Source organism: Tamandua tetradactyla, chromosome 16 (assembly GCF_023851605.1).
Source record: "Tamandua tetradactyla isolate mTamTet1 chromosome 16, mTamTet1.pri, whole genome shotgun sequence".
Taxonomy (NCBI): Eukaryota; Metazoa; Chordata; class Mammalia; order Pilosa; family Myrmecophagidae; genus Tamandua; species Tamandua tetradactyla.
In genome coordinates, this window is record NC_135342.1 from 5371859 (window position 1) to 5432806 (window position 60948).

Here is a 60948-nt window from a genome sequence, read left to right on the forward strand (position 1 = left end):
TGACCTTCTCTTTCCCAGACCAGAGCTATGGCCTCTTGGGGAGTTCCTTTCAGTTAGTTGACTTAGGAAGAGAAAACTCGGGTCTAATTTATAGATGGTTCTGCACAATATGCAGGGACCACCTGGAAGTGGACAGCTGAAGCACTGCAACTCCTTTCCAGGATGTCCCTGAAGGGCAGTGGTAAGAACTTCAAAAAGTTCATCTGGTTATTCATTTCACTTGGAAGGAAAAGTGGTCAGAAGTGTATTTATATAATGACTCAGAGGTGTATTTATATAAAGGTTTTTGCTAATGTTTTGACTGGCTGGTTAGGGACTTAGAAGGAGAATGATAGGAAAATTGGTGACAAAGAGGTCTGGGGAAGAGGTATGTGGACAGCCCATTCTGAGTGGGCAAAGAACATGAAGATATTTGTGTCCTGTATGAATACTCACCAGAGGGTGACTTCAGCAGAAGAAGGTTTTAATAATCAAGTGGATAAGATAGCCCATTCTGTGGATACCAGTCTCCCTCTTTCCCCAGCAACTCCTGTCATTGCCCATATGGGCAGAGTTTTTTTTTTTTAACATGACAGCATACAAACATGAACATTCTTACCATGTGAGCATTCCATTCTTGGTATATAATCAATAATTCACAATACCATCACATAGTTGTATATTCATCACCATGACAATTTCTTAGAATATTTGCATCAATTCAGAAAAAGAAATAACAAAGAAAAAACTCATACATACCATACCCCTTATCCTTCTGTCTCATTGATTGCTAGAATTTCCATCTACCCAATATATTTTAGCCTTTGTTTCCCCTATTTTTTTCTATACCCCTTATCACTCCCTTTCATTGATCACTAGCATTTCAATCTACTCAATTTATTTTAACATATGTTCCCCCTATTATTTATTTATTTTTAATCCATAGTTTCGCTCATCTGTCCATACCATAGATAAAAGGAGCATCAGACACTAGGTTTTCACAATCACACAGTCACATTGTGAAATCTATATCATTATAATTATGCAATTATCTTCAGGAAACATGGCTACTAGAACATAGCTCTACATTTTCAGGCACTTCTCTCCAGCCTCTCCAATATACCTTAACTAAGAAGGTGATATCTATATAAAATGTAAGAGTAACCTCCAGGGTAACCTCTCAACTCTGTTTGAATTCTCTCAGCCATCGACACTTTATTTTGCTAATTTCTCTCTTTCCCCTTTTGGTCTAGAAGATTTCTGGGACAGAGTTTTGAGATTCCAGGAAGAGGAGTGGTGAGGGGTTATGGGAGCTATGTACAGACAGCAGGTTGATAATGGGGAAGGTGATGCCATTACTGGTCTGCAGCCATGGAAGCAGGACAGCAGGGAGTGGACATGGAGGTGATGAGTTGGGTGGGCTGACAGAGTAGTTGGGAAATTGCATTGAGCAAACATGTAAATAGATTGGAAACAACTGGAGCTAAATTACCCACTGTCTGTGAAGGGAATTATGGATGTGAAAAGGTGGAAGGCAAGAAAAACTTCTGAAGTATTATATGGGAAAGGAAAATGTAAGTTTGACATCATTTAATGTATATATATATATATATCAAGTGATGCAGAAATAGTTATAGGGACATATGTATGTTTGTGTTACGTGCATGTAGATGCATGTGTGTATCTGTGTACATCTCAGCTGTGTCCTCTCAGAAGACCTTGAGAAATGACAATCCAGTAACAATGGATTGTCTACAAACATCTACCACTACAAACATCCAGATCTTGGTTTCTACATACCACCCTCCACTAAAAGATCTAGGGCTCCTCAGAAAATTACTGATTCTAGAGCTGGGACTCTACAATCAGGAAACAAACAATCAGTAGCCATCATGGTGGACAATCTGATGAGAGTTTTCCATGGATGCTAAAGCTAGTTGGAGGTTTGATGAGGGTCAGGATATTGGACTAAGATCCAAATATCTCCTCACAAAATATTAAACAAATACTAAGAGAAATTTGGCAATTTCACAATAAGGAACTTGGCAGATACCAACTTGACCAGGTGATCAAAGATAACTTCACCAGGGATAGGACAGGTAGATGTTGTGTGCCCCCTAAAGGAAAAGAGAGTAACTCAGCCTCATTTCTGAGGTGCTCCTTCAGGCCTGGGGCGGGCCACGGTGGCTCAGCAAGCAAGAACGCTTGCCTGGAATGCCAGAGGACCTGGGATCAATTCCCGGTGCCTGCCCATGGATAGAAAAAAAGAAAGAAAGAAAGAATGCATGGCCTGAGTCTATATTAAGACAACATTGGATGGAATGAGGTGAGTGGCTGTCCTACAGAATGTAAAGCCTGAATCTTGAAGATGTTCAAGGACATGAAGGACAGTTTTATAAGTAGCATCTTGGAATTCACCCCCACATGTCTTAATCTGGTTTGATATTAGCAAGGACTGGACTTCTTTATTCCAGGCACCACTGACTGCCACAAGCCCTCAAAAGACCATGGCTCACATCAACACAGTCCAAATGAAGAGAGTGAGGCCAGAGAAGGGACGTGACAGCTAAAGTTCACACAAGCAGAGGGGGGCAATTGGAAATTTAATGAAAACAACTTTTCCTCAAAATCAGACCTCTAATCCCATTCATGGATACACAATGCTGAAAACAAAGTTGCAAGATGAGGAGGAGAGATCTTCCAGAGGAATTTAAGGCCACCGAGGAGGCAGAAATGACTCAGAGGTTTGTTTCCAAGGAGATGGGGGAAGAGGCTATAGTTGAGGAAACAAAAAAAAAAAAAAAAGGGAAGTCCATGAAAGGGATGGATTGGTAGAAAAAAAGCCACAATCCAAGGCCAAGTTGAAGAGTCATGTTTCTTCTTCTCTTTCCCCGTATTTCTTCTTTATACTCATTGCCATGGGGTAACTCAACTTTAACTGCACAGTTAGTTGTGAAATGTGTGTCTCTGCTGATCTGAGCTCTGCAGAAAAATCCGTATTTTATCAAAGCATCTCCAAAGACTGATGTGATGATGGCCAATTGTAAGGAATCTAGAGTGATCTTCTGATGGCCAAAGGAGGGAAGGAGACACCCACAAGGGAGGCTATGACAGGGAGGATCATGACCTCATCACCCTCGTCTAAAGGGTAATGCCCAGGATTGGCACTGGGTCCATTTGACTGTGACATCCTGCTCCTGTGGAGATGAGAGCAGATCAGGCAGACAGTGGCCAGGGTCAGGAGATCCCATTTCTGTCTGAAATGTCTTCAAAGAAACTGCAGCTGTCAGCCCCACCCTAGGGAAATGAGACCCAGGTTCCTGGGGAGGGGCAGTTCCCCTTCCTGTGGGGTTGCTGTGACAACCCTGTGACATGTAGGGCCAGCTTCCCACTGGCCATGTCCTGTGTGTCCGTCCATCCTGCCGGGCACTGTGGTCTCCTCCAGCTGCCTAGCTGGGCCCAGTGGGAGGACGCCATGATCCCCACCCTTACGGCCCTGCTCTGCCTCGGTGAGATCTGAGAGGGGGAAGGCCCAGTCTGCGAGGGGTCCCACTCCAAACAGACCCTGGTCAACCAGGAGACCCCAGGGCTTGGAGGCTCAAGGGGAGGAGAGGATCTGCTCAGGCTTCAGAGTACAAATCTCTCATGCTGGACTGTCTTCCAGGGCTGAGTCTCGACAAGAGGACACAAGTGCAGGCAGGTGAGTTGACCCAGAATTTAAAATGTGTTTGATCTGGGATAACAGTGATAAATCTAGCAGGGGTCTTGGAGCTGAAAGTGGGACAACTGGTCCTCTTAAAGCCACCTTTGATTACCTTCCAGGGACCCTCCCCAAGCCCACCCTCTGGGCTGAGCCGGGCTCTGTGATCACCTGGGGGAGCCACGTGACCATCTGGTGTCAGGGGAGCCTGGAGGCTGAGGAGTATTTTCTGGACAGAGAGGGAAGCCCAGCACCCTGGGACAGACAGAGCTCCCTGGAGCCCAGGAACAAGGCCAAGTTCTCCATCCGATACATGACGGAGGCCTATGCAGGGCAGTATCACTGCTACTATTACAGCTCTTCTGGCTCTTCAGCACACAGTGACCCCTTGGATCTGGTGATGACAGTAGGTGAGAGGACATGCAAGGGTCAGTCACAGTCTCACGCTCTGCCCTCAGGAATGGGGTCTGCGCTCAATGCCGCCCCATCACAGCCCATCCTGGGGAAAACAGGTGATCTGGACCCCATTTACACAGCCCCTCCTTCTCTCCTAGGGTCCTTTGGCAAACCCACCCTTTCTGCCCTGCCAAGCCCTGTGGTGATATCAGGAGGGACTGTGACCCTCCAGTGTGGCTCACGGACGGAATTTGGAGAGTTCATTCTGTCTGAGGAAGGAGAACATGACCGTTTCTGGTCCCTGGATGCACAACGACTCTCCACTGGGCAGTTCCAGGCCCAATTCCCTGTGAGCCCCAGCCGCAGGGGGACGTTCAGATGCTATGGCCGCTACAGGAACAGACCCCATGTGTGGTCGGAACCCAGTGCCCCCCTGGAGCTCCTGGTCTCAGGTGAGGAAGTCCCATCCCAGTCCCATAAAGTCTTTGATGCCTCAGACAGTTTGAGGGGAGACTTGTCCTTTGGGAAGCCCCAGGTGGCAGGATGGGGTGAGGTGAGTCGAGAGTGTGTGTGACAAGGACACTTGGAGACCAAGATGAGGTGGGAGGTGCTTGGAGGACCATCTCCTGTATTCCACAACATCTCTCCCCCAGGCGTGTCCAGGAAGCCGTCCCTACTGGCCCAGCCAGGCCCCATCGTGGCCTCAGGACAGAGCCTGATGCTCCAGTGTTGCTCTGACATCAGCTATGACAGATTCGCTCTGTCCAAGGAGGGGGAACGTGATCTCACCCAGCGCCTCGGCCAGCAGCCCCGGGCTGGGCTCTCTCAGGCCAACTTCCCCCTGGTCCGTATGAGCAGCACCCACGGGGGCAGGTACAGATGCTACGGTGGACACAACCTCTCCTCCGAGTGGTCAGCCCCCAGCGAGCCCCTGGATGTCCTCATCGCAGGTGAGGGGACCCTTGCTGGGTCCATCCAGAGACCCTGACTACATAGGCCCTGTGGGGGACCCCAGGTGTTCATGGGCAGGACTAGGGTTGTGGGATCACCAGAGAAGCAGAGAGACATAGAGGAAAAGAAGATGGGAAGGAAAGAGAGACTGGGAAACTGAGAGGTTCTCAGAGAGGAAACTTGTAAAATCTCTGTTCAGAACCAAGGTGGAGTGTAGCAGCCCCTCATCCATCCTTCTTCTCTCTAGGAGAGTTCACTTCAACACCCTCCCTCTCTGCTCAGCCGGGCCCCCAGGTGTCCTTGGGAGAGAAGGTTACCCTGTTTTGTCAGTCATGGAGCCCGATGGACACTTTCCTTCTGACCAAGGAAGGGGAAGCTGATCTCGCCCTGCGTCTTAGATCCCTGTACCGAGCTGAGCTCTACCTGGCCAACTTCACCATGAGCTCTGTGAACTCCTCCCACGGGGGTACCTACAGGTGCTACGGCTCACGCAGCACTGCCCCTTACCTTTTGTCTCAGTCCAGTGCGCCCCTGGAGCTCGTGGTCTCAGGTGAGAAGCCCCTACTCCTAAACCCTCTTTGAATGATGGTGAGTTCATGACCCTGTCCCCAGGGGAGCTCTGAAACATGGCATGAAAGAAGCACAGAGGGTGGTTCTGCAGAAGGAAGCTCCAACCCATCTGAGTTCAGACATTGACTGGAGACCTGTACACCTGGATCATCCAATCCCTGAAATATCAGACAGGGCTGCAGATAGAGACAAGGATGCAATGATATTTGGGAGAGAATAGCAGGAAACCCAACTAGACGAGAGGGAGAAGCTAGAGGGCCACACCCATTCACTTCTCCATGTCTCCATGTCAACATCAGAAGCCCTGGGGTCCCAGCTCCTCTCCACCAGGTCCTGACCCCATGTATCACCAGCATCCCCAGGCCTGAGCCAATCTCTAAACACATTTCAGTCCAATTTCCACGACTCAGGGATGGTCTGTTCCCAGATGTGAGGATGTTAAGGACGAGGGACACGTGGTTCCCAGGGTCTCTGAAGATGGTTAGTTGTTACCTCTGTGCTGGTCAGAGGAGAGGGCGACATCCGAGAACTAAGAACCAAGGATGGCGAGATGGACAGGGCCAGTGGTCTGGCCTCACCCTCCCTATCCAGAGGGTACAGCCTGAGAAAAGATCATAAAGGAGGTGCTTGGTCCAGGGGTGTGCACAGAGACAGCTCCCCTGGGAGGCTGGACCTGAGTCTACACAGCCTCAGATACTCCTTGGGCATTTTCTGTTTAACGTTTCAACTGTCATAGTCTCATCTGTTCATTTAGTCATCCTACATTCCTGCAAAGATTTACAATTTACCCATAGCAGATTCACATTCCCCTGTGGGATGATTGCATCGCCTCTATGGCTAGAATGACAGGATCTGGTTGTCAGTTCCTTCCCCATTTCTCTTTCCTCCAATTTTTCCTAAACTTTTCTTGCAATTTTTTCATATACACTCTTACAAATTTAGTCATAATTATCTAGAGTTATAAATTTAAAATAAATAACTGCATTAATATATTCATTGGAAAATTCCAATTTATATCTCCATGATGGAGAATTAGCTTAATGTTAACTGTTCTATTCAAAGATATTTTTCAACCGGGGTTTATTTTTCAAATGGAGAAGGATTTGCAATTTTATTCCTAAAAATCAAATACATTCACAGTTAAGTTTAAGAACTACTTCAACTAATTTAATACTGAATACATAAAATCATTGCTTCCTTTTTATTTTATTTTTTAAGTAATTAAAATAGCTAAATGTTCATGACAAATTGATTTGAGTATATTTTATTTTCCATCTTCATATTTCATAAGATCTTTGAGTCAACAGTTTTTCCAATGAGCCCTTGTAATTTGTAGATAAAATTATATCAAACAATAGAAAACAGAAATTTACTTCTTTGTTTCCCAAATTGTATAATTTTTTCTCTCATTTCTCTCATCATATGATAATGATGGTGGAATAAAATGTCCTTGATCTTCAGTTTAAGAAATTGACATCATTTCTAGTCCATGTTATTTTAAGGCAAACCCCTAAAATTCATATTTTATACATACAGCTGTATTGACCTAAGCATTTAAATTTGATTTCCTGTTTCATGGTGGTTTTATTGTGAATGGAGACTTTTTCTGAAAACTTTACTTTTCCTGAGCAAGTCGTTTTTCTTGGATTTATCGTCATGGTGATACATACATTTCCAAAACTTCTTGTGGGTAGGCTATGGAGGCTCAGTGGCAGAGTTCTCTCTTGCCATGCTGGAGGTCTGGGCTTGTTTCCTGGTGCCTGCCCATATTAAAAAAAAAGACTTCTTGCTATCAAACCATCGTGTAATGCTACAACTGAATTCTACCTATTGTTCATTTTTATTTTTCAAGAATTTCCTATCTTATTTTACGTGTAGGTAATCTGAAAATACCACTTCCTTCACTGTTCCTACAGGTCTGTAGACCAGAACCATAGATTTCCGTGGGGCACATGCTTTCATTTAGAGGAGATTGAAGTAACCTTTTAAATAGAATAAAATGATTCCTTTTCCCCTCTTGACACCTTACAGCAGTTTCCAGGATTCTTCCAGAAAGAGAGGGAGGGAGCCAGCTGCCATGTACTAGTTCCCCTCCTCTTCTGAACCTTCTCCTCTGGTGCAGATTCTTCCTTCTTGAATGACAGGCTGGAACCTTCCCTGGGCATCTGGTATACCCGCAGACTATGCTGCTATGTACTTGGGACTCCATGTGGCCCCTGCTCTGGCTCCCTCTTCTTTTTCAGGATGAGCTTGAATGTCCTCTCCATGTGAAATCTTCACTGAGGATGCTGATCAGAACAGATCTGCCCCCACCATACATATTATACTTCAAATGATTAATCAAACATAAATATAGATAAAGCTGATTGATAGATATATAGGTGGTAGGTAGATAGATGAGAGAGAGAAAAAATGGATAGACAAATATATGTACATGTGCGTGTATATATCTACATATTTGGGAATATTCAAACATCCAGCTAATACTTTTCATCTAGTGTGTGTTTGCATGTTTATTACTGACCTACCCAACTGAGCTCATATGCTAAGAAAGCAAAAATTCTGGCTTTATGACCTATTGACATAAAACCACCAATTATAAGAAAATATACATGCATATCTACATGTGTATATGTTCGTATATACATATGTGTGTATGTTTGAATACAAGCATATATATGTTTATCTAGTTGTAAGTTTCCCTAACAATATGAAGATTAATTCATGAAAGAATAAATGAATGATTAAAAAAAACAGATGTCAAGCCAAGGAGGTGGAAGTGAGGTCCATTGTAGCAGAGTGTAGAATAAGAAACCCCAGATTTTCATGCCTTGGGCTTCTGAACATGCAGTATCATTCATGGACCCTGGGTCCTCAGCTGTTGAATAAGTGAAATGTTTATCTTGAGTACTTTCAGCTAACTTGGCCCCATGTGCCAGAATAAAAAGTATGTATGCAAAAGTGCAGTTATTTCTGATGTAGGGAAAAAATAAGTAGTGTTCTCACTAAAGCTGAGCTCTTGGGGCAGTTCCACTGTGACTTATAAACCAAATTCAAACATCAAAGGGAACCTCGAAGTATCAAATGAGGAGATCATAGGAAGTCCAGCCACAGCAGGGGAGATATTATTCAGAAACCACAGAAAAGTCTTTTCATGAGAAACAAGAGGATGTAAGATGCAGGACCTAGAGAAAAGTTTCTCTTCAACTTGTCAATTACCCCTCTTTTGTTGTTATTGTTCTCAGAAACCCTTGAAACCATCAGCCCACCACAATGCAAGCCAGAACCCAAGAGTAGTGAATAGGGGAAAGTCTTATTTAAAGGAAGGAGGCACACAGGCACATGACGTGTCAAGGGGAGGTGGGTGTCCTGGGTGGACATTAGTGCTCCTGGGGTGACTTCAGCTCACCCTAATATATGTAACCTCTATATCCATAACTCCTAGGCTCCAAGTACAAAGACTACACAGTGGAGAATCTCATCCGAATGGGCCTGGCTGGATTGATCCTGGTGGTACTCGCGGTGCTGCTGTTTCAAGCCTGGAACAGCCAGGAAAGTCCCCAAGACACCACCATGATGTAGACACTGGGAGGACAAATGCACCTTTCAGAGTGGGGGAGCCTTGGAAAATTCTGAAGTGTCCAGTGAATCTGGAAGAAAACTGTGTAAAATGTCTGCTAAGAATCTTGTAAGGGGGAGCACGCATCACTGGGGTGCAGGGACAATGTCCAATGTTCCCTGTAGAGGCCTCTTCCGCCATTAAACTGTGGTGCTTTCCCTTAACCACCTTTGACTTTCCTTGAGTGCATCCCTTCCATCCTCGTCCTTGGGACATCAGGCTACATCCGCACAGCACACTGGGGACCCCTCCTCAATACTCCTTCCTGTCCTGCCACCCTTTCAGGTAATGCGCTTTTCTTTATTCCTACTTAGAACATCCCAGGATGTATACATTGATTCATCATATCTTTAGGTCACATCATGCAACCTGGTTACAAAAACTGAATAAATGAGCAAGTTAGGATTCCATCCTGGACAAGATAAATCCAAAATGATGTTCTAATACCCACTCTGGACCCCACAAGCCCTACATTCTACATCAGATGATACCTGGAGTAGTTTCCCATGTATATCATCACTCGGAGTGAACTCACTTTGTGCTTGAATAGACCACCCCATGGCATAAAGACAAACTAGGTCTCTAAAAATACACATTTTTTGTTCCAATTATTATTTATTTTTAATCCATATGTTTTACTCATTTGTCCATACCATATATAAAAGGAGCATCAGACACAAGTTTTCCACAATCACACAGTCATGTTGCGAAAGCTATATCATTATACAATCATCTTCAAGAAACATGGCTACTGGAACACAGCTCTACAGTTTCAGGCACTTCCCTCTAGGTATCTATATAAATGCATAAGAATAACCTCCAGGATAACCTCTCGACTCTTTGAAAGATCTCAGCCACTGACATTTTATTTTGTCTCATTTTGCTCTTTCCCCTTTTGGTTGAGAAGTTTTTCTCAATCCCTTGATACTGAGTCCCTGCTAATTCTAGGATTTCTGTACCACATTAACAGGGAACTTTGCACCCCCATGAGTCATATCCCATGTAGAGAGGGGGAAGATAGTGAGTTTGCTTGTCGTGCTGGCTGAAAGATAGGTCACACATGAGCAACAAAAGAGGTTCTCTGGGGCTGTCTCTTAGGCCTAATTTTAAGTAGGCTTAGTCTAGCCTTTGCAGGGATAATTTTCATATGAACAAACCCCAAGATTAAGGGTTCATCCTGTTGATTTGGTTGTCCCCACTGCTTGCAAGAATATCAGGAGTTCTCCAAATGGGGAAGTTGAATTTTCTCCCTTTCTCACCATTCCCCCAAAAAGGACTTTGCAAATACTTTTTTATTCACTGTTCAAACCACTCTGGGATTTATCAGGGCATCACTCTGGACAAATCTACAAAATCTCAAGCCCTATTCAAGGTTCCATGTACTTATGGTGTTCAGTGAAACTGTCCATATAAATTATATTTGGAAATGCACCAGTCAAAATACAAATTTGTACCAAATAAACATTTCTTGCTTTAGTCTCACACATAAGTTAAAGTTTCAAAATATGAATTACCACCTAAAAAATACACATTTTTAAACAACCTGGATTTGTGGCATTTGCCTATTTCTGTAGTCCAAGTGCTCCCTTCATGACCAACTTCAAGATGCCAATGTGACATTTCTGAATGCATAGTTGGGAAGTAAAATGCAGAATCTTCTTTTGCAAGTGAGTACAAGCCAGCTGCAGAGCATTTCTCTGATGGCCGTGGTGTGTGCCTCTAGTTCCTTCTATTTTATACATAGTGATCATTTCTACCTTAAAGTATGGCAGAGTTTTAAAATTTTTATTTTAAATTCTGATAAAACATGATTGATTTAACTATTTTTAAGGGAAAATCAATTTAACCATTTTTAAGTGAAAATTTCTGTGACAAGTGAATTGACAATATTGTGTAACTTCCACCACTATTTCCAGTGTTTTCATCATCCCGAAGTGAAACTCATGCCCAAATTACGCAACTGGCCATAGATGTGTAAATTTATCTCTAGATTCTCAGTTCTACTTAATTGGCCTTTTTCTATCCTTATGCCAGGAACTCCTCACTGTTTTATTTACTGAAGCTTTGGGTTGAGGTGTTTGCTTTTTTATTTTAAATTAGAGCAGTTGTGTTTTTACCAAAAATCCTGCAGATAGAACCATTTTGTTTCCCTTTTCTTTCTTTTTCTCTATAGCTTTAAGATATCTTCATAGGGGTTGCTTAGCATCTTATACTCATAACAACCTACTATGACTAGACTAATTCTAACCTAGCATCAGTAGGTACAAACTCTCTATTCCTGTAAATCTCAGTTCCACCACCTTTATATTGTTTTTGTCCCAGATTGCATCTTCCTACCCTGATCTAATGTGTAAACATACGATGACATTTTAATTTTATTATATGTCATATACTTTTGTATAAAATGAGCAGTGATAGCACCGTTAGAGGCATCTAATTGTGGAAGGAGGAACAAGGGACAAGGGGGAGTTTGGATTTGAGAGTTGGTAATATTGTGTTTGCCAGTCCTTTGTAATTATGGACCAATGAAAATTGTCCAAAATTGAGAGTGAGGCTAATTGTACAACCAAGTGAGAATACTGTAAGATGTGCCAGCTTGAAGCTATCATGCATCCCAGAAAAGCCATGCTTTACTCCTGATCCAATCTTGAGGAGGAAGCTACTTTTCTTAATCTTGAGGCAATATTGTAAGGCAGAAACTTTTGATTAGATTGACTCCACAGAGACGTGGCACACTTAATTATGGCTCAGACCTTTGATTAGATGAAGATGTGACTCTGTTCATTTGAGGTCGGTCTTAACAAGTTTACTGGAGCTTTTTTTTACATGGGCAAGCACCGGGAAGCAAACCTGGGTCCTCTGGCATGGCAGGGGAGCATTCTTGCCTGCTGAGCCACCGTGGCCTGCCCTACCGGAGTCTTTTAAAAGGGGAAACATTTAGAACAAACCTTAGTGTAGATGCAGATGGAGAGTGATTGCTTCAGAGGTGACAGACCCAGCATAAGACCCAGATGTCTGGGAAGGCAGACCCAGCATATGTCATGTACCTTCCCATGAGCTCTGGGCTGGAGGAGCTAAGTGACAGCCCAAAGATGCCAAGGAAGGAACCCCCACAGGAAACAGGGGCTGAAAGCAATGGAGCCCATGAGCAAGAGGCCAGCATATGTCAGCCATGTGCTTTCCCAGCTGAACAGGTGTTCCGGATGGCATCAGCTTTTCTTAAGTGAAGGTAACCTCTTGTTGGTGCCTTAGTTTGAACATTTTCTTGGCACTAGAACTGTAAACTTGTAATTTTTAAAATTCCATTTCTATAAGCCATTCTATTTCTGGTATAGAGCTTTCTGGCAGGATTAGCAAACTAAAACAACACAGTTTGTTTATTCTGGACACTATCCATGATGCCCAACAGATGGATGGAGATGAAGGGTACAATGACTGGAAAACATACAACCGATTGTGATATAGTTATATGATAGGCTATGGTGCGGCTACAAAAGGAAGGATGGCGAGAGGCACAATGAACTGAATAAGCCTTGGGGACAATGTGTTGTGCAAAATAAGCCAGAAACAAAAGAAAAAATATGCTGAGGTCTCTTTCAGAAAATACTTATAGAAAACTGGAGCCTAAATTGGAAGCCCTTAGGGCAGCAACAGTTAGTATGAAGTTGTAAATGTATTTCTAGATACTGGAACACTGAGCTCTGTGTGTATCTGCTGGTACTTCCCTGGAACTTCTGTAACTCTGTGACATCTAGGACCCACAAATGGAGTGCTGTAGCCCTGAGAGTTAGCACAGTGATATATAATAATGATTAAAGTACCCGAAAAAGAGACCAGCCCTCATATACAGATATAATGAACCAATCAGGCTGGGTCTAAGGTAAATTAGAATACAGGTAAAGGGTGATAGTGTGTGTGTACCCTAACCTTCATCTACTATGTGAGACCAAAGGTAGAGGGGTTTATAATGTCCAGAACTTAAATTTTCTGTAATACATAATCCAAATTAACCTATCTGGGTAGCTCACTTAAGCAGCCCAAACTCCTGGAGTCCAGAACAGGAACGAGGCCTTGTAATTCTGTATAGCTTACCATAATACTAGGATATATCTCAGACTATGGTGGGCTGATGTTAAAAAGTATTGGTAGAGTGACTTCACGGTCTGGTGTCTGAGTTTAGGGGGAGAGGCTAGAATATGCATATATTCTATTAAACTTTCCCTTCTGGGAAACCCCAGGTACCCTCTCAATCATTGGGGACTCCCAAGAAAATAGGCCAAACCCTGGATTTTTTTTTCAAGCCCTGGATTTTGAGGCTTGATCTTATGAAACTTATTTCTGTAGAAGAAAACATAAGACTATCCATAACAAAGCCTAGAGTTGCTTCCAGGAAACCTACCTTGTTGCTCAGATGTGGCCTTCTCTCTCTCTAAGCCCAACTCTGCAAGGAAAATCATTACCCTCCCCCCTACGTGGGACATGATAATCAGGAGTGAAAATCTCCTTGACAACATGGGGTGTGACTCCTGGGAATGAGTCTGACCCAGGCACTGTGGAATGAACGATGCTTTCCTGACCAAAAGAGGGGGGAAAGTGGAATAAAATAAGGCATAAAAAAATAGTAAGGCATCAGTGGCCAAGAGAGATCTAATGGAGTCAAAAGGCTATTCTGGAAGCTACTGTTACGCAAACTTCAGTTAGATAGTGCTAACTGCCATGGTTTGCCAAACCCCAATCATCATTCCTATTGAATCTTAAGAACAGCTAGGGCTCGAACTAAGACTCTATAAATGTTCCATGCACTAAGTTTGCTTTTCTGGAACCTATAATTCCTGGAAAATTCCTAGGCCATATAAATTCTGAAACCCAGAGAGATCAGCCTCATTAGATTAACAATTAATCACATCACCCTATCCTTTAGCACTGACACCTGTGCCAGTTTGAAAGGATTATGTACCTTAGATGTATGTCCCCTAGAAAAGCCATATTTTAATCAAAATCCCATTTTGTAAAGGCAAAATAATCCCTATTCAATGCTGTATGTTTGAAACTGTAATCAGATTGTCTCCCTGGAGATATGATTTAATCAAGAGTGGTTGTTCAGCTGGATTAGGTGGCGACATGGCTCCACCCATTCAGGTGGGTCTCAATTAGTTTCTAAAGTCCTATATAAAAGGAATATTTTGGAGAATGAAGGAGATTCATAGAGAGCAGAGCAGAATGATATAGCCACAAGAATCAGAGTCTCACCAGCTAGTGACCTTTGGAGATAAAGAAGGAAAATACCTCCCGGGGAGCTTCATCAAACAGAGAGCCAGAAGAAGCTAGCAGATGACACCATGTTCCCAGGTGCCCTTCCAGATGAGAAAGAAACCCTGACTGTGTCACCATGTGCCTTTCCAGATGAGAGAAACTCTGGCTGTGTTCGCCATAGGCCTTTCCAATTGAGAGAGAAACCCTGAACTTCATCGGCCTTCTTGAACCAAGATATCTTTCCCTGGATGCGTTTGGTTGGACATTTCTATAGACTTGTTTTAATTGGACATTTGCTTGGCCTTAGAACTGTAAAATTGCAAATTATTAAATTCCGCTTTTAAAAAGTCATTCTATTCCTGTGTATTGCATTCAGGCAGCTAGCAAACTAGAACACCAGTCAATGGAATCATTCTTGCTTCCCTGATGGAGACATTCCCCCTTCTGGGACTAAAACCTGTAGACCAGCAGAGCTCACAGTTTCAGGGACAGGAAGCAAAAATTTTCCTAGTGGATCACCAGGGGTAATAGTGAGTGGTGACACTCCCATTTCTACCTCTTGGTTCCTCGACCCATGGAACCTGGCATGGGAGAAATAGCACCACACACTGGACGCTGATTCAGAGCATACACAGCCTCCTGGAGAACATCACCCCAGCCCTGCAAGGAATTGCCACCTAGTTGGCACTTTAATTGAGTTTTCAAAAGGCCATTCACCATTCCGTCAATGCAGTTGCCTCTGGATAATGGGGAACATGGTAAGACCAGAGAATTCCATGAGCATGAGCCCATTCCCACACTTCATTTGCTGTGAAGTGGCTCCCTTGATCAGAAACAATACTGTGTGGAATACTATGACAATGGATAAGGCATTCTGTAAGTCCACAGATGGTAGTTTTGGTAGAAGCAATGTATGCAGGGAAAGCAAACTCATATGCAGAGTATCTGTCTATTCCAGTTAGAACAAATCACTGCCCCTTCCATGATGGAAATGGTTCAATGTTATCAACCTGCCACCATGTAGCCAGCTGATCACCTCAGGGAATGGTGCCATATGAGGGGCTGAGCGTGCCATATCAGGGGCTGCTGCTGGTACTTTGAGCACTCAGCAGTGGCTGTAGCCAGGTCAGCCTTGGTGAGTGGCAGTTCATGTTGCTGAGCCCATGTATAACCTCCATCCCTACCACCATGACCACTTTGTTCATGAGCCCATTGGGCAATGACAGGAGTTGCTGGGGAAAGAGGCTGGTTGGTATCCACAGAATTTGATTATTAAAACCTTCCTTTCCTGAAGTCATCCTCTGATGCACATTCACATGAGACAAAAGATCTTCATGTTTTTAGCCCATTCAGAATGGTCTATTCACATATCTCTTCTGGACATTGGATGTCCAGAGACACGTTTCCTTGGAGATCTGGGAGTGGAAATGCATCCCCCTCCACATCATTTTGAGGACCTGGATCAACTCCACCCACTTCTTCCTCACTAATTCTTCTCCTATGTATTTTCTAGTTTTCTCAGTTGAAAAGAACAAGGTGACTGAACCTTCAGAAGAGAAAAGTGCTTGGCTGGGGCTCTCTAACCTCTGTTGAAAATCCCATGATATCTGGGAGCTGATCTCATCTGGGTTTTACGTTGTCATAACTGTGGTAGCATACTGTCATGGTGCAGGGAACCCTGGCCTGGGACAGCACAATAGGGGCTGTTTCTGGAAAATCTTCTGCCCTTGTTCATAACCAAGCTGTCCCATATTCTGCAACATGGGAATGGTCAAGTCCTTTCCTGATGTGACCTTGAAGCTGGTGGACCTAAAGGGCAAGTCTGTTCTATAACACTCTTGGGAAAATAATAAAATGTGGACTATCTTGGCTAAAGTGGCTATTGGTTCTGGCCTGCTAGAAGGGAAGGTAGGAAGAGAATTTATCCTCCTCCACTGCTTTGTGTCTAATATCAGACCCAACTGTCCTATATCTCCAGGGCGTCTGAATGAACCTAGTTCCTCATGGATAAAGCAACGCTCTCCTCCAGGTGAAACCACTGGTTCCATTTTTTTTATCCTCAAGCATTATTTTTGCCTTTTTTAGAATTTTATACAAGAAGAATCATGCAGTGGTTCTTTCCTGTATTTGGCTTCATCTGTTACCATCACTTGGATGAGATTCTTCCATGTTGTGTGAGCATTGAATACTGATCCTTCCATCAGTTATGTTTTTATATAGGGCATCCAGGGTTCAGACGACGTGTGTGACAGAGCTCCTGGGTCAGGGTGCTGAAAGGGTGTAACATCAGGCTGCAGCCTGGCCCAGGGAAACTTTCAGAATCACGATGGTGCAGGGGTGGGGCTTGTGTATGAGCTTGGTATCTGGCTGATTGCCCAATGGACCCAGCTGAGAGCTACCTGCAATGGGAAGGCTTCAGGATGAGAATCCCGCAGTTCTGCAGCACACGAATCACCCAGAGGCCCCTGCCAGAGGCACGGATGGTGATGCCATGAATTAAAGCCAGTTTCAGGGTGGTGGGTATGGGCACTACGAGGAAGGGAGAGCTCTCCTAGCCATCTGTTTGCCTGTCTTCCTCAGGCTTCTGTCTTCAAGGACACAACTGGAGTGAAGAGAAATAGTCACATCGGTTCTGACTTCTGCATCCTCCTCCACTCATGAACTTTTCTCCTATTTATCTCCTTTCCTCACAGTCATTTGTAGGAAGGCAAGGGCAAGATGATAGCTCAGGGGTACAGTTGTCCAGGTTGTGCACTGCACAAAGATGCTACATCTACGTCTATTCACACTGTAGAAACCTCTGCTTTATGTATTCATTACAATATGTGTTCACAAAACTTAAGTACTGTGTTTTGTTTTAGCACATTCAGTATATTACAGCAGATTTTTGGTTGATGGAAGAAAATATTTTCAGGAAGACAGCTCATCTTTTATTATTAGGGAAGTTGTATGTTTAAGAAAAATCATGCTGAAAATACACAGTTCTCAGGTACCCCCTGTTTTCATTTCCTTGTTGCTAAAGCAAATGACAGGCAATGGATTTGCTTAATGATAGGAATATATTGGCTCACAATTTTCAGTTTAGGAGAAGCCCAAAATAAAATCTCCATCAAAGTGGCACTTTCTCCCAAAAGACTGTGGATTTGAGGGGCTGGGTGCCGGCCATTGCTGGTCCTTGACTCCTCTATCACATGGCGATGTATATGGCAGCCTCTCCTGGCCTCTCCCTCATCATCCCTGATTCACTGACCTTCGAAAGTTTCTCACTGCTCCCTTTGTGACTTTCCCCCGTGTCTGAATTCTGCTTATAAAGGACCCCAGTCATAGGATTAAGGCTCATCTTGATTAAGCCATAACTGAAGTAACCACATCAAAAATTGCTACTTGCAATGGGTTCACAGCCACAGCAATGGATTAAGTTTAATAATTTGTTTTTCTGGGGTTTGTAGCTCTAATCAAGCACACCCCCTATTATTAGCACCTCGCATTAGAATCAATATTCAAATAATTGTAAATATATAATTAGTTTGCATCTGGGCATCCAGTTTTCCCAGCACCAACTGCTTAAGAGACTCTTGTCTCCCAATTGGGTTCTCTTGGCACTCTTGTGAAAATCTGTTGGCCATAAACATAGAGTTTGAATTCTTAGTTCTCAATTCAATTCCTCTAGTGTGTATGACTGTGTTTGTGCCAGTACAATGCTGTCTTAATTACTGAGGCTTTGAAATAAGTTTCAAGATCAGGAAGTATAGGTCCTCCAAATTCATTCTTCTTTTTCAAGATGGCTGTGGCTATTTGGGATCTTTACCTTTCATATATCTGATGATTGTTTTTTCCATTTCTGCAAAGATGTCTTTTGGAAAGTTATTGGGACTGCATTGAATATGGAAATCACTGAGTAGAACTGACACCGTAATATTTAGTCTTCCAATCCATGAAAACAGAGAATCTTTCCATTCATTTAGGTCTCCTTTGATTTCTTTCAGCAGCAGTTTGTAGTTTCCTGTGTATAAGCCCTTTATATTTTTGTTAGATATATTCCTACATATTTGATTCTTTTACCTGCTGTTGTAAACAGAATTTTTCTTTGATTTTCTCTTCAGATTGATCACTACTAGTGTATAGACACACTACTTAGTTTTGCATGCTGATCTTGTACCCTACATTGTCGCTGAATTCTAATAATAGTTCTAGTAGCCTTGCTCTGGATTTTTTAGGAATTTGTGTCTATAGGACTATGCCATCTGCAAGCAGGCAAGGCTTAACGTCTTCCTCTCAAATCTGAATGCCTTTTATTTCATTTTCTTGCCTAATTGCTCTGTCTATAAATTCCAATATTGAATAACAGTGGTAACACTGGGCATCCTTGTCTCGTACCTGATCTTAGGGGGAAAGATTTCAGTGTTTCACCATTGGGTATGGTGTTAGCTTTGTGTTTTTCATATATGCCCTTTATCATAGTGAGGAAATTTCCTTCTATTGCTAGTTTTCTAAGGGTGCTAGAATATGCCAAACTGCTTTTCTGCACAGACATGAGCAGCTGTTTTTTCCCCCTTTTTTTCTGCTAAGTTTATTACATTAATTGATTTTCTTATGTTGAACCCCTCACCTACCTGAGATAAATCCCACAGGCTTAAGGTGTATAGATCTTTTCACGTGTTGTTGGATTTGCTATGTTAGTATTTTGTTGAGGATGTTTCAACTATATTCATAAGATATACTGGTCTGCAGCTTTATTCTCTTGTGGCATGTTTATCTGGCTTTTCTAAGACAGTGATGTTGGCCTTATGGAATGAGTTAGGGAGTGCTCCTTCTTCTTTAATTTTTTGGACGAGTTTGAGCAGGATTGTCATTAATTCTTGGACTGTTTGGTTAAATTCCCCTGTGAATACACCTGGTCCTGGGCTTCACTGTTTTGGAAGGTTTTTTATTACTGATTGTGCTGGTTTGAAAGGATGTATGTCCCCTAGAAAAGCCATGTTTTAATCTAAATCCCATTTCGTAAAGGCAGAATAATCCCTATTCAATACTGTGTGTTTGAAACTGTAATCAGATCATCTCCGTGGAGATGTGATTTAATCAAGAGTGGTTGTTAAGCTGGCTTAGGTGATGACATGTCTCCACCCATTTGGATGGGTCTTGATAAGTTTCTGGAGTCCTATAAAAGAGGAAACATTTTGGAGAATGCAGGAGATTCAGAGAGAGCACAGCAGAAAGACAGGCACAAGAAGCAGAGTCCACCAGCTGGTGACCTTTGGAGATGAAGAAGGGAAACGCCTCCTGGGGAGCTTCATGAAACAGGAAGTCAGGGGAAGAAACTAGCAGATGATGCCATGTTTACCATGTGCCCTTCCAGATGAGAGAGGAACCCTGACTGTGTTCACCATGTGCCCTTCCAGTTGACAGAGAAACCCTGAACTTCATTGACCTTCTTGAACCAAGGTATCTCTCCCTGGATGCCTTAGACTGGACATTTCTATAGGCTTGTTTTAACTGGGAAAGTTTCTCGGCCTTAGAACTGTAAACTAACAACTTATTAAATTCCCCCTTTTAGAAGCCATTCTGTTTCTGGTATATTGCATTCCGGCAGCTAGCAAACTAGAACACTGATTGAATCCCCTTACTATTATTGGTTTGTTGAGATCTTCTATTTCTTCTAGAGTCAGTGTAGGTAATATGTGTGTTTCTAGGAAAGTGTTCATTTCATCCAGGTCATCCAATGAGTTGGCATACAGTGATTCATAGCATATTCTTATAATCCTTTCTATCTTTGTGAGGTTGGTAGAAATGACCCTTTTTCATTTCTGATTTCAATTATTTGTGTCCTCTCTTTTTTGTCAGTTTAGCTCAAGCTTTTTCAATTTTATTGATCTTTCAAAGAACCAACATTTTTAATAAGGTAGAAAGAATTTTGCCCTTTTAAAAAATTTTTATTAACACAATTCTAAGTTTACAGAAAAATCATGTGCAAAGTATAGGATGCCCATATATCACCCTATTATTAACACCTCACATCAGTGGGGTACATTTCTCACAATTGGTGAAAACACATTTTTATAATTTTACTATTAACTTTAGTCCATGGTTTATCTTAGAGTTCACTGTTTGTATACTGCAGTTCCATGGATTTTTTAATAAAATTTATCCTATTACCATATATAAAATATAACATTTCCCTTTTAACCACATTCATTATATATATATATATATATATATATATATATATATATATATATATATATAAATATATATATATAATGCTGTGAATTATGTTCACAATGTCATGCTCCCATTACCACCATCCATTGCCAAAACATTTCCATCATTCCAAATAGGAGCCCTGTACATTTTCATAAAAGTAAAAAGAACACCCAAAACATGCCATCCTCCCTCCCCCCATTGTTCATTTCTTTTTTGTCATTCTTTTCTTACTCATCTGTCCTTATATGGATAAACGGAGTGTCACAGGTTTTCACAATCACATAGACAAACCTGAAAAACTCTGTAGTTCTCTCTCTCTAAGGTCAAATCTGCAAGTGAAACCACTGCCCTCCGCACTATGTAGGACATGACATCCGGGAGTGAAAGTCTCCCTGGCGGTGTGGGAGATGACTCCCAGGGATGAGCCTTGTCCTGGCACCATGGGATCAACAATGCCATCCCAGCCAAAAGGGGGAAAAGAAGTGTAACAAATAAGTTATCAGTGGCTGAGAAAGTTCAAATAGAGCGAGAGGCTAGTCTGGAGGTCACTCTTAACACAAGCTTCAGTTAGACACTGCTATCTATCATAACTTGCCAAAGACCAACCCAAACAATCCCTGCCAATCCTAAAGAACACTTAGGGCATTATTTAAGATTCTACAAAGGTTCCTTGCGCTAGGGTAACTTTCCAGAAACCTACACCCTCCAAATTGTTCCTCGGACCAGATAAGTCCTGAAATGCAGAGGGACCAGCCTCTCCAGAACATCAGCCAGGTCCATCTCCCGTCCCATATTATTGACAGTATTTCCAACATGAATGGGCATAGCGCAAATGCCCCTAAAGCATGGGATAGAAAGATCAAAGGTGATGGTGGAGTTATACAGAGAAGGTCAGGTTTAACAAAGAGTGTGATTGCTGAATCATTATATGGATATTTCTTTCAGTCTCCAATATCTTAGAGCAACTAGATGTAAAAACCTAAAATTGTGGAATTGTAATTCATACCAAACTCTGAAATCTGTTCTACAACTAATTGCTGTGATGTGCTTTGAGATTCATTTCTTTTTTTGTATATATGCTAATTTCACAAAAAAAGAAAAAAAAGTTGATTGTGTTGATAAATGCACAACTATATGATGATATCGTGAACCACTGATTGTACACTTTGGATGATTACATGGTTTGTGAATATATATTATTTATCAATAAAAATAAATAATTTTTAAAAATCAAAGAAGGTGGAGTTATAAAAGAGAAGTTAGGATTTAGTAAATGAGTATGACTCCTCAATCATTATATTAATATTTCTTTTAGTCTCCAGTGTTTTGGAGCAGCCAGAGGAAAAATCTAAAATCGTGGAACTGTAATCCATACCAAACTGAAATCTGTTCTATAACTAACTGTTGTGGTATGCTTTGAAAAATTTTTTTTTCATATATATTATTTTTTCACAACTAAAAAGAAAAGCTCTATCATTATTCAATCATCTTCAAGAATCAGAACTAGGGCGGGCCATGGTGGCTTAGCAGGCAAGAACGTTTGCCTGCCATGCCAGAGGACCTGGGTTTGATTCCCGGTGCCTGCCTGTGTAAAAAAAAAAAAAGAATCAGAACTATTGGATTACAGTTCAAAGACCAACTTTTGGTTTTCTTGTTTCTCTGTTATTTTTGTTATCTTCCGTTTCATTTATCTCTGCTCTAACCTTTGTTATTTTCTTCCTTCTCACTCTGGGATAGGTTACTATGATTTCGCTACATCCTCCAGTTGTAAGTTTAGGTCTCCGATTTGACATCTTTCTTCTCAAGTATTTAGAGGTAGAATTTCCTCTCTCAGTGCCACCCTTGCTGCCTCTCTTAAGTTTTGGTAAGTTGTGCTTTCATTTTCATTTGCCTCAAGATGTTTCCAAATTTTTCTGGTGATTTCCTCTTTGACCCTCTTTGGTTCTTTAAGAGTATTTTTCTGAATTTCCATACATTTGTGAATTTTCCATTTCTTCCTCTGTTATTGATTTCTAGCTCCTTTCTACTTAGGTGGGAGAAGACATACTGTATGATTTCAATGTTTTTTAATTCGTTGAAACTTGTTTTGTGACATGGTCTACAGTCTCTCCTGGAGAATGATGCATGTGCGCTAGAGAAGAATGTGTATTCGCTGCTGTGGGGCGAAGTGTTCTACGGATGCGTGTTGGGTCGAGTTTGTTTAGAACATCACTCAAGCCCTCTGTTTCCTTACTGATCTTCCATCTAGATGGTCTGCCCATTGTTGAAAGTGGTGCGTTGAAGTCTCCCACTATTAATGCACAACTGTGTCTTTCTCCATTCAAACCTGTCCATATTTGTTTGGTATATGGCAAATGAACGGCTTTGCCAATAGTTGCAAATTTACTTTGTATGGACCAAGGGCCTAGGCCTGCACCCCACCCTTCTCCATGTTGAGACCAAGTCACTGCATGCACCCCCACATGAGCAAGACAGAGAGTAAAGGTTAAGGAATGTGAACCTCTCCTCCCTTAATCCACTGTCACAGGACTTGGCTGAAACTCCATTATCCAAATCTCATGAATCTCTGAAATTTATAAGCCGTCTCCTTGGCATTCCTTGGCCCCTTTGGTTTTGGCTCCGAGGGCTGACTTCCATTTCCCAATCGGCTGCCACTGGGAAGAATTTTGTCTTGTTACTAAGTCCCTAATTTAAAAAACTCACGGGTAATTTTCTGTCTGGCGACTTATAATCGTTTGTCTTCTGGTTGAATTGACCTTCGTCAGTATATAGTCACCTTCTTTGTCCCTTATAATAGTTTTTTACTTAAAGTCTGTTTTATGACATTAGTGTAGCTACCTCTCTTTGGTTGTTATGTGCATGGTGTACTTTTCCCTCCTTCCACTTTCTCTACTTCCTTTTGTCTTTGAATTTAAAGTGAATCTCTTGTGAGCAGCATACACTTAGATTACGCTTTTTATCCATTCTGCCAACCTCTGCTATTATTTGTGTGGATATTCCTTCTGCCACTTTATCTCCTTCTTCTCCTTTGAGATACCCAGAATGCATATGTTGGCACATATGATGGCTTCACAGAAGTCTCTCAGGGTTCGCTCACCTTTCAGTATGTTTTTCTCTCTGCTCCTCAGCCTGAATCATTTCCATTGTCTTATCTTCAAAAGCACTGAGTCTTTCTCCTGCCAGCTTAATCTGCTGTTGAAACCCTCTAGGAAATGTTTCATCTTAGTTTAGTTATCGTGATCTTCAACTCCAGTATTTTTGTTTGGTTTCTATTAAGAATCTCAGAGAGATTCTTACATTGTTCATTCTTTGCTTTCTCATATTCATTAGTTCTTTTTCTGTGTTTTATCTCTTTGAAGATATTGGGGATTATTATTTTCTCTCATTGTCCTATGTGTCCAAATTTTGGTACTCTTCATTGATGTTTTCTGGAATTTTATCTTGTTTCTTTGGTTGGGCCCTCATTTCCTGCTACTTTGTCTTGTAATTTTTGTTGCCCACTGTACATTTTAATATTTTAAAGTGTTAACTCTGGGATATAATTTCTGATCTCTCTGTCCCCTAGGTTTGAATCCAGCTAACATTATGACAGAGATTGCCTTCAGTGCCAGGAGTTAACAAAAAGAAAGAATCCAAAGCAAAAGGCACATTTCAAATTGCAAAGTGCCCTTGCAAATTGGCTCTTCTTAGGCTGGAAGGCACTGGCAGTGGGGCTAGCAAGAGTACCATGAGTTTCACCAACCATTTTTCAGGCTGCTTTTTCTTGAGAAGGAACTTGCCCAGTTACTACAACACTTTAGCTGTTTTCTGGAATTTTAAGGATGATGGCTACAACAGTTTTTGCTAGATGTTCATAGTTCTGTAGGGCACAGTACCCTGGCATGTCTTGCTCTAACATCGTATTCACCAGAAGTCTTCCAGTCTAATCCATGTACTGTCATTTTCTATTCAACTTTCTGCTGGTCAGGGTCCAGTTAGTGAGCAGAGATGTCCCAGTGCCCCCACCACCAATTTGGGGGTGACCATACAGCAACCCACTTCACCAGACCCCTGACCTCTCTGCCCATGAGGATTCTGCAGTTCTACTCCTGCAACCACTCAGAGATGTAAATCACCCTTATAATGACCCCTTACTGGTCCCAGGCACTGGTGGCCACTCTGACACAGCCTCTGTATTTACTGTGGTTCCTCCTCCATTTCAGGAATTTTCATTTGTCTTTTTCTGTAGGTGACTGTGGCTACATACTTCAGACAGAGTATAATGGCATTTCTTAGAATCTGGAGTAGATGGTTAGGTCTTGTCTGGGCACATCCACCTTCGACCTTGGCTGAAGAGTTTGACACCTGACCTTCTTATGTGTTCACTCACACGCTGTCTTAATCTGGTCTGGAAATTGGCAAGACTGAGCTCCTTCCACATTCCTGGCCCCGCTGACTGTCCTAACTATCCGAGGATGGGGCTCACTCTCAACATGCGCCAGATGAGGACACTGAGGACGGAGAAGGGGTGTGACCGCCTCAGGTCACACAAGCAGAAGAAGATAAGTCAGGAGTTCAGTAAAAACAGCCTTCCCCCATTCATGAGAGCTGTAACCCAATCTGTGGGTAAACAAAGCTTGAAGACAGAGTCACAGGATGAGGAGGAGAGTTCTGCCCAAGGAAATAAGGGCCTCTGAGGAGGCAGAAATGAGTCAGTTGCTTGTTTCTAGGGAGGTGGAGAAAGAGGCTGTTGCTGAGAATGAAAAAAAAAAAAAAGGAAGCCCATGAAGGGAATGGTTTGGTAGAAATAAAAGCCACAAACCAGGGCCACGTGGAAGAGTCATGTTTCTTCCTCCATTTCTCGGCATTTCTTCTACATACTCATTACCACAATCTAATACAACTTTAACTGCAACATCAGTTGTGAATAATGTGACTCCACTGTTCTGGGTTCTGGGCAGAAGGCTCTGCATCTCGCCACAGCATCTCAGGGAATGATGCGGTGATAGCCAACACTGAGGACTCAAGAACGACTTCCAGTGGACGGGCCAAAGGAGGGAAGGAGTACCCCACAGGAGAGGCCCTGACAGGGAGGGACACGCCGTCGCCACCCTCGGCCTGGATAGGAAGACCCAAGATTGGCACCAGTCTATTTGCCATGCTCTTTTTGAGATGGGGGCAGACTAGGCAGACAGAGGCCAGGGTCAGGAGACCCCACTTCTGTCTGAAATGCCTCCAAGGAGCCTGGAGCTCTCAGCTCCACTCTAGGGAAAGAGACCCAGGCTCCTGGGGATGGGGCAGTTCCTCTTCCTGTGGAGCTACTGAGTCAACCCCGTGACGGGTAGGGCCAGCCTCCCACTGGCCGCGTCCTGTGTGTCCGTCCATCCTGCTGGGCACTGTGGTCTCCTCCAGCCGCACAGCTGGGCCCAGTGGGAGGACGCCATGAACCCCACCCTCACTGCCCTGCTCTGCCTCGGTGAGATCTGAGAGGGGGAAGCCCCAGTCTGCGAGGGGTCCCACCCCAAACAGGCCCTGGTCTACCAGGAGACCCCAGGGCTTGGAGGCTCAAGGGAGGAGAGGCTCTGCTCAGGCTTCAGGATACAAATCTCTCACATGAAACTCTCTTCCAGGGCTGAGTCTCGCCTGGAGAACACGAGTGCAGGCAGGTGAGTTGACCCCAGAAATTCCATCCTCCTTGATCTGGGCTAATGGTGATAAATCTCAGAGGGGCCTTGGAGCTGAGAGTGGGGGAACCGAGGTTAGCCCACTAAACCTCTGATTCCCTTCCAGGGACCCTCCCCAAGCCCACCCTCTGGGCTGAGCCAGGCTCTGTGATCACCTGGGGGAGCCACGTGACCATCTGGTGTCAGGGGAGCCTGGAGGCCGAGGAGTACCTTCTGGACAAACAGGGAAGCCCAGCACCCTGGGACAGACAGAGCCCCCTGGAGCCCAGTAACAAGGCCAAGTTCTCCATCCAATACATGATGGAGACCTATGCAGGCCAGTATCACTGCTACTATCACAGCTCTGCTGACTGGTCAGCACACAGTGACCCCCTGGATCTGGTGGTGACAGTAGGTGAGAGGACATGCAGGGATCCCAGCCTCAGGCTCCACCCTCAGGAAGGGGGTCTGTTCTCAATGCCGCACCATCACAGCCCACCCTGGGGAAAGGGGGTGATCTGGACCCCATTTACACAGCTCCTCTTTCTCTCCTAGGGTCCTTTGGCAAACCCACCCTCTCCACCCTGCCAAGCCCTGTGGTGACATCAGGAGGGACTGTGACCCTCCAGTGTGACTCACAGACGGGATTTGGAGAGTTCATTCTGTCTGAGGAAGGAGAACACGAGCGTTTCTGGTCCCTGGACGCACAACGACTCTCCACTGAGCATTTCCAGGCCCAGTTCCCTGTGAGCCCCAGACACGGGGGGACGTTCAGATGCTATGGCCGCTACAGGGACAGACCCTATGTGTGGTCAGAACCCAGTGCCCCCCTGGAGCTCCTGGTCTCAGGTGAGGAAGTCCCATCCCTGCCCCATAAACTGCCAAGGCCTTAAGTTTAGGGAAGCCTTGTCCTCAGGGGAGCCCCTGGTGGGAGGATGGGGTGAGGTGAGTACAGAGTGTGTGTAACAAGGACACCTGGAGCCCAGGGCGAGGCGGGAGGTGCTTGGAGGACCGTCCCCTGCAGTCCACAGTGTCTCTCCCCCAGGTTTGTCCAGGAAGCCGTCCCTACTGGCCCAGCCGGGCCCCATCGTGGCCTCAGGACAGAGCGTGATGCTCCAGTGTCGCTCTGACGTCAGCTATGACAGATTCGCTCTGTTCAAGGAGGGGGAACGTGATCTCATCCAGCGCCTTGGCCAGCAGCCCCGGGCTGGGCTCTCTCAGGCCAACTTCCCCCTGGTGCCTGTGAGCAGCACCCACGGGGGCAGGTACAGATGCTACGGTGGACACAACCTCTCCTCCGAGTGGTCAGCCCCCAGCGAGCCCCTGGACGTCCTCATTGCAGGTGAGGGGACCCCAGCCGGGTCCTTCCAGGGACCCTCACTCTGCACAGGACCGGCCAGGGGGAGATGTTGAGGGCCTAGGGGTGTGGGTCACAAGAGAAGCAGAAAGACAGAGAGAGAGAGGATGGAAGAAAGGAGACAGACACAGAGGCAGAGACTGAGAGGTCCTCAGAGAAGGGCTCTGCAGAAATCTCAGTCCAGAACCGAGGTGGAGTGTGGCAGCTCCTCACCCATCCTTCCCTCTAGGAGAGCTCTCATGCAGAGCCTTCCTCTCTGCCCAGCCGGGCCCCAATGTGTCCTCGGGAGAGAACGTGACCCTGCACTGTTGGTCGGAGAGCCCGATGGCCACTTTCCATCTGTCCAGGGAGGGGGCAGCTGGTCCTCCTCTGCATCTTGGATCCCAGTACCGAGCCCCACGGCACCAGGCCAGCTTCACCATGAGTGCTGTGACCTCAGCGCAGGCTGGCACCTACAGGTGCTACGGCTCGTGCAGCGCCAACCCCTACCTCTTGTCTCAGCCCAGTGCCCCTCTGGAGCTCGTGGTCTCAGGTGAGGAGTCCCTGCCCCTGTCCTTCTGTGAATGATGGTCCGTTCAGGGTCCCTTCTCCAGGGGAGCTCTGGGCTGGGATGGGACGAAAGGGCAGCTCCCAGTCAGATGGGTGAGCCCCTCAGTAGAAGGGGGTCAACAGCGGCTTCTCACCCCTGCCTGTCCCCCTTCCCCAGCCCCAGGGCCTGGAAGGTGCCAGGTGGGTGGAGGGAGGCCCCCTGAAGAGACCACAAGACAGACATAGGTGAAGAGTTTGGGACCCCCCACCTGCTTCCCGTGCGCCCTCCTGGCAGGCTCCGGGGGCCCCAGCTCCACCCACAGGACCCATCCCCAGTGCCAGGGCATCACAGAGGCCTCCTTGCTCATAGCTCCCCACGGTCTGTTCTGAGAGGCTCTCAAATAGTCAAATGCACCCCCACATCCTTGGGGGACAGCCTTTTCTCCCAAGCATGGCAGTTTATAGCAGGTCCCAGGGCTTCAGGCCACAGAGGCAGAGGGAAATGTCAGGGCCAGCCTGGATGAGGCAGAAGGCCAGCAGCTCCAGCCCCTCACCTCCCTGTCCTGACCCCTAGGAGGCTCGGGGAGTCTGCTCCACACACCGTCGGGACCAGGCCCTGGAAGTGGTGAGTGAGGGTCTCTGCGTCCGAGGCCGCGGGGTGGGCTTCTGAATTCTACCTCCTGCCCAGGCTCTTCTGCAGCCACTGGCCCTGGGCCTCAGCTTCTGGGTGTAAAAGGAAGGCTCCCGGGCCAGACCCTAGAGCCCCACCAGTGGCCTTGGCAGGGAGGGGGTGTCACGTGGGCCTGTCACGTGTCCTACAGGATGGTGACCTCACGGGGGTGTGGGGAGCAGGGCACTGGGGGAGTTCGGCTCCTTACCCCCCAGCTCAGGCGCAAAGAGCAAGGGCTGGAGCCAGACCTCCAGCTGCCGTCCCACTCTGCTGCTGCCGGGTCCGGACACAGGGGAGACCAGCCCTGGATTCACCCACTGTAAAGCTGGCCTAGAACCAGCCTGGGCCCAGGGCAGCAGTGAGATTTGGATGTTGCAGAGCTCAATAAAGGGCAGGCAAGCCACGGAGGGGGTGTCAGGGCTGTGCAGAGGGGGCTCTGGGCTGGGAGGGGGGCGGGGAGGATGGTAGGAGGCAGTCCCTCCCATTTGGCCAGACCCCTCCTCTAGGAGGGCACACTCAGGTCCGGCCTCTCCGGTCAGACGGGGCCCAGAGCACGAAGCCAAGGCCCACCTGGGGGCAGCACAAGCAAAGTACAAGGATACCCACAGTCCTGGGTTCAAATCCCGGCTCTGCCGCTGCCTGCTGGGTGACCCGACATGTGACTTTACCTCCATGAGCCTGTCTCCTCATCTGAAAACGGGCAGGTGGGGTGGAATTCCATGTTGCAGGATTGTTGTGAGAGCTGGGGGCGACGAATGCAAAGTTTCCACCCAGCCCATGCCTGGCACACAGTAGGTGCTCAATTCGATGGGCATTGTTGGCTCATTCGTGACGTCACTCATGCCCTAAGGTCTCAAACAGTACCTGAACATTCTGATCGGGGCCTCGGTGGCCTTCGTCCTGCTCCTGCTTCTCCTCCTCTTCCTCCTCATCCAACGCCAGCGCCAGGGAAAGAGCCGGAAGCCAGGTGAGTAGAGGATGGCAGGCCTGGGCACAGGACGTGGTGGGCCCCAAGGGCATGCCAAGGGCAACAGCCAAAGGGAACCTGCCCGTGAAGAAAGGGCAGCTTAGGAAAACTCCAGAATTTCACAATCAGAACATCCAAGAAAGAAAATGCATCATGCCAGCACACACATGTTGAAGGCACTCTTTCTGGTCTTTCCGTCTTGGGAAATATTTGAAATACACATGCAGGCACTTTTAAAGGTTTATTCTGTTTTGGTAGGTGATTGTAACATTCTCAGGCTTAGAGCTTAGACCCTCTGTAGACCTTATACCTGCCCAGAGAGAGGCTGATTGCCAACTTCCTACAGGGCCTGCAGATTCAGTGGCCAAAGATAGAGACCTGCCAAGGAGGTAATTGCTCCCCAAAGACCCCGAGACTCCCACAGCTGCCCGCAGCTCCCTGTCTGCCACCTGACACTCCCCTCTCCTTCCCCAGCTGCAGGCCGGCTGCTGAACCACTGGGGGAAAACCTTTTGAGAGGAAAAGGAGGGGCCTTCCTCGGGATGGAGATGGGACTGAGAGAATTCTATTGATACCAGGTGGAGGGTGGGTAGGCTGGGAGGGGCCCTGGGGCTTAGGGGGAAGCAGACCGAAAGGCAGCATTGCGTGCCATCAGGCACTTGCTATCATCTCAGGATCTCAGTTGCCCAGCCCAGGATCATTGTGGGAGAGATCCCAGGGGGTCTTGCTGAGAGATAACCACCCGGCTTGTTCTCACCACCAGATGCTGCCGTGAAAGACAAACCTGCTGAAAAGGACGTGGAGCTGGACAGCCGGGTGAGCCCTGCTCCTGCCCAGGGTGCCAGAAACCTCCCACTGCCAAATAGCCCGGTAGGTCCTTCTCTGCCCTCACGCTGCCCCGCTCTCAGCAGCACCCCACGGTTGACCACTCCCTTCTGGAAACTCACTGCATCTCAGCAGCTGTGACCTCACTTGTCTCCTGGTTTTCTTGCGCTCTCCTTCGTGGCTTCTTTCCTAGATCCTTTTCCCCTCTGACCTTCTGGTAGCTAGAGGTCCCAGGCATCCAAGAAATACCTTAGTAAATGCATTGCAAGTCTCCTAGTCTCCTTCATTCATCCAGCAAGTATTTACCGGGAGCCCACTCTTTTCCAGGCTCCGTTCAGGCGCTGCAGACACAGCTGGGAGCAAAACTCTCTCCATCCTCACTGAGTCCACCTTCTAGTGAACGAGAGAGACAATGCACTAATAAATGCCAGGTCTAAGAGCATAAAGGGGCATTAGGAAAAAATGATAATAGATGGGCTAGAGTGTGGGAGATGGGAAGTCTAGTCCGAAATAGAAGGGAAGGCTAGGTGGTATTTGAGAAGAGACCTGAATGGAAGGATCCATCCAAAAACATAATGGACGAGCACATGCAAGAAAGAGGAAACAGAAGGCGCAAAGGTCCTGAGGCAGAAACAGGCCAAGCTGGGAAGTCAGGTGGTGTGACTGGAGCAGGGGCTAGAATGACAGGCAAAGAGGTCAGAACTGCAGTAATTGGCCAGGTCCTGCCTCGGGGAGTCCGAGCAGATTCAATAGAGTGACGCGAGCTGATGTAAAATGTTAAAGGTCACTCTGGCAACAGTGTACAGGTAGAGAGCGGAATCAAGGAGAACACCCCCCCCTTGCTGTGTCTCTCCAGCAAAGCCCTGAGGACGACCCCCAGGGAGCAACCTATGACCAGGTGAACCACTCAGGACTCAACCATGGAGTGTCCACCCCCGCTTCCCCCCTGCCAAGGGAATCGTTGGGCGAGAAGGACAGACAGGTGGAAGAGGGCAGGCAGACGGACAGTCAGGTGGGTCCTTACAGCCATTCACCCGTATTTCTCCCCAGCCCAAGCACATACCTGCCTCTGACCCTTTCCCCACCCTAGGCTGCTGCAGGTGAAGACCCCCAGGACGTGACCTACGCCCAACTGAGCCACCTGAGCCCCGGGCAGGAGACAGCTGCGGTCCCTCCCTCCCAGGCGGGACAGCCCCCAGCTGAGTCCAGCTTGTATGCTGCTCTGGCTTGTCACTGACCCTGCACTCCAAGGAGGGGCCTGCAGGGTCCCCAGAAAGTAGAGGCGCTGCTGCCACAGCTCTAACCCTTGAGTCCCAGCCGTTCTGCAGACCCAACAGAGACCACCAAGAGGAGACCACCAAGAGATGCCGGGTCTGGGGAAGGCGGTGGATTTGGCAGAGAAGGATAACTAACACTCTTAAATTTTGGAATTAAAGTCACAGCTAAGTAATCAATGAGCTAAGGAGAAAACCAAAATGGAAGGGGAAGGAATATTTTTAATTGATTGAGAATATACATATTACAGTCAAACCTAGTTTGAAATGGGAAAATTAAGAAGCGAAAATGTTAGGAAAGAAAAAGCTTTAAAAAGCAATGACCCCTTCTCCTCGTCTGCCATCATTGTGTGCGCATTTGACTTAGCGTGGCCATGTCTTCTCATAAGACTTTTAGAATCAAGTGATTCCTGGCCAAGAAACAAAAACAGAATGGTCCCATTTCTCAATGGATTCAAATGAAAACTGGCAATAAAATCAGATACATCACCAAGAGGAGACGTTGGAAAAGAACCAAGCTGGGTCTATAAGGAATCATAAATGATGGCACACGGGTTGCTGCTGTATCGCGTTCACTAGCACCTTCAAGCTGAAAAAGTCACCCTTTCTGAGCAGTTGGGCTTAATTTTTATTAAAGGGAAAATCGGGGCTTTCTTTATTTTTATGCTTCTGCATAAATAAGTTGGTTCAGTAATAAATATGTGAGACCTTCCATTTGAAAAAAAAATAATGACCTACTATTAACTATAAACCATGGTTTAAATTAGGTTTCACTGTTTGCATAGTGCAGTTCCATGAATTTTTTAAACATTTTTATCCTAGCACCATATATACAACTAAACATTTCCCCTTTAAACCACATTCAAGTATATAATTCAGCGCTATTAATTACAGTCACAATTTTGTGCTACCATCATCACCATCTGTTCTAGTTTGCTAGCTGCCAGAATGCAATATACCAGAAACGGAACGGCTTTTTAAAAAGGAGAATTTAATGAGTTGCTAGTTTACAGTTCTAAGGCCGAGAAAATGTCCCAATTAGAACAAGTCTATAGAAATGTCCAGTCAAAAGCATCCATCCAGGGAAAGATACCTGGTTCTAGAAGGCCAGTGAAGTTCAGGGTTTCTCTCTCAAGTGAAAGGGCACATGGTGAACACAGTCAGGGCTTTTCTCTCATCTGGAAGGGCACATGGCGAACACGGCGTCATCTGCTAGCTTTCTCTCCTGGCTTCTGGTTTCATGAAGCTCCCCGGGAGGCGTTTTCCTTCTTCATCTCCAAAGGTCACTGGCTGGTGGACTCTCTGCTTCGTAGTGTTGCTCTCTCTGAATCTCTCTGAATCTCTTTCTCCAAAATGTTTCCTCTTTTATAGGACTCCAGTAAACCAATCAAGACCCACTCAAATGGTGGAGACATGTCATCCCCTAATCCAGTTTAACAACCATTCTTGACTAAATCACATCAACCAGGGAGATGATCTCATTACAGTTTCAAACATACAGTACTGAATAGGGATTATTCTACCTTTATGAAATGGGATTTATATTAAAACATGGCTTTTCTTAGGGGGCATACTTCCTTTCAAACCAGCACACCATCCATTACAATAATTTTTCCACCATCCCAAAAGGAAAATGTGTACATTTGAACGCTCTCATCAACTGTAACAAATGTTCAACACCAATGCAAGGTGTTACTGAGAGGGTGGTATATGGGAATCCTGTATTTATGTGTGATTATTCTCTAAACAATTTCTCTAATAGATTAAAAAAAAAAAAGCAATGACCTAGTCTAATCATTAGAAAGAGAATAGCAAACTAATCTCAAAGAAGAGAGAAGGAAGGAAATAATAAGAGAAACCATTAAATAGGATAAAACACAAAATAGAAAAAAATAAGTGAAGCCTTTTTAGGTTCATTCTTGAACAAACTAATTAAATTTTTAAAAAATTCTGTCTATACTAACCAAGCAAAACAGAGAGAAGGCACACATTATCAATAATAACACAAATGAAATAGCAGAAAGCACTACAGTTCTTACAGACTTTAGATAAAACAGAACGTTTTTTTAAATGATGCCACTAAATTAGCAAATGTAGATGAAACAGGCAAAACCCTCAAAAAGTTTATTATAGGGCGGGCCACGGTGGCTCAGCAGGTAAGAGTGCTTGCCTGCCATGCCTGAGGACACGGGTTCGATTCCCAGTGCCTGCCCATGTAAAAAAAAAAAAAAGAGGTTTACTATATTGGACATAAGACTGAATTGAAAATCAGAACAGAACCATTATATACAGATATAATTAATGCAGTGAATCTGCAATTTAAAATCTTTCTACACCTTGAATTACTTGTTAAAATGTATTTTGAAGTCTACCAATTTTCAGCATATGTTTTATTTCAGAATAAAAAATGTTAAAAAAAAACAACTTTCCTCAGTGTGAACTCCAGGCCCAGGAGGCGTACTGGAATTCGCCCAAACCCCCACCCCTATGAAACACACACATCACTTACACACATTTTCCTGAGAATGGAAAAGGAGGAAATAGCTCTCAACACATTTTATAAAGAAAAAAAATGCTACCAAACCTGACAAACAAACTACAAAATGAGAAAAATCACATGAACTTGGATGTATATCCCTAAACAAAATATTGAAACATATTTTCAGCAATATACAAAAAAGAGAAAACATCATAACCACATACTGGTTCAATATTCAAAAATCAGTCAAAAAGATTCAAGATATTAATAGAATAAATTTTAAAAAACTGATGAACTCAATAGATGCAGACAGAGCTTTTGATGAAATTCACCTGTAGATCATAATGAAAATAAAATTCACCAGAAATAAAAGGGAATTTCCTATCATGTATAAAGACATCTTAAAAACTACAATAAGTGTTGTTTTCCAGGTAAGACCTTGAAGTCTCCCCTGATGCCTGGACAGAGACAAGAGTGTCAACTGTGGCCCTTCTTTTTCTTTTCAGCGTGGGACTGGAGGGACCAAAAAGTGAAAAGGAAAAACATAATGAGTGCTGACATGGGTGGAACAAAATTGCATTACGCACTATTACACAATTCAGTGCACAGAAAATCCAAAACAATTGTAACGATGTATTAGTCAAAAAACAGGAACTTTCTAATGTCGGTGGCCACATGGTCAGTGTGCAGGTTTGAAAGTGTTATTTACCCCAAAAAAGCCTTGCGCTTCTAATCCTGATTCAATATTGTAGGGTGGGGCCCTTTGATCAGACTGTTTTCATGAAGATGTATCTATTCCATTGTGGGTATGGCCTTTTGATCAGAGGGAGATGTGACTCCACCCATGCAAGTTGGGCCTTGATTAGTTTACTGGGATCCTTTTAAAGGGGGAAACATTTTGGAGGAATCTCAGATGCTTGGAGAACAGTTGCTTCAGAAGCGAGAAAATGCTTCGTTTAGAGATGCTTGGTGTGCTGACAGAGCAGACGCCCAGACACAGACATTTGGAGATGCGAGATGCAAAGCCCAGCAGACGTCACCGTATGTTTTCCATGATGTGCTAAACAAGCCAGAACCCAGAGTTTTGCCCCGGAAGAGCTAAGGGAAGGCCCACAGATGCTCAGAGAGGAAATCACTGGACTCAGAAGCTGGAAGCAACGGAACGGGGAACAAGGACCAGCAGATGCCAGTCACGTGCCTTCCCATGTGACAGACTTTCTTGAATCAAGATATCTTTCTCTGGATACCTTAATCTGGACATTTTTATGGCCTTCAAACTGTAAACCTGTAACTTAATAAATTCCATTTATAAGAGCCAACCTATTTCTGATATAGTGCATTCCAGCAGCATTTAGCAAACCAAAACAGTCAGTATATAAAATCAGGTGCATTTTAGAAGACAGTTCTCAACCAAGATGAAGTAGAGGGATTTTTTCATCCTTTCATTTTTTTTTTAATTTACATCATATTAAAAGAGAATGTCATGTAGACTGCATATAGTTGATTACTGTTGCTTTTCAAAATCCAGTCATTTCCTGGACCATGCGCCTAAAAAAAAAATCCAATCTTACAATCTCTGTTATGCGTATTTAGACCATTTATATTTTTTAAACATTTTTGTTGAGATATCATCAAGCACCATACAGTCCACCCAAAGTATACAGTGGGTCACAACATCATCATATAGTTGTGCACTCATCACCATGATCATTTTTAGATATTTGCATCCCTCCAGAAAAAGAACTTTAAAATATGTGAACCCCATGCATACTGCTCCCTCTCACTGACCACGAGTATTGCAATCTATCCCAATTTTTTTTTACCTCTTATCCCCCTATTATTTTTTTGTAGACCATTTATATTTAATGTCATTACTGATATCGTTGTATTTAGGTTTGCCATTTTATTATTTGTTTCTTGTTTGCCCTCTCTATTGCCTGTTCTTCTATTTACTCTTTCCTATCTTCTTTTGACTTTTCTGAATATTTTTAAATATTCCATTATCAAATTATCTGCTGATATCTTAAATATAATTCTTCCTATGACTTTTTATGTGCCTATTCTAGATATGATAATTATTTCATATAAGTAGGATCATACAGCATGTGGCCTTCTGTGTCTGGCTTCTTTCATTTAGCATCATGTTTTCAAGTTTCATCTATGAACATTCATTCATGTTCATATATACGTTAAAGTACATGCCAGTATTTCATTCCTTTTTTCTAAAAAGTGAGGTAAAATCCACCTAACATAAAATTCCCTATTTTAACCCTTTTAAAGTGTATGATCCAGTGGCACTTAGTATATTTGCAATGTTGTACAGCCATCACCTTTATCGAGTTCTAAACCACTGTAATACCCCCAAACGGACATCCTGTACCCATTAAGTAAAACTCCCCATTCTTCCTATCCTCAGCCCCTGACAACCACTAGATTGCGTTCGGTACTGTGGTGGTTTGAAGTTGTATGAACTCCAGAAAAGGCTGTGTTTGTTAATCCATTCCGTTGGGGGCACACCTATTGTGGGTGGGACCTTTTCAGTTAGGTTATTTCAATTGAGATGTGACCCACCTCCTTCAAGTTGGGTCTAAGTCCTCTTACTGGAGTCCTTTATAAGAGAATAAAACACACACAGAAGCTAAGAAATCAAATTCTAAGAAAGACCAGAGAAGCTTGTAGAAAAAGCCACAGAGGGAGAAGCCAGAAGTTGAAGCAATGAAACCCGCGACAGAAGGGCAAACAGACATCACCAAGCGTTTCGCTATCTGACAGACAAGCCCAAGCTTAGGGTAGCTGGTCTTCAGAGATTTGGTCCTGTTGATGCATAAATTGGAACATTTTCATGGGCTTAAAACTATAAATTTGTAAGCTAATAAATCCCCATTGAAAAGCCAACCCATTTCTGGTATATGGCATTCTAGCAGCTTTAGCAAACTGAAACAAGTATCTATAGATTTGCCTATTCTGGATATTTCATCTAAATGGAATCATACAATATGTGGCCTTTGTGTCTGGCCTCTTTACTCAGCATAAAGTTTTCAAAGTTTGTCCATGTTGTAGCACGAATCAGCATTTCATTTCTTTTTATGGCTGGATAATACACCATTGTATGGATATATCACATTTTATTTATCCATAGATGTGTTGATGGACACAGGTTGTTTCCACCTTCAGCTATTGTGAATAGTGCTGCTATGAACGTCTGTGTATAAGTTTATTTAAATGCCATTTTCCATTCATTTGGATATATACCTAGGACAGGAATTGCTGAGTCGTAAGTGTTTTGGATGTTATGTGAAATTCTTTGGGTAATGAGGCACAACCACAGATGGCAAGTCAGCCAAGAATGCATGCATCAAAGGCCCTGGAGGGGGAGATGGAAGACTGGGGGTGGCAGAGGGGCCAGCTAGGCAAACCTAACCTAAGGTCCCGCGAGAGTCTCTGGAGGAGGGGAGGAAACTCTTGCCTTTATTAAGACCCAAAGGGAAGAGGTAGGCTTTCCCACAGATACCGGGGATTGGGATATTCAGACTATACAGTGTGAAATGCAGAAGTGGAAAGGGACATTTGGCAAAGCTGAGGGCCGCTTGTAATTGTACAGCCATATGGAGGAGATACGGCCCTTGTTAGTAAATTATGTCGTGTGGAAATTGCAGGCCCTGTTAGCTGCAGTTACGCCCAGAGCAGCGTTGACTGGGGTGGCCACTCAACGGGAAGCTTACAACTAAGCCAGGCAGAATGAGGTGCCAAGTGTAATTTATTTAAGACACTACAATATGTTAATTCTATTTTAATGCTTTAACAATTTGGAACCACCAAATTGTTTTCCATAGCACGGCACCAGTTTATATTCCCACCAGCACTAGCTTGATTATGATGATGATGTGTACAAGTGTAATCTCTGTCTTCATGTTCACTGACTCTTTCCTTTATCTCATTGACTACTAAGTGCATTCAGTGAGGGATTTATTTTTTAATTCATTCATTGTATTTATGAACTCTAAAATTTCCATTTATCCCTTTTTTATAGGCTACATTTCTATGCTAAGAACATCTGTCTTTCCATTCATTTCAAAAGTGTTTGCCCTTAGTTTGTGGAGTTTAATTATCAAAACTGCTTTAAATTTTTGGTCAACTCAGGGTTGGGATATCTTAATTGTCTTTTTTTTTTTTAAGACATTGAGCCTCTCTTGGCTCTTTGTGTGTCAAGGCATTTTGAATTGTATCCTGGACACTTTGAATACTTTGAAGCATTGAGTCCTGTTAAAATCTGAAGAATGTAGTTTTTGTTTATTTTAGCAGATTATTGGCCTAGTTAGGTTCTGACTACAACTTCTGTTCCTGAGGGATGTAGTTCCAGTTTCAGTTCTGTTTTTAAACCTGTGCTACTTGTATTGCTTCATTGCTAGAAAACCCTCAGCCTTTATATCCGACTACCGTTCCATTCATTATTCTTATTTATTGCCTCTTAAAACTGATAAGACACATATTTGGGGACTAATTATTCTGTCTTCCATATCTCAAATCTAATCCTTCATGGCTTCTATTTTTACCATGGCTTTGGCTACATTATGGGGTTCTTCCAGAGTTTCATTTTCCAATTCCCTAATTAAAAAGAAATAAACAAGCATGCACTATCTCTCCTAATGAGGAGTATGGGAACCACCCATCCAAGCGGCCCTGTCTCAGGGTCTCTCGTGAGGTTGCAGTCAGGATGGTGTCCAGTGACGCAGTCATCCAAAGGCCCGTCTGGGGCCTCACCCCAAGTTGGCATCCTCACATGACTAGCAAATTGGTGCCAGCTACTAGAAAAGGCTCACCCCCATCATGCAGCGCTCTCTCCAAGATTACTTGAGTGTGTCTACCACATCGGAGCCGGCTTCCTCAAGTACGCATCTGAAGCTACAGGCTGTCCCTCTCACCACACTGTCCTTGTTTGCTGTCCAGTCAGCGCACATACGTTAGGGCTCTCCATGCTCTGCAGGCACTCTCTCCTCCTGTTCAGGCCAGGGACTACCTTTTCACACTCTTTACAGTCAAATGAGTTAGCTGCTCCTGGCAAACTGCAGATTTCCCTATCTCTCACTGCACGCAGATGCTGTCTGGTGATCTGGCCCAAAATGAACTGGTGGCTGCAGGCAGTGCCGTAAAGTAATGGGCTCTGAGTGGCTGTTCAGTGCACAATATACCAAAATCTGGATTTGACATTTAAAAGGAAAGGGCTCCCTAATTTTCTTACCAGCTGTCTCCTGCCATTATGGAATGGATCTTTTAATTCCTTTCATTCAATTACTAAATGTTTATCTATCTAAAATTTCCATTAACAGGTTCTTTTTTCACAGAAACAAAACAAAACAAACTCTCCTTTTTTTCATAGATGCCACTAACTCCTTTATTGTTTGATAAAGCATATTCATTAAGTTTCTTTCTCATTTTTAGTATCATTACTATTGCCTTGATTGAGAATTTCCACAATGATTGTGTTTGCAATGTCTTTTTCAGGGCACAGTTTGTTCTCAGACACTTGGTCACACTGGCATTGAGATAATCATTGAAGGAAGTCATAATCCGTAACTTCCTGCATTGTGAAGTCCTAAAGAGAGGATTATTTTGAAGTTGCTTTTGACCCATGGTTTGCATGTGTTGCAAAATCCAATGTTCTGCTCAGGGTTTTGGCCAATGCAAAATGGATCATTCAAAATTAGCAATATGTCATAGAAACCATTATCTGCCTGAACTAGAGTTGGCATTTTTCACCCATACTCTGGGAGAAGGAGCTGAATTGTGACTATGATACCAAATGCATGAGCAGGAATACTCTGTCCCTATTCATCAACAGGTTCATAGTTTCCAGCTTCACACCAGGGGTCTAGGATCACCCCCTGGGGCTTCCCCTCCTGTCTCAATGCAGATGCAATAAGCACAGCCATCTACTAGCCTTTACTTACTTCCATAAGTTCACTCTACTTTCCTGGCATTTCCTCTCACATTGAGTTTTGACTGCAGTCATGTATTTTACAAACATTCATCCAGCATTTTCATGTATTTAGAGCAGAACGAGCTGCGAATTGGGCTTCATTCAGCCCCCTGATGTCAATTCTGACTCCACCATCATCTCAATACCTCCAGCAACGCTATATCTTCATCTGGCCCATGAAGCCAAGCAAGACTGAGCCCCTTCCTGGAACCACTGGTGCTTCACATACACAATTCTCCCCTGGAACCACTGGTGCTTCACAAAATTCCTGAAGTGAGATGACATAATCACCACCTCAAGGAGAGAAAGGATACCAAAAAGGGATGCTACCTGTTCAATACTGTCAGTAAATGTTGCAGTCATGACCTCAATTCAAATCTCTGTATTATCTCCAATTGGTACTCTTATCCAGTGCCTGGAGAAAGAATTCACAGTATGAGATGGAGAGTCCTGCCCAAGGAGCCATTGAGGACACCGAAATGAATCAGAGGTTTTGAGGGAGGATGACGGAGAGGAAGAGAGAAACAGGGAAGTCAGTAAGGGGAAGTGTTTGGAAGAAAAGAAGACCCTCAGTCCCAGGCCAGGAGGCAGTGCTGTGCTTTCTTCTGAGATACTATGAACAGTCTTAGAAACATCTCCCCATGACTCGTCCCCTGGGGTCATTCTTGCTGTGATAGCCCCATTGGCTCACCCAGTCAACCAAGTAAGAGAGTGGAGTAGCTCTCAAATCCTCACTCTCTCTTCCATGTCACCCAATCCTCAATCCTAACAATCCTGCTCCAAGAACCCTCCCTATCCACGTCCACCTGCCATGACCACAGTCTATGTCCAGATGAAAACCCAAGATGTCTTATGTGCCACCACCAGCTTCCTTCCAGGACACCCTACTCCAGTCCATCTTTCTTACTACCTCCAGAGGGGTCTTCTAACAATTCTATCTGGTTCTGACCCTCCTGTGTTCAAAATCCTTTCATAAATTTCCATCTTCCTCAAAATAAGACCTTAGCTCCTCCACCAGACATTTAAAGCTGGAGATAAACTCTCAAGCCCCAGCAAGCATGGCTCCCAACTCTCCAACCAAATCCATCTTGATTAAGCACTCTCCCCTGAAACACACACACAACCCTCCCCTGGAACACACACACAACCCTCCCCTGGAACACACACACAACCCTCCCCTGGAACACACACACAACTCTCCCCTGGAACACACACACAACTCTCCTCTGAAACACACACACAACTCTCCCCTGCAACACACACACAACCCTCCCCTGGAACACACACACAACCCTCCCCTGGAAGCACACACACAACTCTCCCCTGGAGCACACACACAACTCTCCCCTGGAACACACACACAACTCTCCCCTGGAACACACACACAACCCTCCCCTGGAACACACACACAACTCTCCCCTGGAAGCACACACACAACTCTCCCCTGGAACACACACACCACTCTCACCTAGAATACATACAGCTGTTTAACACTTCGGTGGCTTTTCACTGGTTGCTCCTTCAACTAGTTTGAACATAGCAAACTCCTTTCCAACCTCTCAGATTAAGACAAAGACCAAGAAGTATTCCAGTCTCATTCCCCTCAACTACAAGTGCATTTGTGTGAGACAGTTGTGTACTGGTTACATGAAAAACCCACAAGCCACTTGGAATGCTGTTAAGTATATCACCTAGGAGTCAGATTAGTATTAGTGTTTTACTGTTTCTTATAAATAAAGCCTTCCTACATTCTGTTCTTTACATAAGGGAAGTCTTTTAAAAACAGAAATCACTTTATAATCTCCTTCCAAAAAATCTTTCCTCTGCCTTAAAGATAGAAATCAAAATACTTGCACTGTGCACAAGACCCTGAGACCAGGTTCCAGCATTCCCCAAAGTGCTCTCAATTCTTAGACCAGCCAAAGCTCTTTCCGGTTGAGCTTGCCCTCTGCCCACGCCTCTTGTTCTAACCCCTACTCATGCCTTGCTCCGTCCCTCTTCTACGGGGCCTCCTCCTCTCCAGTGACCCAGATTGCACGACATCCATCAGTTACCGAATCTCTGTTCCATTTTTCTCATCATCTACAATAGGCCAAAACCGTGACTGAGTTACCTACCCATCTTCTACATGTTTGGTAATGTCTCTCTTCTCTTCACCTGCTCTCCATGAGTCCATAGAGGGAACATGTCTGATTCACCAGTGACTCTCCCATGCCTGGCACCATGCTTGGTCATGGGTACTGCTCAGCAAACATTTGCTGACTGGCTGTTTTAGCTTCCTCTTTGCTGAAGCAAACACTATGCAATGAGTTGGCTTAAACAATGGGAATTTATTGGCTCATGGTTCTGGAGTTAGGAGAAGTCGAAAGTAAAGGCATCATCAACGTGAAGGTGGTGCTTTCTTTCAGAAGACTGTGGAGCTCCGGGGCCAGCTGCCAGCAATCCTTGGCCCTTGGCTTTTGTATCACATGGCAATGCGCATGGCAGTCTTTCCTGGCTTCTCCCTTCTCTTCTGGGTTCGTACATTTGACTTCAGACTGCTCCCTCTGTGGCTTTTTACTCTCTCTGTGACCTTCCCTCTAAGGCCTTCAGTAACAGGATTAAGACACATCCTGAGCCACACCTCATCAAAGTGACTTCACAAGAAGGCCCCATCTACAAAGGTTCACAGCCACAGGCTGCGAATTTTTTTCTTAAGAATGTTTTTCTTATGGACAGCACAATACTACCTAATTGTAATATAATTATGTTAAAACACTGAATGAAGCTGAATGTGAGAATGATAGAGGGAGGAGGGCTGGGGACATAAATGAAATCAGAAAGAAAGATAGATGTTAAAGATTGAGATGGTATAATCTAGGAATGCCTAGAGTGTATAACAATAGTGAAATGTACAATGTACAAATTTTAGGAATGTTTTTGCATTAGGAGGAATAAAGGAGTGTCGGTATTGCAGGGTGCTGAAAATAGATGGTAATTAATATTTTAAAATGTCACCTTATGTGTGAGACTGGGGCAAAAAATGTTTATTTGTTACAAAATTTATATTTTGACTAGAGCATTTCCTAATATAACTTATGTAGATAGTTTGACTGAACGTCATAAGTACTTGGAATCTCAGGTAGGACATGAGGTTTTGTTGGTTTGTCTGGAGTGATGCCCCGATGAATCCCAGAGTGATTTGATCAGTGAGTGGAAAAGTATCTGCAGGCCCCTTGCGGGGAATGGTGAGAGCGGGGAGAAATTCAACTTTCCCAAGTCGAATTCTTGATATTCTCATGAGCAGTGTGGACAACCAAAGCTATAGGCTGAGCCTCCAGTCTTGGGGTTTGTTCATATGAAACTTAACTCCACAAAGGATAGGTCAAGTCTACTTAAAATTTAGGTCTAAGAGTCACGCCCAAGAGAGCCTCTTTTGTTGCTCAGATGTGGCCCCTCTTTCCAGCCAACATGACGAGCAGTCTCACCACCCTCCCCCTCTCTGCGTGGGACATGACTCCCAGGGGTGTGGACCTTCCTGGCAACGTGGGACAGAGATCCTGGAATGAACTGAGACTCAGCATCAAGGGACTGAGAAAAACCCTAGAATGAGCTGAGAATTAACATCAAGGGATTGAGAGAACCTTCTCAACCAAAGGGGGAAGAGTGAAATGAGACTAAGTGTCAATGGCTGAGAGATTCCAAACAGAGTCGAGAGGTTATCCTGGAGGTTATTCTTATGCATTAAGTAGATATCACCTTGTTGTTCAAGATGTAGTGGAGAGGCTGGAGGGAACTGCCTGAAAATGTAGAGCTGTGTTCCAGTAGCCATGTTTCTTGATGATGATTGAATAATGATATAACTTTCACAGTGTGACTCTGTGAATGTGAAAACCTTGTGTCTGATGCTCCTTTTATCTACCATATCAACAAAAGAGTAGAACATACGGAATAAAAATAAATAATAGGGGGAACAAATGTTAAAATAAATTTAGTTTGAAATGCTAGTGGTAAATGAAAGTGAGGGGTAAGGGGTATGGTATGTATAACTTTTTTTTCTCTATTATTGTTTTATTTCTTTTTCCGTTGTCTTTTTATTTCTTTTTCTAAATCGATGCAAATGTGCTAAGAAATGATGAATATGCAGCTATGTGATGATATTAAGAATTACTGATTATATATGTAGAATGGAATGATATTTTATTGTTTTGTTTTTTCGTTGTTAATTTTTTTAATTAATGAGAAAAAGAAAAAAAAAAAAGAATGTTTTTCTTAAACATGACTCCAAGCCACCACACTGGCTGACAAAAAGAAGGAAGAAGATTTGTATTTACAACAAGGCCCAGGAAAGGGGAAGTGACCTGCCCCCGTCACACTGCCTATATAAAAGGCATCTTTAGAACTGGAACTGGAATCCAGTTGGCTCCTAAAGCCCTATTATCTGCCTGGGCTCAGGGAGGAGACAAGGGTCACTCCAGACTTAGGTTTGACAAGAGATGGACACAAGTCCAGGTAGTCAAAGTGTTGGGGTCAGATAAGTCTCCAACCCCACCTGTAAGGTCACCAGAGCATGCTGTCTCCTCAGCTCCAACCTTTGTGGAGCGCAGAGCCAGGCCCTGGAATTGGGCTGTGACGTTCCTGTGAGGAAACCCCCTGACATGCAGACGAGGCCTAGGATTTGTCACTCGCCAGGCCTCTGTCTGCCCAGCCGGGCTCTGTGGTTTTTATGGCTCATCTGCACCGCCGGCACCATGGGAGGCAGCGCCGTGACCACAGCCCTCACTGCTCTTCTCTGCTTGGGTGAGCTATCGGGAAAAACAGAAGGGACCGCAGAGCTGAGATGAGGCCCCCCTCCTATACCCAGGTCCAGTTCCCTTGTGAGACGCCAGGGACACAGGACAATCAAAGGGAGGCTGAGCCTCTGGCCGGGGAAGAGAATGTGCTCTTCCCCAGGTCTGACCCGTCACTCAGGGGCCCAGACCGTGGAAGGAGCTTCCTTGTGTGGGTGGAGGGACGAGCCCCTCACAGGGACTCTCTTCCAGGGATGTGCAGCGGCCGGTGGGAGCATGTCCAGGCGGGTGAGTCCTCCCCAGATCTCCCAGCCCCCATCTCCTGGCTCAGCACAATGAACCCCTGTAGGCAACTGGGGTGGGGGCTTAGCAGATTTGGGCTGAGGGTGACCAGTCTGGGAGGGGCCTTTGAGTGACAGCTGGGCAAACTGAGGGCAGGGGAACCCCTTGACGCTCCAGGTCTGACTCCTTTGCAGGGACCCTCCCCAAACCCTCTCTCTGGGCTGACTCAGGCTCCATGATCCCCTTGGGGAGCCCCGTGACCCTCTGGTGTCAGGGGACCCAGCAGGCTGACAGCTACCATCTAAGGAAGGAGGGAGTCTCCAAACCCTGGGATACGCAGACCCCACTGGACTCCAGGGATACGGTTGGATTCTCCATCGAATCCATGAGCGCACACACTGCAGGGCGGTTCCAGTGTGTCTATCACAGCTCGGGGGGCTGGTCAGAGCCCAGTGACCCCCTGCACCTGGTGGTGACAGGTAAGAGGGAAGAGCCAGCCCCCTCCTCCATGATTCCCTCCTCACACAGAAGGGAGGGGAGCCTGGCCATCAGGGACCTACTGGGGTGATGGGAGCCCCCCTTTAACACAGCTGCCTTCCTCTCCCTCAGGAGCCTACAGCAAACCCTCCCTCTCAGCCCAGCCAAGCCCTGTGGTGGCTTCAGGAGGGAGCGTGACCCTCTCCTGTGGCTCTCAGAACCTCAAGGGCACTTTCCATCTGCTGAAGGAGGGAGGAGCCTCCCCGGCCCGTGCTGTGAAGTCACAGTTCTCTGCTGGGGCGTACCAGGCCCTCTTCCCTATGGACCCCGTGACTGCCCCCCACGGGGGTACCTACAGGTGTTACGGCTCTTCCAGCTCGTACCCTGACGTGTGGTCACTGCCCAGTGACCCTCTGGCCATCGAGGTCACAGGTGAGGGAGTCCAACCCCATCCCTTTTGGGGATCCCACAACGAATGACCTAAGCCAGGTGCCCAGGGAGGGCTGGTGGGGATGGGCGGTCGTGGACGTGAGGCTCCTGGTCCAGACCCAGAGGGCAGAGCACGGGGGCTGCACTGGAGGGAGCGCCCACTGCAGCCACGGTGGACAGTGTGGGAAACATGTTCCCTGAGGTGCCTGTGCCCCCATCTCCAGGGCTATACCGGGCACCCTCACTCTCGGGCCCACCGGGAACGCTGGTGCTCTCTGGAGACACCCTGAGCCTACAGTGTCACTCGGAGGCCGGCTTTGACACATTCGCGCTGACCAAGGATGAGGAGCTCACAGCCCCCCAGGGCCTCGTCAGGCAGCTCAGCCCCCAGTTCCCCCTGGGCAGGGTGAACAGCACCCATGGGGGCCGGTACAGATGCTATGGTGGACACAGGCTCTCCCCCGGGTGGTCGGACCCCAGTCAGCCCCTGGACATCCTGGTGACAGGTGAGGAGCCCCTGCGCGGCCCCATGTCCAGGTGGTCTTCTCAGGACATGGGCATGGAGTACCCCCCCCCCCCCCCCCCCCCCCCCCCCCCCCCCCCGTAGGGATGGGTCAAGGGAGACAGGGTCCTGGAGCAGAGACTGAGCTGGGGCTGGAGCAGGGAGACGGGGGAGACAAGGGAGCGAGAGACAGCGATAGAGTAGCACAGACGGCGCCGGGGTGCTAAAAGAGGGGGTCATCACTGAGAGGCCCTGCACAGGGAAGGGCTCCTCAGCTCCAGGTCCAGGGGCCTGGGGAGGGGGCGTCCCCCTCCACACCACAGTGCTCTGCTCTCCTAGGGCTGGACAGGAAACCCTCCCTCTCAGCCCAACCAGGCCCCTCAGTCTCCACGGGAGAGAATGTGACCCTGCAGTGTCGCTCCGAGACGCCGTTTGACACGTTCCATCTGTCCAAGGAGGGGTCAGTAGGTCCGCCCCAGTCCCTTCGTGCCTCCAACATGGCTGGGACCTTCCAGGCGGACTTCACCATGAGTCCTGTGGCCTCGTCCCACAGGGGGACCTACAGGTGCTACGGCTCGCGCAGCAAGGCCCCCCACCTGCTGTCAGAGCCCAGTGAGCCCCTGGAGCTCCTGGTCTCAGGTGAGGAGCCCAGACCCCGTCCTCCCCTTGTTACAGGCAGTTCAGGGCCTGTCCCCAGAAGAGCTCTGGGCTGGGAGGGGAGAGAGGCACAGAGAGGGTCAGCCAGAGGGTCATGTCTCTCAGCAGAGTGGAAAAAAGACAAAGCCACTCCTGCCCCTGCCTCCATCCCTGAGGTCCAGGTAGGTTCCTGGCAGGTGGAGAGAGGCCTGGGGAGGATTCAGGGCTGAGGCAGGTCAGAGGCATCCCACCCTGACCCTCACCAGCACAACCCCCATAGCCCCTCACCCACAGGGACCAACAGCTGGTGGAGCTGGCCTTGTGCCCTGGAAGGAGCAGACTGGCCCCCTCAGCTTGTCCAACTCTTACTTCCTGCTCGCTGGCACAGCTTGTGTCCAAAGGGAAGGTGGGCAGACATAAGGCTGTGGATACAGGGCTCCCAGGGGCTCTGAGGATGCGAGTGGATGACAAGTGGGGGTGGCCAAGGCAGAGGGAGGAGGAGCTTCCTGGATAAAGGAGGGGAGAGAACAGCAGCCTCAGCCCCTCACCCACCCTGTCCTGATCCTCAAGAGGCCCTGGGTATCACCCCCACAGAACCAGGCCACAGGGAGGTAAGTGAACGGCTCTGTGTTCGGGAGGTGGGAGTGGAGAGCTCAGTTCGGATGCTGGCTCAGCCACTCCTTGAGAAGGTGACCTGAGAAAAGTCCCTTCTTCACTCTGGAATCAATTTCTCCATTTGCAAAGGGGACGAAGGTCAGCTTTGACACTGGGCATGAGTTTTGGGGGCAAGGGGCAGGGCAATGACACAGGCAGTAGTCTGAGCTTTGTCCAGCAAAGCTGAGGGTGGGAGGGGGCTCAGCCTTCTTAGAAGCAACTGCGGTGTTAGGGAAAGAACGAGGGCTTGGAAGTCACACTTCCCTGGGTTTAAATCCCGGCTCTGCCACTTCCTGCTGGGTGACCCGACATGTGACCTCCATGAGCCTGTCTCCTCGTCTGAAAACGGGCAGGTGGGGTGGAATCCCATGTCGCAGGATTGTTGTGAGGGCTGGGGGCGACGAATGCAAAGTTTCCACCCAGCCCATGCCTGGCACACAGTAGGTGCTCAATTCGATGGGCATCGTTGGTTCATTCGTGACGTCACTCATGCCCTAAGGTCTCAAACAGTACCTGAACATTCTGATCGGGGCCTCGGTGGCCTTCGTCCTGCTCCTGCTTTTCCTCCTCTTCCTCCTCATCCGACGCCAGCGCCAGGGAAAGAGCCGGAAGCCAGGTGAGTAGAGGATGGCAGGCCTGGGCACAGGACGTGGTGGGCCCCAAGGGCATGCCAAGGGCAACAGCCAAAGGGAACCTGCCCGTGAAGAAAGGGCAGCTTAGGAAAACTCCAGAATTTCACAATCAGAACATCTGTAAAGTAGAGGCTTAAAGTGAGCATATGTGGGAATATTTAGTCTTCTTTTGGCTTTTTCAGGTATACAAAATACCTAAAATGTGCTTACAAGTTTTGTTTTTACTGTTTGGAGCTGTTTTCTTTTGAATTCTGTACAGAGATAGGGGCACAGAGGAAATACTGTCGTCTTTACAGATCTTAGATCCTCTCTAGACCCTAACACGGTTCTAGGGGAGGGTTCTAGGGTGGGTGGGGGCTGATTTCCAACTCTCTGCAGGGTCTGTGGAGCCCAAGCCTAAGGACAGAGGCCTGCAGAAGAGGTAAGATCTCTCCCGGAGACCCCTGGGCTCCCACTCTGCCTGCCACTTGACACTCCTGTCTCCTGCCCCCAGCTCCAGTGGAGCCGCTGACCTGCAAGAAGAGACCTTGTGTAAGGGGGCGAGGGGGAGCCATCCTGGGGCTGAGAAGCAGGGGCGGAGGAGGTCAGTGGGTGATGGGGAGGGGGTGGTTGAAAATGGCTCTAGGCTTGGGGGTGGGATGCATATGTCTGATGCCATGTGGCCTTGCCCACATCAACTGGCACCCCACCCCCACCCCGGGCCTCCCCTCCCCAGCCAGGATGGGGAGAGGTGGTATGCAGGGCTGTGAGGCAATCATGTCAAGAGATGGGATCCCTTGTTCTGTCCCCACTAGATGCTACCATGAAAGACACACTGCCCAAGGACAGACAGCTGAACAGTCAGGTAAGTCCCCGCTGGCCCCAACCCTGGCACTCACAGCCTTCTTGTTCATAAACTAAACCTAGCAAACAAGCCTCTACCCTCAAGTTACTTGACTCTCAGGAGCAGAGTTGGCCTCTGCCACTTTTAAACATTGCAACTATGTATTCTAAATTATCATTTAAGTTTAAATGTCATTTTATGATTGCTAAGTAATGATTTTCCTCTTTCTGGCTGTAAATACATATATTTTTTTTCTCTAATGTGTTTATTTTTACCACAGTCCCCCTTCCTCCCAGTAACATGAATTCTACTGCCTATCTCTGCAAATGTGCTATCTGTAGTCATCTCTTATAAGTGAGATACATAGTTTTTGTTTTGCTTATTTCACTACACATAATCTTTTCAAACTTCTTCCACATTGCAGCCTCAATCTTACGGCCATATAATATGCCATTGTGTGGATGTACCACATCTAGCTTACGCCTTCATTTGTTGGTGGTCTCTAGGTTGTTTCCTCTTTTGGGCTGTGGTGAATCATGCTGCTGTGAACATTGGTGTGCAAGGATCTGAGACCACTTTCACTCTCTTTGGGTCATAAAAGTGAATTGCTGGGTCAAATGGTCTTTCTGGGTTTAACTTTTTGAAGAACTACCATATTGCTTTTCACGGTGGTTGCACCATTTTGCATTCCCACTAACAACAAACTAGAGTTCCCATTTTTCTGCATCATCTCTAAAACTTGTTATTTTCTTTTTTAATAATAGCCATCCATGTGGGTATGAAAAGTCTCTGTGGTTTTAATTCCATATCCTTGATTAATAAGTAACCTCTGCCTTCCTGAGTCACGCCCTTCTCCTGGCTGTAAACCTCATCCTCTCCTTGGCCTTCTCTTCTGCTGTCTTAGTTGGTCAGGGTGGCAAACACTAATGCCACAGACCTGCGGGCGTCAACAGCAGGAATTTACTGTTAGACTGACTGTTCTGGAAGTTAGAAGTCCGAAATCAAGATGTCGGCAGGACCAGGCTTTCTCCAAAGTCTGCAGTGTTCGGTGGTTGCTTGCTGGCAATCAGTCTCTGCCTCTGCCACATGGCTGGCTCTCTCCTTCTATCTCCTCTGTGCCCAGATTTCCTATACTTCTAGGGACACCAGTCAAGCATGAGGCCCACCCTGATTCCACTTGGCCTCACACCCATTTCCACAGGATGGGGGGCTTAAGATGTGACCATGCCTTTGTGGGGGCATCCACTACAGCAGGTGTCACCTCTTCTGACCATCCAGCTGTCAGCTGTCCCCATTTGAGACTGGCCAGGTTAAAGGCTATGGCCTGATATTTGTGCTACACAACAGGAACCAAAAGAGGAGGGAAGGACTGAACTCCAAACCCAGGACTGCAAGGAGGTCAAGAGGGGGCACAGTTAAATCTGCACCAATGCAGCCTGTGAACTAGCTCAGCCCTCTGCTGTCAGTTCCCTTTCCCCAATAGGCCTCAAATATAACGAGGCTGATGCTGCTGCAACCCCATTCCCCCCACCTCACCATAGGAAGTGAGTCTCACGCACTCGAATAGTGGGGTTTTGCAGTTCCTTCTGTATGTTGATGGCCCCACCCCACCCCCATTCCTATTTCCAGTCCTGACCCCTTCCCTGAGCACAAGACTCACATATCCAACCACCCACATGCCATCACTGTCCACACCACAAGCACTCTAAGTTCATATCCTTCCACCCCGTCCCCCCAAAATATACTAGAGGGCCAGAGGAGTCAAGGAGACCCAACTCCCATTCACTGTTTCCCTACAGCAGAGTCCTGAACATGTAGAGCCAGAGGAAGTGACCTACTCTCAGGTGAACCACACAAGACACCGGCAGGGAGTGACCACGAGTGACGGACAAAGAGAAGACAGACAGATGGACAGTCAGGTGGGTCCTCATTCTCTGTGCCCCCAGGGTCCCCTCAACCCAACACCCAACCTCTTAACTGCTCTCCCCTCTCCCTTCTCCAGACTGTGCCATCTGAAGGGCTCCAGGAAGTGACCTATGCCCAGCTGAACCACTTGACCCTTGGACAGGAGACAACTGCAGCCCCTCCCTCCTGGGCTGAGCCCAGCATATATGCTTCTCTGACCACCCGCTAGCCGAGAACAAGACAGTCCCACACACTCTAAGAGTCCTACTAGGAGCTTGGAAAGCACAGGAGCCACCCCAGAGGACACCCAACCAGCCTGGAGAACAGACCACCAGGAGGCTCTGGGAGCTTTTGGAAGTTGACTGCCTTGAGACCCCACCAAAATGACCCATATTTCAGGCCCTAGACCAGTGACCCAGTTGGCTGCATACAGCCATGTAATTCTGCCATCAACCAGACTACAATTAGCCTGAACTGAACCACTGCAAGCGACATGAAAACGGAGATTCCTGGAGGACTCTCAAGCTTGGCATTTGACCTCCAAGCCTGAACACCCAACAGGGAACTGTGGTCCAATGGCTGCAGTCAGCTGAGGGAGTTGCTCAAGCTGTTTCACTTCCTCAGACACCAAGTCCCTTCCTCCGTGTACTGATGCAAAGTCTCACAGCAAGGCAGAGAAAAGGGAAGCCTGCTTCACTAGTGACCACATTTCCAGAAACCCCAGATAAAGGGGGCAGAAGATGAGTAGGGGCCAAGGTTTCTTAAGTATCACTTCTCATTTGTTCAGGTCTGGATTTCCTCAAGACCATCTGAGATGACTCCAATTCAGGAACACACATCACCCAGTTTCGAAAACTCACAAGAGGACATCTTCAGGACTGATCAGAACCACATCCTAACAAGCTTTGAAATTCATCTGTAAACTGTCAAATGCTCCCTTCTAAAAACCTGGTATTGAAAGTTATCTTATGTGAGAATGATAGAGGGAAGAGGGCTGGAGGCACAAGTGAAATCAGAAAAGACAATAAAGACTGAGACGGTATAATCTAGGAATGCCTAGTGTGTAATAGTGACTAAATGTACAAATTTAAAAATATTTTGCATGAGGAAGAACAAAGGAATGTCAATAATGCAGGGTGTTGAAAACAGATGGTAACTACTATTTTAAAACTTCATTGTGAGACTAAAGCAAAAAATATTTGGTACAAAATTTTTATTTTGCATTTCCTATTATAACTTATGTGGACAGTGTAACTGAACTCCATAAGTACATGGAACCTTGCGTAGGGCATGAGATTTTGTAGGTTTGTCCAGAGTGATGCCTCGATAAAATCCAGGACTTGAAAAGTGAATAAAGTATTTGCAGAGTCCCCTTGGGGAATGGTGAGAAATGGGGGAAAATTCAACTTCCCCAAGTGAAAAATTCTTGATATTCTCACAAGCAGTGTGGACAACCAAACCAATAGGCTGAGCCCCCAATCTTGGGGTTTGTTCATATGAAACCTATCCTCACTTAAAATTAGGCCTAAGAGTCACCCCTAGAGAACCTCTTCTGCTGCTCAGACATGGCCTCTCAGTCAACACAAGCAAACTCCCTGCCCTCCCCGTCTACGTGGGACATGACTTCCAGGGGAGTGGACCTTCCTGGCAAGGTGAGTCAGAAATCCTAGAATGAGCTGGGACTCAGCACCAAGGGATTGAGAAAACCTTCTTGACTGAAAGGGGAAAGAGAAATGAGACAAAATAAAGCATCAAAAATGAGACAAAATAAAGCATCAATGGCTGAGAGAGTCGTGAGGTTATTCTTACGCATTAAATAGATATCACCTTGTTACTTAAGGCGTAACAGAGACTGGAGGGGAGCCATGTTTCTTGAAGATGATTGTATAATATAGCTTTTGCAGTGACTGTGTCATTGTGAAAACCTTGTGTCTGATGCTTCTTTTATCTACCTTGTGGACAGACCAGTAAAACATACGGATTGGGAATAAATAAATGGGTGGAACAAATGTCAAAATAAATTTAGTAGATTGAAAAAAAAAAGTTATCTTGATCAGTAACCCCACGCTGGTGAGCTTTTGTCAAACTCCCAGTCCAAATCTCCTACTAGGGGCCAGTGTGAAACGGCTGGGTGGGAACGCTGATCTTCACTTGCTACTCCCCTGCCTGGAATAACACCTCCCCAAGGGCCGCTTCCGCCTGGTCTTGACACAGCAACTTTCCCCACAACCCCTGTGGGTACCTACCCCTATGGACAAGGCTTCTAAGAACACTCTCTACACCACTCATCAACCCCTAGAACAAGGATCACTATCTAGTAGGCACTCAGCAAGCATCTGAACAAGGTTAACAGAACCCTCTACACACTGGGAACATTCGACAGTGAGTGAACTAACCCCAAGGTAAGCTGATCTGGCATTCTACCTGGGGTTCTTCCCACTACAGAAAATGCACTTTCAGAGCATGGGCCGGACTGGGTTCTGAGAGGCTCCAAACCAGGGTAGGAAAGACACAAACGCCAATAAATACCAGTTCTAAAGTCTTGATTGATATTACGTTTATTACCTGACAGAAAACCAGACAATCCTGGGCTTACTGAGGATTTTAAGGGACAGGTGGGCTTAATCCTCCTCCTCGTCATCTCCGGCCCCAGCCCCTCCCTGGCCCTTCTTGGCATTCTTCCTCTTCACGCGGCCTGGGCGCCCACCACCATATGGCGAGCGGAGGGAGAAGTCGATGTGCTTCTGGGAGTCCAGGCGGACAATGAACGACGGGATATTCACCACCTGCTTGCGGACCCTGGAGCGGGGGTGACAGGTGAAGGAGAACTGGGAAGGGGACAGCCACAACTCACCGCCCACCCCCATTAACGCGGTTGATGTTACAGTCACACCAACAACCAAGTATATACTGAAGGGGGATTCTAGGACCTAAGGAAGGCGCTAGGGCATCCTCTAATCCACACAACTGATGGGTGAGTTCTCAGAAAAGCCACACCAGACTACAAAGCCAATAAGGAGGTAGCTATATACCCAAGGTCTGGTTTGTAAATATTCTGAACTCTGTGCCAGGCTCTGAGCCTTACCATCATGTGGTTTCAGAGGAGGAACTATGAACCCATTTCACATGTAGAAGTGTGAGGTGCTTGCCCATGGGTCACAGGGCTAGCATATGGCTGAGCTAGCAATTAAAATGTGGGCAGCCTGCAAGTATCTTGTCCAAATGGTGTTCATTTTACAGAAAGGGCAAAGGAATACTCAGATAAAACACAATTTGCCCTTGGACTGGTCTCTTCATTGCACCAACTGCTGCCTGAGCTAGTCTGCTTCTGCATACCTGACACTTGAGCATCAGCCCTCTCCCAGTCACCTTTTAAACCTCTCCAACAGCATCAGAATTGAGAAACTGAGTCTTAGACTTCCCAAATGGGCCCAACACACAGGTGAACCCACCTGAGTTAGCTCAAAGCCAGCAACTGAAATGGGACACCAAGATCTGTTACCTGTCCAGCTGCCGCATGCCGGGCAGAAGCCTTCACAAGGTGTACAGCTTAAGCCGCAGTGACCCTTGCGCTGGGCTATGGGGGCATGAAGCTGTCCCCACTCTCCCATGAGCTGCTGGTAGGGGGAGAATCTGTGCCCTGAAGCTGAGCCCACACCTTTGTCACCTCTGAGGGCTGTGTAGAAATAGGGACAGCAGGCTTAATGAGGGTGACTGAGAGAAGGGGACACACAGGGGGCCCGTCAGAGACAGTACCTGATATGGCGCTGGCGAATCAGCACACGAGCATGGTGTATGGACTTGGCCAAGCCCAGTTTGAAAACCTGGGTCTGCAGGCGTCTTTCCAAGAAATCCTCAATCTTCAGGCCCAGGATGTAATCCAACTTCATCTTGCCCTCATCCAGGACCCCAATGCGGACAAGCCGCCGCAGCAACGCATTGCCTGGGAAGCAGCAGCAACAGCAATACTGACTCAGGGTTCTGACTGGCCTTAGACTTCCAGGATTCGAATCGTAGTGGTGGGAGTTGGTGGGAAACAGCCAACAGTGATAAGGGATATATCATGTACCAGCTACTATATAACTATCTCATTTAGTCTTCACAACTGTAAGGTACTTGTGCTAACTAATCCACTTTGCCCAGGAGGGCAGGTGGCTATAACACATGCCTGTGTTCTAAACTGAAAAAACCAACAGAACATACCTCTACACAGTAAATGAGACAATTCCCTTAAAAGAACTCAGCATATGCCTACAAAATACTAAATGTCAGCTGCTATTTAGCTACTGCTACCTTAACAAAGAACTCACATTACCAGGGTCAGGGAAGTCCTGCTTGTTAAGCAGATATGTGGTTAAATCACTTTGCTCATCTGTAATATGGAAATGATAAACACCTGCCTTTTAGGGATGAGAACAGGAAAAACATACACTGGCCTTGTTGAAGATGGGTACATGGTATTTCACTACCACCATTTGGGGGTTTCCATCAAAACACAGTATATGAAAATAACCGAACAATGCACAGCATAAACATATCCAAGAGACAGCAGTTATTAGCTGATTTCTTCCAACAACCCCAGGTTCAGGTTTCTAACTCAGACTGTTGCTACTTGCCCATGGTCCCTCAGTAATGCCAAATCTAATCCAAGCCATATCTGTTCAAAGTCTATGGCTCCTATCCACTGCTCTGGGTAGCCCTCTGGACCCCAGAGGTAAACCACTTCCCACTTCCTTCATCCTCAACCTCACAGGACTATTTTGAGATATGATCACTGGCTCCTTGATGCTGGGGTAATTGTCATAAAACTCTTTTATTTTAAAAAATAAGATTTTTATTTTTTATAACGTGGCTCTTATGTGACTGATAGCAAAACATAACTCACACAAGCTAAAAACAATAGGGAAACCACGTTTACCAATTACTTCGAATATTCCTGGCACTTTTATACTCGAGGCAAAGTCTGAAGAATAGACAGCTTAAGTAGCCTCGAAGTCTTCCTAGTAGGGACTTACAGGTAGAGACTGAGATAGAGCTTCACCAGAATTAAACGCTTCTAGAAACTTGAGTAAAATAAAAGCACCATCACAAAAGTGACTTATCTACAGCCTAAAGAAAAAAATGGGGAGGGGCAGCCATCTCATCAATACAAGCAAAAACATGAGGAATCAAGATAAAAATAATTTACATCTCCAATAGGAGCATGTCTTACCACTAAGAACTCTTACCTAGTAGTATTCAAACTAGATGCTCGCTGGTAACTACTTTGGAGGACGAGTCTATGCACATGCTATACAGCCACATAGCCAAGGCTCCAGCAAGTGCCCAGAAAGAATTTAAAAGATTTAGAATTTAGAATTGGATCTAAACTAATCCAAGAGGAAACGTGACAAATTCCAAAGGAAGGGAATTTGTCCTGTTCTCTTCAAACCCAGAGTTTGGAACAAGTGACTCGTTTTCTTTACAACTTCTCCTGCTTGTAATGAAAATGTCCATTCTACGCCTGGCTCTCCATTGTATACTGGAAGCAAATGACTTGTTCTCTAGGTTTCACAGGACCACAGGCTGAGGGAAATCGTGCCTTAACACACACCAAACCCAGAGTTTGAAGACGCGTGGGATGCTCTTAGGCCAATGCTCCAACAAAGTTCTGAAAATGGAGAACAGTGACAGAACCTGGGCAGGACACAAATCCTTTACTTCTAGTCCTTATGGCATCAGGCATTTTGCCTTAGTCTCTCAAGCTGAAAAATGGACAGAGTTCCGACAGTTTGCTGCTGTGCTATATTTTATGTCTGTGTGGTGTTTATCAGGGCATGCCACTAAATGTACTGCCCAGCCAAATGTTAAGACCTTTCCTGCCCTTTGGAGGGAGTAGACCTTCCAACCCATTGTTCAGGGACCAATGTGTCAGCACCCCAATGCTTAGAGATGGTGGGGCCTGTGTCCTGGGTTTGTGCAGAGTCTGGACGCCACCTTTACTCTCAGAAAAAGAAGATCTATTGTGTTTCAGAATTGTGTGGAACAAGTGACTCGTTTTCTTTACAACTTCTCCCCCTTGTAATCAATGTGTAAATGTCAAGGCAATGGTAAAACCATGAACCAGCCTCCTTCAGTCCCATGACTAAAGGCTTTCCTACTGAAAAGAATAATATTGCAGATGCTGCTTTTCCCTTGAAACTTCTACTTCTGCCCTGGAAAACCTCAACTAACCCTTGGATATCTGCCCCTCAATCTTGCCCTTTGGTACAGCTTCTTTCAAAACCTCCCCATGTACTATCTAACGTGGTTATCGTCTAACTATATACTTGAATAAATCTCCCTGTAATTAGTTCTATCTTCAGAACAACCTTCTGACATCAGAACTAGCTGTGGCCCTCTCTCCCCATAGAAATCTGGGATCAACTCCTATCCTAACAGCATCCACGAGGAGTTTCAGAACTTTTAAGTGTGACAAAGTGTCATGGTAAAACCTCCATACCTTTCTCAACTCTTATCATGGATGGCCACCCTCATGCCTACAATGAATCTAATATAAAGGCAGTTCCTACACACCTTAGTCAAACTGAGGAATCCAATTAGTTACCCTACTTGGAAAAAAAGCCAATGGTCCAAGGAAGCCAGTTTTCCAGATTAACAAACCCTCCCTGCTGTTCATCATAAATTAAGATTATCCGTGGTCAGGCCAATAGTAGTTTTCTTAGATGATAGCAGTGAGATGGACAACTTTAGAGCTTAGTTACATTTTGAACAGTAAGTTGTTAGCATGTGAATTATTTGTCAGAAAAGGTGCTACAAAAAAAATACCTACTACAGAACCACTTATAACCATATTTCAAATGCTGAAATCACAAACTTCACAAATATACCTTGTCCATCTCTAAATTAGGGAACTGATTATATTAGATACTGTTTAAACTTTAGGTGATGTTCCCAGAGAAAGAAAAATCACACCCTCCTCATTATCCACGTAATCGCTCATTACATGTCTACAAGTTTCCATCTGTACCACTAAGTTGAGGAGTGACTATTCCTTCAATTCCAGTATGGTGAAGCGTCTGACCATTTGCACAACTGTAAAACAGGACTACGAGAAGCTACCCCTATCTAGGCCTGTGGTGTGGAATAACAAAACACCTAAGAACCCAGAAAAAAACACTCAACTCCTTAAAGAATTTTAAACTATAATACCAACTCTTACAACCCAGCAGGACTGTTAAAAATTTGAACCAAATTATGTCAACTGTAGGCTTAAGAAATCCCTGTAATAACTCCCTATTCCCCATATCAGTAGATGCTCAAAACCTTAAAAAGAATCTAATGCTCTATTAAATCTGTATCCCCCTCTCAATGTGATCACCTCGACTGCTTCCTCCTCTCCTGCTCAAGTCTTGGCTAAATGTTCAGCTTATGAAGTTTTCCTTAACTACCATTTTAAAAGCAAATATCCAAGCCCCCCCTTCCTGCCTTTTCTCCATAGCATTTCACCAGCAGACATGCCAGGAATTCTACTACTTCTACCACCATAACACAAGATACGCGTGTACAAACGCTTTGCTACATCATATACAGCCAGATGTTCAAACTTTCCTCATGAGCTAACCCAAAGTTACACACCTAAGAAATGGATCTGGAATTTGGCTCTTACTCCACAATGTCCATTAAACACTACTGAAACGGATGGCTCCCCTTGATCAACAACATCTCTGATCACTATAACAGCGGACCTAGAAGGGAAAGGCTCAGTAACCCTCCCACTTCGTCCCTCTCTGGGTGGTCTCACATACCTTCAAACAACCGCCGTGGGTCCTTCTCATCCAGCGTAAGCAGCTCCCGGGCAGCCTTGCGGATCTTCGCCAAAGTAAACTTGACCCTCCAGACCTCACGTTTGTTCCGGAGTCCATACTCTCCTGCAAACCGCGAGTGGTAGTGGGGGAGGTTTGAAGGGCAAACACGCTCATTCCAAAAGACTACCTCTAGACCTGGAGAATGCTGGCTTTGGAATTTAGGAGATCTAAGTTATGCAGGATCCCGCACGTGGGGAAAAGACTAAACGAGCACATGGGAGGCCTCACCCACGTGCTAGCCCTTCCCCATCTCGCAAGACGTAACCTAGCCTCAGCCACTCACCGATCAGCTTAAGCTCTTGGTCGAGGCGGGACTTTTCGAACGGTCTCCGAGGGGTCACATAAGTTTTCCGACAAACCCAGCTCCGGGCAACCGGCATGTTGGCCCCCCTTTACACGTCCGCACCTGCGGGGGAGAGGTTTGAGCGCGAGGCTTCCGGCGGCGCCTGCGCAGTCCACAGCTTCATTCTGAAACCTCGTGACGCCCGAACTAAATCTCGCGGGAACCACAGCCAAACCCTTTATAAACTTATCCTAATCCAGACCCGTGTTGCAATCTTGTCCAACTACCCTCTCTCGGTCCCATTTTCTTTAGCTTACAAACTAAGAATCCGAAGCCTGCACTACCTCACAGCCCGAAACAAGACAAGAAAATACAGAGAAAACACTACCTCCACACGGGCCCCGGCGACTGAGAAAGAGCGCTCACGTCCCAGCCGCTCTCTTATATGGATGCCGCCAAGGCGTGGCGTCAGTACGCACGGCGATTGCCGGCACCAATCAGAAGATGCGCTGGAGACGGAGGGGCAATCGAGATGCGAGCTGGGCTAGAGCGGTGTGCTAAGGTCCGAGGAAGGCACGCATCTGCGGCGGAGGGTGGCCGGGGCGGACCTGGGGCCACGTTCCCGAGTCCTAGCAAGCAGACTAGCCTAGGGAAGGCAGTTGCAGAGACCATATGTATCACATGCCATTCATGTGAAATGTTCAGGAAAAGCAAATACAGACAGAAAGTAGATTAGTATCCAGCAGAAGGAGCAGGAAGGGACGGCCAGCCAGTGTGAAATGTGTTAAAATCGGACGAGGTGATGGTTACATGGCACGGTATATTTACTGAAAATCATTGAACTGTAGACTTCTAAAGCGCCTGGATTTAATGGCATGTAAATTACATCTCGATGAAGCCATTATTAAAAAGCAAGCGGCAGGCTCTGTCTTCATAGAGCTTACATTCTGGCTAGAAGATACAGAACAGAATAGAGAAGATATTCCGTACCTTAGTAGTAAGTGCTAAGGTACATCAAGAAGGAGGGGTGTTAAATTTCAAGGTGACTACAAAAGGACTCACTGAGCATGACATTTAAGGCCCTGTGACCAACCAGAGGAAGCACCTTCTAGACAGAGACAACAGCAGAATGCAAGAAAAGAGGAGTTGCCTAAACAGGCCGGCAGGAGCAGAGAAAGCAAGGAGTTAAGGGTGAACCTCCAAGGGTTTTTGGAGACCCTACGGATTTTACTTTTACTCCAAGATGGGACATTAGAATTTTAACCAGAGGGGTGACATGGTCTGACTACTCAGATAACGCTGAATGCTCTGTTGCAAACAGG

General features: G+C 45.8%; 4 protein-coding genes and 1 pseudogene across 8 annotated transcripts; 4 read left to right on the plus strand and 1 right to left on the minus strand.

Annotated features, from left to right (window-relative positions):
• The first annotated feature begins 3356 nt into the window (after nucleotides 1-3356).
• LOC143658649 (leukocyte immunoglobulin-like receptor subfamily A member 6) lies at nucleotides 3357-9379 on the plus strand. 3 transcript variants are annotated; one of them, XM_077130807.1, is made up of 7 exons: nucleotides 3418-3488; nucleotides 3644-3679; nucleotides 3802-4089; nucleotides 4234-4527; nucleotides 4729-5025; nucleotides 5274-5576; nucleotides 9042-9379. In XM_077130807.1, exons 1-7 carry the CDS (start codon nucleotides 3455-3457, stop codon nucleotides 9176-9178), a joined length of 1389 nt encoding a protein of 462 aa, XP_076986922.1. In that variant the 5' UTR covers nucleotides 3418-3454; the 3' UTR covers nucleotides 9179-9379. The 3 variants fall into 3 exon arrangements, with proteins under 3 accessions (XP_076986921.1, XP_076986920.1, XP_076986922.1); XM_077130806.1 differs by lacking the exon at nucleotides 5274-5576 and having other exon boundaries at nucleotides 3357-3488; XM_077130805.1 differs by lacking the exon at nucleotides 3802-4089 and having other exon boundaries at nucleotides 3357-3488.
• Nucleotides 9380-25861: 16482 nt separating this feature from the next.
• On the plus strand, nucleotides 25862-31894 carry LOC143658651 (leukocyte immunoglobulin-like receptor subfamily B member 3). Its single transcript, XM_077130808.1, has 11 exons — nucleotides 25862-26124; nucleotides 26279-26314; nucleotides 26439-26726; nucleotides 26867-27160; nucleotides 27357-27653; nucleotides 27898-28200; nucleotides 28771-28821; nucleotides 29717-29833; nucleotides 30596-30702; nucleotides 31514-31669; nucleotides 31748-31894. The coding sequence occupies exons 1-11, from the start codon at nucleotides 26091-26093 to the stop codon at nucleotides 31892-31894; spliced, it is 1830 nt and encodes a 609-aa protein (XP_076986923.1). The 5' UTR covers nucleotides 25862-26090.
• Nucleotides 31895-32305: 411 nt separating this feature from the next.
• LOC143658650 (large ribosomal subunit protein eL39-like) lies at nucleotides 32306-32461 on the plus strand (annotated as a pseudogene).
• A 12291-nt stretch (nucleotides 32462-44752) lies between these two features.
• Nucleotides 44753-53539, plus strand: LOC143658664 (leukocyte immunoglobulin-like receptor subfamily B member 3). 3 transcript variants are annotated; one of them, XM_077130828.1, is made up of 12 exons: nucleotides 44753-45166; nucleotides 45409-45444; nucleotides 45633-45917; nucleotides 46048-46347; nucleotides 46569-46850; nucleotides 47186-47485; nucleotides 48636-48752; nucleotides 49147-49189; nucleotides 49262-49299; nucleotides 49563-49612; nucleotides 51391-51510; nucleotides 51594-53539. In XM_077130828.1, the coding sequence occupies exons 1-12, from the start codon at nucleotides 45025-45027 to the stop codon at nucleotides 51723-51725; spliced, it is 1845 nt and encodes a 614-aa protein (XP_076986943.1). In that variant the 5' UTR covers nucleotides 44753-45024; the 3' UTR covers nucleotides 51726-53539. The 3 variants fall into 3 exon arrangements, with proteins under 3 accessions (XP_076986943.1, XP_076986944.1, XP_076986945.1); XM_077130829.1 differs by having other exon boundaries at nucleotides 51394-51510; XM_077130830.1 differs by having other exon boundaries at nucleotides 47213-47485.
• A 499-nt stretch (nucleotides 53540-54038) lies between these two features.
• Nucleotides 54039-60133, minus strand: RPS9 (ribosomal protein S9). Its single transcript, XM_077130831.1, has 5 exons — nucleotides 60015-60133; nucleotides 59627-59749; nucleotides 59284-59406; nucleotides 55253-55439; nucleotides 54039-54295 (listed from the first exon to the last, which is right to left on the minus strand). Exons 2-5 carry the CDS (start codon nucleotides 59721-59723, stop codon nucleotides 54118-54120), a joined length of 585 nt encoding a protein of 194 aa, XP_076986946.1. The 5' UTR covers nucleotides 59724-59749; nucleotides 60015-60133; the 3' UTR covers nucleotides 54039-54117.
• Between the last annotated feature and the right edge of the window lie 815 nt (nucleotides 60134-60948).

Bases quoted from the DNA above. Each gene is read 5' to 3' on its own strand.
- LOC143658649 (XM_077130807.1), top strand. From the start codon at position 3,455: ATGATCCCCACCCTTACGGCCCTGCTCTGCCTCG. The intron at 3,680-3,801 runs GTGAGTTGACCC...ATTACCTTCCAG, and splicing joins GAGGACACAAGTGCAGGCAG to GGACCCTCCCCAAGCCCACC. The intron at 4,528-4,728 runs GTGAGGAAGTCC...TCTCTCCCCCAG, and splicing joins CCTGGAGCTCCTGGTCTCAG to GCGTGTCCAGGAAGCCGTCC.
- LOC143658651 (XM_077130808.1), top strand. From the start codon at position 26,091: ATGAACCCCACCCTCACTGCCCTGCTCTGCCTCG. The intron at 26,125-26,278 runs GTGAGATCTGAG...ACTCTCTTCCAG, and splicing joins CACTGCCCTGCTCTGCCTCG to GGCTGAGTCTCGCCTGGAGA. The intron at 27,161-27,356 runs GTGAGGAAGTCC...TCTCTCCCCCAG, and splicing joins CCTGGAGCTCCTGGTCTCAG to GTTTGTCCAGGAAGCCGTCC.
- LOC143658664 (XM_077130828.1), top strand. From the start codon at position 45,025: ATGCAGACGAGGCCTAGGATTTGTCACTCGCCAGGCCTCTGTCTGCCC. The intron at 45,445-45,632 runs GTGAGTCCTCCC...ACTCCTTTGCAG, and splicing joins GTGGGAGCATGTCCAGGCGG to GGACCCTCCCCAAACCCTCT. The intron at 49,190-49,261 runs GTAAGATCTCTC...TCCTGCCCCCAG, and splicing joins GACAGAGGCCTGCAGAAGAG to CTCCAGTGGAGCCGCTGACC.
- RPS9 (XM_077130831.1), bottom strand. From the start codon at position 59,723: ATGCCGGTTGCCCGGAGCTGGGTTTGTCGGAAAACTTATGTGACCCCT. The intron at 55,440-59,283 runs GTATGTGAGACC...GCTGCTTCCCAG, and splicing joins CCCACGGCGGTTGTTTGAAG to GCAATGCGTTGCTGCGGCGG. The intron at 54,296-55,252 runs GTACTGTCTCTG...CCCCCGCTCCAG, and splicing joins ATTCGCCAGCGCCATATCAG to GGTCCGCAAGCAGGTGGTGA.